Source organism: Cyprinus carpio, chromosome B3 (assembly GCF_018340385.1).
Source record: "Cyprinus carpio isolate SPL01 chromosome B3, ASM1834038v1, whole genome shotgun sequence".
NCBI classification, from domain to species: domain Eukaryota; kingdom Metazoa; phylum Chordata; class Actinopteri; order Cypriniformes; family Cyprinidae; genus Cyprinus; species Cyprinus carpio.
In genome coordinates, this window is record NC_056599.1 from 27936839 (window position 1) to 28008927 (window position 72089).

A 72089-nucleotide genomic window follows, 5' to 3' on the forward strand; every position below is an offset into this window, starting at 1 on the left:
TGCATGCCTCAGTTAAATGAAATTTGCCTGAATGTGTTTCTTTAGTATTGGAGCACCATGCCAGTGGCTCCTGGTTTCCTTATTCCCAAACTCTCTTCTCTTAGTTATGTTAAATGGGAAGTAATGATGGCCCTTAGTTTGGGGCATTGACTAAATCGGTGTCTTGACTTATGCAACGTACAGAGGCTCTGTAAATAAAACAGCAGATCAACGGAGATAAGGGAGTGCGTGCAACGTCGAAATAAAAGGTGAAACGGCGTTCACAGCTCTAAATGGTCACGCTACATTTACTTTACTTTTAGAGTGTTGTTAGTAGCATCTTAAAAGGAGAAGTCAAATCAGAAACCTGAATGGCCATGTCGTCACGGTGTTCTGAAATTAAAAGGTTTTAGCTATTTATTATTATTGATTTATTTAATTTTTTGCTGTCTTATGATCTGTAGTTATAAAAAACAATATTTAAGCTAATTATTTAAAATTAACCATATAAAAAACCTAAATGCTGTGTTTCATACATCAGCCCACGAGTTTCCGGTAAGTGAAACACCAAGATGCTTTTACACTGTCGTGCACTTCCTTTATTCGACTGATAAAACTAGATGTAAATTTATGGGTAATTTACAAACACGCTGCGGTTTAGCAGGTTGAATCTGTTTTCTGAGATCGTGAAGGAGCGTCTTATGCAGCTCGTTCATATCTTGGAAGTTGAATCATCTCTAACGCCCACCTCACTGTGCACTTGGTTTATAATTTAATAAAACAGCAAAATCGAGATCAGCTCGTTCATATCTTGGAAGTTGAATCATCTCTAACGCCCACGGCGCATTATTTTACACAAAACTGCTGACTTAAGAAATTATTATTACGTGGTTATTTGCTTACGTTGATATTTCAGGTGTTTTTTCCCTTGAAATTTTTAGAGGAGACCTAGCTTGGTGGCCACAGTTTTCATTCTAAGATAACCCACCTAACGTTACTTGCAAATAAAACCATAGAGAATAAATAACACATTCTGTCTTGCCATATGCTTCGTACGGTTTCTGGTAAGTGTGACTGCAGTTATGTTGTGTTTAATATTGCGAACTGGTTGGTACAGTGTTTAGTTACAGGCTTTAGTTTTGAGAAACGGAGAAAAGAAATAAAGGTTTACCTGATACGCATTTACCTTATACTTAATTTGTATTGACGTGATTTATTTATAATTAATTTTATCCATTGCACAGCGTTTTCTAATAGTTTGTTTCTCTTTAAATCATTAAAATAACCACTAGGAAGTTCTCCACATCCACATATTCATGACAGTTGGGCATGTTATTATTATTATTATCATCAGCTATTTGAAATCATACGCATGTGTGCGCGCGATCCGATCTCCTCTGAATGCTTGCTGATTATATTACACTTCAGATGTCTGAGAGAGCTTTCAGAGGATGTCTTTTAGTGCCCCCAGTGGCCATCAGCCCCGGTCTCTCCTCAGCCGGACCGGACACACGGCGGCGGCGGAAGGAGGGAGGGGTCTGAGCCGCTCCGGGAAACTAGAGGCTCGTTGCAGCCTCCGCCGAGTGAAGTCAGGCTGTTTCCAGACCGCAATGGCTATGGGTCTTACGTCGAAAAAATCCTCTTCTAGAAACATCGGCGTGGAACGCAAGAATCTCATCACCGTCTGCAGGTAGTTTTATTGCATGACACACAGCGAACCACTGTCCACGACACGAAGCGTGCCAATATACCAATGCCTAGGTAATTAAAACTGTCTTGAGGTGTATTTCTAATTGTATTTTTATTATATATTTTATTAATTAGAATATAGGCCATAGGATATAGCACCTTTTTTTTTTACTTTTTTTTTTTTAAGCATTAAAGATGAGACCCTTTAAGGACGTACGGTCCCTTATTTCATACCAGCATCAATGACGTCATTACATCCATCCGACCATTTTCATGCTGTGCACTTGATAATCAGGCCAAAACCGCAATATGACCTTCTCCCTCACAGAGCCTTTCGCAGGAATGTGATTGATTGATTGTTTTTTTTTTTTATAAATATGGGTTTTTGGAAAAAAAAAATTTCTCAAATAAAGAAAACACTAATAAACAGGATCATGCATTAGCACTAATTTGTATGTGTTAAAGTCAATATAAAAATCTAAAATTTGACCCTATTTACTTTCTAATGCACGTTCCTGTTCTTTTGCGCATGATTCATCATCATTGCATGGAATGTAATCTCTTTATCTTAATAACTTTTTTTTTTCTTGATGTCATTTAGTCCATACATGCTATTGGATGTTAACCAATAAAAGATGATATCATGTTGATTTCCCTTGCATTTACTGTAAATAATAATTAAAATGTCAAAATGCAAGCCGGATTGTGTTTTAAACAAACTGTAATTATTTTCTTCTGTGTTATTTTATTGATCAGCAAATCACACTAGAATGAATTTATTGTCAGCTTGGTTTCATTTGCATCATTCATTCAGTGTGCTAGTGGATAAGTCAGTTTACTAAATAAATCTCATCTGAACCTCAGTAATTAGTAACTTACAGTCTTAGTAGTTTACAGATGCTTCATCAATTCAGAAATTGAAAGCCGTTACACGGCTTAAAAAGTAAGGTTTTTTATTGGCATCAGTGGTTCCATGAAGAACCTTTAATGTCCATAGAACCTTTCAAATACAGAAAAGGTTCTTTATATTTTTTAAAATGTGACCCTGGACCACGAAACCAGTCTGAAGTCGCACTGGGATATTTGTAGCAATAGCCAACAATGCATTTTATGGGTCACAATTATTGATTTTTCTTTTATGCCAGAAATCATTAGGATATTAAGTAAAGATCATGTTCCATTAAAATGTTTTGTATATTTCCTACTGGAAATATATAAATACTTAATTTTTGATTAGTAATATGCATTGCTAAGGACTTCATTTGGACAACTTTTCTCAATATTAATCAATATTAATCAAAACATATTTTTTTGCACCCTCAGAGTCCAGATTTTCAAATAGTTCTATCTCGGCCAAATATTGTCCTATCCTAACAAACCATACATCAATGGATAGCTCATTTGTTCAGCTTTCAGATGAATTAATCTCTTCTAAGTCACCCTTATGACTGGTTTTGTGGTTGTTCTTCAAAATAGTTAATTTAAGAACTGTTCACAGAAAGTTTTTTTGGGGAACCATGGTTCTTCTATGGCATCACTGTAAAAACACACTTTCGGAGCCTTTATTTTTAAGGGTGTATGTTTTCTAGCCATTATCAGGAGATCCACATCATAAGGATCTTGACTCAAATGCCACTTATTGTACGCTTGCAATGCTACGTGCACACTTTGTCCCAGCACACTGTGTGATGTGCGTTGGTGAGTCATGGCTGAAGCGTATGAGGCACACACTGAATTCCATCACTGCATTCAGTTCTGCAGGGCTGTGTGGGACTGCACCGGAGCTGCACTTTACCGGTCAGTTGGTACAGCACATTACGTGGGTGCTGAATAATTCATGTTTGGGGGCGCCCCAGGCATAGGACATGTACAGTTGCTAAATGGACACATAGAACACTGTCACTCCTGTTGGGACAGCAGCACCATTGTGTTGTCATAATGGAAATGCAGTCAAAGAGATGATTGTGATGTGGCGAGCTGTTGTGACATCATCATCCCCATCTTTTTGCCTGTAGTATATAAGAGTATGGGTTCTATAAGGGTTAATATTAATTCTCCCCAAAAAATGTATTTTGGGATTATATATGGAGAACAACATGAAAATAGATCTTCATTAATGTCAGCACATATTTATTAAGTATACAGCACCGTGGTTAGAACCAAACTTTCCAAGGTTCTACCATCTGGATGGCATAATGTAGGAATTGTTAAACACATGAAACGCATGCTATGCTAATGCGGTTTGGAAAAATGAACAAGAAAGAATTACAAAAATGGACTTCAGACCTCACAGATTATTATAAACACAAAGACGCTTTTGTTGAAAAGGGCAGAGGCCTTTCTCTCCTTCCCACATCTCTAGTATGGCCATGCAAGATCTGTTTGAAACATTTAAATGACAAGTTACACAGGACGAACAACTTGACGAAGAAAAAAAAAAAAAGATTTTTGAATCTTAATTAATGGCTGCTAGCAAAGAAATCTTGAACACTGCTTAATTGGATCGTGATTAGCTCAGATTACTCGGTGCTCTGAGAGAAACATAGCTAAAACCTCCTGTGCTTCTCTCATGTGTCTTTTTCTCTGGTACATTGAGATCAGGAGACCATTATGTTTATTTCCTTCACTCTCAATCATCAAACCCTCACTCCCATTGTCATGTCTCTCAGTCCACAGTGAGATGCCCATTAATGAAAAGTTGTTTTTTAGTCTTCAGCGACTTTTTAACCAGGTTGAAATAGTCAGGGACATGTTTGAATTTGGCCCCTAAATCACATTGGGCAGTGTAGTCTTCATGTTAAATCAAATAAATGGCAAATCTAACCAATATAGTTCTATAAAGCATCTTTGTTAACACTGAGAGCTGTTGACATTGTGGAGAAGGGTTCTGACCAACAGAAACATGGTTATTTTCACTCCCCATAACCTACCCACTTATCTCAAAGCTGAGTTTGTTCTGCGCTAAGATCGAAACATTAGTGATGTTGCATTTCTGCTGCTTTTTTCAATGGTTACACACACTGTCTGGATCTCTGACATGCTATAACTATAGACAGTCAAACAGTTTACACAGTTTCAGTTTTTACACTCTACAAAACAAACAAATGTCAGTTTCAGAGGGGATAAATAAAGGTTTCAATGTAAGGGCACTCAAAATACGTTTACATGTTTGTCGGTTGTTTTTACCAATGGGATACCTCGAATGCACTGTAAGTTGTTTTGGATAAAAAGAGTATTCCAAACATTGTTTCCATGTAACAAGGCAAGAGCTCAGTACTTTGAACCATGAGATCTGTAACAGTGAATGGCAGTCACATCATCAGTGATAAAGGGCAAGTTTAAGACATGATGCAGTGTAAAACAGGGCATGATGACTGCCTCCCAGGTCAAAGTCGAGAGGTAAGAGTTCCAGCGGTAAAAGAAAGGCTCTTGTTGATGTCCCCATGTCTTGACTTTCCAATATAATGGAAAGGCCAGTTTTGCTCATCTCCTTGAGAAAGTTTTCCAGACAGCTGACACTAGTAATGTAAAGGTGTGTACTCCGGTGATTCAAGAACTCTGCAAGGATGAGCATTTGAATTCAGTGTCAGTCTTTGTACAGTACAATCAACAGCTTTAGTTTTGTGTATGACTTTTCATCTGAACTGATATACAGAAGTCACTGTAGATGATGTCTTATGGGAATTGTTTTTTTTTTCTAAAGGATATAGTTGTCTTGATAATGTGTTCTATCTTAAATGAGCTTTTCTCTGTTTCTCTTAAAGGTGCTGGGGATCAGTGTTATTCAAACATTTTTAAAGGGTTTGGAATTGGGTATCAATTGCCATATTTTCATCTCCATCCTTAAGATCTAGTTCTCTGACCATCTGATTTCCTAGGAACATGTCAAAATCATATTTATTTTACCAAACATGTCTTGGCACCAGCTCAGCGTCCTCTGACTGGTTCTTCCATGATCAACTTTAACTTCTAACTCAGAACAATGAGGCTGAATGCACAAATACACAAACAATCATTTTCACTTACTTCACTTCCCAGCACATACCTAACCCACCGAACTATCCTCCAGTTATAGTAAAAAAAATTATACTGTTTTCTTTAATATGTGTCACAGTCATTTGAATTCATATGAACTTTTTAAAAGTATTTTCAATCTGCAGTCTCTCTGGGGGGACTTTACTGAGCAATTATTGGATGGAAAGGGTGGTAAAGCTTATCCAGAATTAGCAGACAATGCTGGTACTGCCTACAAGATGGGTGATGGAAGTGGGGGTGAAAGAAGTTAATTAAAAAGTTCAAAACAGAGAGTGGGAGGGAGATGTAGTGAAAGGATCATTGGTCAGGCTTGGGAGAGGAGGGGCAGAACTGGGAAATAGGGATGATTGATGGAAAGGGTATAGGAGAGAGGTACAAAAACAATCTGGAGTTATCTGTAGGCTTTAAAAGCTGAGAACAATCCAGAACTGGGAGGTTATTCATAGTGTCTAGTCAAAAGTGCCTTGAAAAAACTTAACAAAATCTTAAGAACAAGTGCTATGAAGTTATATTTCATAGAAGGGTCTGGCTTTTTGGCCTGTTACCGAGTGGGCGTGACCAAGGACACAAAAGCCATTTGTTAAGTGGCTGCACGTTTGTTTTTCAGTGTCAAATCGTACCAAGACAGTCTTGCTGCCACATTCCTATATTAGCATTTTAGCCCTCACCCTGCTGACCCTGAGGGACATGCACGTCTTAATATTTACATTTACACATTGTACAGTTGTCAAACCATGTCATATACTTGTGTTTTTCACTGCCCTTGTGACCAGGCATTGTGTCCAATCAAGGTATTTGGTTGGCTGGTGTTGGGAGTTATCCATCCTGCAATGATTAGCATTGTTCTCGGGGCATGGGATTGCCCTACCCTTGTGGAAGACACCTCTTGGTTTATTCATAGAGCCAAAGAAAAAATCAAAACTCAAAAATCTTTGTTGTTTAAAGTATGCAAATCTAACTGGGTTGTCATTACAGTTGCACAAATTTTGCCCTGGTCAAATGACGAAGCAGTGAAACAGCCACAATTAAACAACTACAGGTGACTAAACTGAAATCCAAGCTGGTAAGATCAGTGATCATTGTCGAACCTTGGAATATTGATGTAACATAATGAAATATGTTAATTAGCACAGTTTAATGATGTTATACATAAGTAATTTTATTATTGCTACAGATAAAAGTCCATGGTATAACCATCATCCTTTGGAGTTGGATTCATTAATTACTAACCTGTATCCAGGATGTATTCCAGAGAAATCTTAGGTAAACAAAAAAGTGACTTGGTCCAAAAGGTACAGGTTTTTGTTTTGAATGGCAAAAATTTTTCAAGATGCAATAACTTATCTCCACCGAAGGTTCGCTCTGATGATGATGATGATGTATCCTCAGCTGTTGGTGATATATGCCTATGTTTTATTTGTTCCCAGCTTGGTGAATCTGTCCCCCCATCCCACTCCCAGCACTCTACACCCTCCCCAAAGACTTGGCCTAACTGCCCGTTAAAGAGTCTTCCTCTTGGGCATAAAGGCCTTTCGGAAGGATGTAGTCTTGGTGCCTCGGCTGATGAAGGAGGCACCACCCATGGAGATCTTCGTCTTGCCACTGGTGATGGTGGAAGAGCCCAGGGATGTTGTGCTCTTCCCACGGGAGATCGAAGAGTTTCCCATCATGAGCTTGGTCTTGTCTCTCTTGATCGATGTGCTCCCCAGGTTGAGGGCCGTCTTGCCCTCTGTGAAACTGGTGTTACCCATGGCGGAACCGAAGGTGGTGGCGGAGAAGCTCCAGGAGGTCTCCTCCAGCAGCCAGCCTAGATGACCTGACCTGGAGCACGTTCAGAGTTAAATTTTCTCAACTCTCCCTTGGGAAGCTTCTGCTCGCCTGATTCTACAGGATGAGGTGATGATGGCTCATCGCGTGCCCTGGCAGCAACGCATCCCAACGTACACAGACAGTGTCTGGCTGGGTGTGACAGTCCAAACAGCTAGTGTCGGGATGGGACCAGAATGCTAAGCGTGGTGAGAGCAACCCCCATGCAGCATAAAGCTCTTGTTGAGAAGTGTAACGTGGGATCTGCAAGGCCACATACCTCCCCTGTGTGCCGTGAATGGACAGAGGCTGCCGTAGGAGGCCTTAGTTCTATCTGGGGGCAGAGCGGACAGTAGACTGCATTGTCCCATCACTAAAGCAAGGCACTGAAGAACACATTGTTGAGCAACACAATTGGTGGTGACATCACTCAGTTCCATGGCATTGTGCCTCCCTAGAACCGCTATCCTATGTTATACTGTAAATGGCTTCTGAGAAGGGTGTCGTGTTGACTGCCCAACACAGATTGTTGAGACTCAAGGGTGTGGTCTGCTTTCATGAGTTTATGTCAGATCCCCAAAATATATAGTCAAATAAGTTATTGTTGAAAGTGTTTTGTTCAGTTTCTGTTCTGTCCAGCTGTGAAAATGAAAACATTTCCTATATAGCCAGTTCTTGAGATGCTTGCTTATTGTGCAAGCTTCTAGGTAAAGTCAGGTTCACACTGTAAGATTTTGGCTTCTTGTCAATAAATCTAAACCTGACAAAGTCTGACCACTTCTACTAGCTGTCCATGAGAAAACTGGGACCAAAGTCTTGGCTATGATTGCACAGTCTGACATAAAAGAAACATTGTAGTGCGCTGTGGCTTTTACCCAAGATCTGATTTGGGTCACGTTGTATATTTTGACAAGCAGTGTGTGCCCAGCTTAAGGTATATTGAAGCAAACCCACTGAAATATTTTAAAGATAGACACATTAAACAATGTTTTAACCATTTCAAAGGTCTATTTATTGACAATTCTGATTTAATTCATTGTTATACTGGTTGATTTGTGCTACATTTAATGTAAGATTAAGAAGTCAAAGAATGAACAACGCACATTTTAATTGTAAGGCTATGGCTGAAGTTAAAACTTTTTACTATGACTTGGTTAGTCCATTCAAATAATACAATTCCACTTGCAAAACAGAATCTCAGATCTGGATCATTATTAAACTTACACCCTCTTCTGCATGTGAACAACAATAACAGCCATTCTAATTGTGCCAGTGCACACCCTCACACATGCATGCATGTTCTCTTCATGAAAACCAGATTGGTGTCTGATCTCTGAACATGTTCTCAGACAAATCTTTAATATAAAATCATCTGTAATCTCATTCAGTGACAAAACACATCATGCTCAGTTCCAAGCCAATTTTAGATATACACTTAAACTTCATTTTGCATCTAGAATGCATTGTGTGCGATTCTAGAGCAAGCTGGCAAACACTTGCATCTTACAAGACATCCAACCTGCTTAAACGCTCTGCTACAAAGTTAATCTTTGTGGACACACATACACATATGCTGTACATATACTTTTTGCAGTTACATTTGTGTCTTTAAGTCACAGATGAAAATCCCAGTAGAGATTCCATTGCTTCTCTTTGCCTCTTTTAAGGGAAGTCTTAACAACAGTGACAGACTTCTCCCCTTGACTTAAAGTGGCCTTGCTCAAAGAACTGGTAGTCTCTCCGTGAGTGATTGTAGTTGTACCCACCACAAACGCAGTCTCTCCCTTCCTCAGTTTGGTCTTGCTCCTCGAAAGAACTGTCTTCCCCCATGAGATGGCCTTCTTGCTTTTCATGAGTTTTATTTTCCCTTTTGTAAAGCAGGTCTTTCTCAGTAAAAGAAAAGCCTTGGCTTTTGAGTCGTCCTCTTGCTGTATATCGGTTGTCTCGTCCTTCTCAGTGCTCTTTCTTGCTTTTGAAGTCTTGGTCTTGGTTTCAGCGTTTATGGATCCCTTTTCCATCTACTTGGTCCGGCGCTTGGGCATGAGGGCCTTGCGGATGGAGGTTGTAGTTTTGCCTCGGCTGAAGCTGGCTCTGCCCAGGGAGATGGTGGTCTTGCCTCTGGTTATGGTAGAGTCGCCCATAGAGGTAGTGGTGACCCCACGGGTGATTGAGGACTTGCCCATGGTGATGGAAGTCTTGCCCCTGGCTATTGAAGAGCCGCCCACAGACAGGGCAGTCTTCCCTTCCGTAATACTGGTGTTCCCCATGAAGGCATGTAGGTCGTCAGGTCTTCAGACTCTCAGTTCTCGCTCTGTTTTCTCTACCCTTTGAGTGGGCTAGAGTCCTAGCATACCAGCGCCTTGTAGGTTTGACTGTTCTAGGAGAAAACTGTACACGGTATCGGGTCAGCCCTAAATAGATCACACCACCAATTCAGCAAGTGGGTGGGTGGGGAAAGTGAGCGTGGGTGTGTTAGGATATGAGGGAGATTCGCTCACTATACTGTTGCTTTAAAAAAAAAAAACAACAGGCGCAGAGGATGGAATGGAACTCAGGCGAGGACAAAGGTCTCCACGCCGACAAGTAGCATAGAGCTGTTGGCAGGGGCACAAGGACTCCAATTGTGATGGCAGGAGTGGTAACGTGAATATGGCATCAAAAGGGCATTGTCTAACACACAAGACAATTGGGATTGACCTCAGCAGTCCGCTGTGGCACCGCTCTTGAAAATGCCTGTCTTTACATCAGCCAAAATGGCAGTGTTGAGCAGGGCCTGCACCGATGCTAGCATTTGTGTCTGTCTGTAAGATGCAAATAATACAGTTAGCGAAGTGTGGAATTTCACTGCGTGGTTTTGTTTTTCTGATGAATTTGGACTTTCCAAATCGGATTTGTTGTAGCATATCTAGATAACTAAATTTACTATATATTGCCTCTCCGTTACTCTCTCTTTCTCTCAGGTTCTCTGTGAAGACGTTGTTGGAAAAGTACACTGCAGAGCCTATCGATGACTCATCGGAGGAGTTCATCAACTTTGCAGCAATTTTGGAGCACATCCTCAGTCATCGTTTCAAAGGTATATGTTTAAACAACTTTTCCTGTCAATTGACCCTTAGCAGGGATCTTGATTGGCAGGCGATCTGACTAATCATAACGCAGAATCCACCATTTCAGACAGGAGAGTATAGATAAACTTCAGTGGACTTAAACTTGAAAAATGGTGTATTGACGTCTTTCTGCGGTTGGAATAAAATACCTTCTGATGTTCATTCATGTTTATTGTGTGCTTTTACTAGTAAATATGAAAAGATGATCAGTTCACGTGTGCTGCTTGAACTGAGGCACTACAGCAATCTGTCACAACACATTAAAGAGCCACAAACAGTACTTATTGTTTGAATTTCTTAAAAAAAAGCTAAATTTGTTTCTTACCAGAAATAACCTGCTCTGTCTGGTCTGTCAGCTTGTTGTCAGTTTCCTCTTTGGAAACGGTTTCCTCACTCCGTGATGTATTTTTCACTGTGTGAGAACATGATGTGTAGCGAGGAGTTAACTCCCAATGTGTCTTGGTACTCGCTAATAATATGTGGTGATTTTTATTTTATCAGGTCCAGGTGGTTGGTTCAGTTCAGATGGCCAAAGGAGTTTCTGGGACTATATCCGTCCAGCAAACACCAAAACAAACAAAAAATTAACAATTAGAACATAGAGAACATAAAAAAATAACAAACAAAGACCAAACACCTACACACTCAAACACTCAAGCACTATAACTCCTAACTCCTGAGACGATTAGCATAGCATGTGTTTTGTTTTGGATGCTGGTGTGCTGATTTATTTCATCCTGCTTCACTAGCAAAGCTTTATCTGCAGCTGTTTACTCTCTCGTTATCCTACAGGGACGAGCCTGGATTCGTGTAGCTTTGATGGAAAAGCGTTTGTCTGAATATGTAGCCACTGCATTGAGAGACACTCGGACAACCAGGTTATAACTCTGCTAACTTCCATTTTGACAGCTGTCTTTATCATTTCAAAGTAATTTGATAGATTTGTAAATCTATATTTGCACTGCAGGAGATTTTATGATGATGGTGCCATAATGCTCAGGGAGGAGGCTACTGTTCTGACAGGGATGCTAATTGGACTCAGTACCATTGACTTCAGGTAAAAACACTGCATTCATGCTCACAAATGACACTTACTTAAGCGTGAATGTGTTTTTTTTTCAGGAATGTGTCATTTCTTTGCCACTAGTGGCACTAATCAGAATAGTGAGATATGATACTGACTGTTTGTCTTTTTTTGCTGCCATTAGTTTCTGTCTAAAAGGAGAAGTTTTGGATGGAAAGACACCTGCAGTGATTGACTACACACCTTACCTAAAGTTCACCCAGAGGTAGGTTTTCATTTGCTGACCAAACACAAATCCTAAACCTTATAGTAGCCTTATTAATATCCTTTCTGCCCCTGCAGCTATGACTACCTGAGTGATGAAGAAGACCGCCGCAGTGTGGACAGCAGTGCCAGTGATGAGAGTGTAGCTGAGCATCCTTACATTCCTTTGGTCACAGACGAAGAGACCTGGAGCAACAAATGCCGAAAGATGGAGCAAAGATTCAAAATCATCCATGCCCAAAAGGTATTGAGAGCTTTCCAAAATTCTCTAGCAACTAATGACCAATTTGGATCAGAAAGAAACCAGCTACTATGTTCTAAAACACAGCTGATTAAAGCAGAAATAGTGCATTCAAATACTAATCCATAAATCCTGGTAATTTTAGGGATATTTAGAGGAATTGGTCCGCTTGAGGGAATCCCAGCTGAAAAATGTAGAAACCGAGAACAAGCGGCTTGATGCTAAACTAGAGGAACTACAGGTCCAGAGTCAACAGGAGAAGAAGGAACTGGAGGCCATTATACTGGAGCTTCAAGCTCAACTGTATGCACACACACTATCACACCTTCTGCATTTGTGTCAACTAGAATCCTAGTGAAAAATAAATATACTAAAATGTATTTGAAATCCATTTATTGCATGCTAAGTGTATAATAAGAATACCCTGAAATTGTATTTTTGGTATTGGACCAGTATGCTTAACGTCTGCTAAATTGGAACAACTAATTGAGGGATAGTTCACCCAAAAATGAAAATTATGTCATTAATGACTCACCCCTCATGTCGTTCCAAACCCGTGAGACCTCCGTTCATCTTCAGAACACAGTATAAGATATTTTTAGATTTGGTCCGAGAGCTTTCTGTCCCTCCATTGAGAATGTATGTACGGTATACTGTCCACGTCCAGAAAGGTAATAAAAACATCTTCAAAGTAGTCCATGTGACATCAGAGGGTCCGTTAGAATTTTTTGAAGCATCGAAAATACATTTTGGTCCAAAAATATCAAAAAACTACGACTTTATTCAGCATTGACTTCTCTCCCGGGTCTGTTATGAGCGCGTTCACAACACTGCAGTTTAGTGATATCCGGTTCGCGAACGAATCACTCGATGTAACCGGATCTTCTTGAACCAGTTCACCAAATCGAACTGAATCGTTTGAAACGGTTCGCGTCAACAATAAGCATTAATCCACAAATGACTTAAGCTATTAAATTTTTTAACATGGCTGACACTCCCTCTGAGTTCAAATAAACCAATATCCCGGAGTAATTCATTTACTCAAACAGTACACTGACCGAACCGAGCCAGATAACGAACGAAACATTGACTCGTTCTCGAGTCAAGAACCGTTTCTGTAGGACGCGTCCGATTCGAGAACCGAGGAGCTGATGATACTGCGGATGCGTGATTCAGACTGACACACAGCGCGTCTGAACCGAACTGGTTCTTTTGGTGATTGATTCTGAACTGTTTCTGTGCTAATGTTATGAGCGCGGGTAAACCGAAGGCTTGAATCAAGGGCAATCATCGCCAATGAAGTCATTACGTCGAGCGCAAAAAAAACTGGTGAACCGTTTTCGGCAACCGGTTTATTGAATCAAACTGTCCGAAAGAACCGGTTCGCGGAAAAGAACAGAACTTCCCATCACTACCGGTGATCCGAAAACCGATGCAACTGGTTCTTGACTCGAGAACGAGTCAATGTTTCGTTCGTTATCTGGCTGGCTCGTGTCAGCAGTTCAGTTCTCTCTTCACAGCAGTTCAGTCAGTGTACTGTTTGAGTAAATGAATTACTCCGGGATATTGGTTTATTTGAACTCAGAGGGAGTGTCAGCCATGTTAAAAAAATTTAACAGCTTAAGTCTTTTGTGGATTAATGCTTATTGTTGACGCGAACCGTTTCAAACGATTCAGTTCGATTTGGTGAACTGGTTCAAGAAGATCCGGTTACATCGAGTGATTCGTTCGCGAACCGGATATCACTAAACTGCAGTGTTGTGAACGCGCTCATAACAGACCGGGGGTGAAGTCAATGCTGAATAAAGTCGTAGTTTTTGGATATTTTTTGGACCAAAATGTATTTTTGATGCTTCAAAAAAATTCCAACGGACCCTCTGATGTCACATGGACTACTTTGAAGATGTTTTTGTTACCTTTCTGGACGTGGACAGTATACCGTACATACATTCTCAATGGAGGACAGAAAAGCTCTCGGACTAAATCTAAAATATCTTATACTGTGTTCTGAAGATGAACGGAGGTCTCACGGGTTTTGGAACGACATGAGGGTGAGTCATTAATGACATAATTTTCATTTTTGGGTGAACTATCCCTTTAACGTATGCTAAATTGGAACAACTAATTGCATGCTAAGTGTACTAACTAATACATTTACATATTTATGTGATTAATAAGAATACCCTGAAATTGTATTTTTGGTATTGGACCAGTATGCTTAACGTCTGTTAATTGGAACAACTAATTGCATGCTAAGTGTACTAACTAATACATTTACATATTTATGTGATTAATAAAAATACCCTGAAATTGTATTTTTGGTATACTGAACCAGTATACTTAACGTCTGCTAAATTGGAACAAATAATTTTGTATTTAAAGTGCTGAGGTCCAGCTAAAGATAATAGTGCTATTGCAAGTATACTTCAGGTACACTTTATCTTGCATTTATACCGCTATTACTCAAAGATCATACAATCCTCATTAATAGTGACATTAACACACATTTAAGGCTTAATATTATGAAATGTGCATTTTGCACAAGTAGTACTCCAAATAAAGTGTATTTATAATTTTTTTATATCAGGAATTCTCGAGCAATATGGTGAGTTAATATGTTAATAAATTTGAACTATACTTAGGATGAAATTAATGTATTTTAAATGTGTGTTAGTTTTTTTAATTAAGGAAGTCTCTAATGGCTTTATTCTTGTATGTTGTGCAGCACTGGCATCATTCCTTGTGAGTCCTCTCATTTGGTACAAGGACTGTCTATTCCACTCATTAACCAATGGACAACTGCACAAGCCGCCAACAACCAAGGAAATGTAAAGCTGTTCCGTCGGTAAGCACTGACTCTATATTTGAAGTCCCACAGGAAAGCTCTAGTCAATCCAGTCATGAAATTTTGTGTTTGGGTTTAGGAGAAGTTTTCACAGTTTGGACCTCTCAGTTGATGTGAGTTTGAACTCTGACTCTCAGAAGGAAGACAGCAATCAGAATGGAGACTCAGCGTGGTCAGCAGGTAAAGACACACAGATTAACACACAATACAATCATGTTTGAATACCGATTACTAATTTTCTCTCTCCTCCCTCTCCTCTCCTCCTCCTCCCTCTCCTCTCCTCTCCTCTCCTCTCCTCTCCTCTCCTCTCCTCTCCTCTCCTCTCCTCTCCTCTCCTCTCCTCTCCTCTCTTCAGCTAAAGACAACACTCCCTCAATGCTCGGTCTATGTGGTTCTTTGGCTTCTCTACCCAGCTGTAAGTCACTGGCAAGTCTCAAGTCCAGTGAGTATTTGGTCAACATCAGCACAGAGCCAAGTCCTGCCCTGTCTCCCAGCTAGGGGGCGCCAAATTATGAGCTGAAACAATATACAAGGTGTTTTATCTGAATTTGGTTTTTATGACAACTGTGAGATCTTTCAAAAATCCATGAATGAACAAACCCTCCAGCACTTTGGTTTTTATGAGGTTTCCTTAAAAATCCATCTTTCACACTTTCCAGCATTTGTTATTTTGTTACTCTTTTTGTCTTCCACTCTTCAGTACAGTCTTCATCGGCATGTTTGAGATTCATTCCCTGAGCCTGATATTAGAGCCCAAAGGCACAGCAGCTTATCTCCGTTAGCTCTGAACCCATTAGTCCTTGAATTCCCAGCACCAAAGGCACAAGCAGATCAAAGTAATACACAAAACTCAAGACTTGGCAGTTGTTCAGTATACATTATTCATCTAAAATAAACATGAACATACAGAGTAGCACATCTGGTCATGTTACCCACAGTCAAATCTCTGATTTAGATGTATTGCCTTATTCATATGCTAATTAGCAAAAGATACAAGGGAATGAAAGTGAGAGACCAGGGAGGGAAGTGGACAAAAGCTGTTGCCTGTGTCTGCATGTGAAATGCACTATATTCAGGCTGTATTTGCCTCTGCTGACTTGATGTACTTGCTCCTTTGACAGTTATATGATGTGACTGGAAGTAACTGCAAGTGTTGTCAGCTAAACTCAAATCTTTTGTCATATTTCTCTTATTGGTGTTGCTTCATTTCTTGTTTGCTCAGTTACATAATTGTATATTTTGTTATGCGGTGGCAGTGCTCTGCAGTTTTGAATTGTAATAAATGATTATTTTGTAATGTCAACTCAGACTTGTTTGTATGAATATTTCAAAGCATATAAATCTCACATTCTTTTCCCAGATGCTTCAGGGCAAACAGCAGTCATAACAATAGCAGCACTTCCTGGGACAACTCGACATCTAGTGGATATTGCCTGTAATGGCTTTGCTTTGCAGGAAATGATCAAACAGAAAAATCTACTTAGAATTGGCTTATGCTAGATACAGAGTTTTAGCCATGTTTTCTACAGAAAGAAGAAATGTGATGTGTAGTAATAAATGAAGCAATATAGGCATATGATAATACAAATATGGTAGTACAAGCAGTGTAAGAGATTTTCTGTTTTAATCATAATAAACATCAGCAATCAGTTTCTGATGGATAAAATTAACCCCTGCACTACATTTTCTTACTGAATATCCCGTTTCACTCAGAATATTATGGAAATAACACAGGTTGCAAAAAGCCAACTCATATTGACTTCAAAGAAACATGTTATCTGGCACTTTGTGGTCAACACCCGCACTTCTTGTGCATATATATCAAGTATATACTTGCATGGGTACATATTAATATGCATTTAAGGAATGCACTACAGTACTGTGTATCACCTAACGGCTATCTTGTAATTTTGGTGGCACAGAAGTAGGCTTGGTCAGAAATAGCGTCCACCTGTTTGTCTGAATACATGCATAAGTGCCATACATGTTTCAAAGTTTTCCTCAAGCAATATCAAAGATAAGAGGGAACACGTATAAAACTTCAGCTATTAAAAAAAAAAACATACTGATAGGGGGAGGGAAGTTTAGGAGTGTACAAATGTGTTTGAGAGTCAGCATATGGGTAAATCCTATATCTGTCCATCAGCCACTCAAGGAAAAAAATAACTATATTGGTAGACGTCTTATTTTCTATCATATTTACATTCACTTTAACTACGCTTGGCACATTAAATATCCCATCAAAAAGCATATTCGTTAAAACACTTTTTCTTTTTTAAATTAACTAAAGTTAAATTGTAGCCTAATATTAAGCTCCAGTTGTGTCTCAACAACCCCATGTTCTTTCAGTTAGGAGACCTGTTAACCTATCACGCATTGCGCTGCTGATGGAAGAACTCTGTGGAAAGTATGAATTTTAATGAAGTGGGCGGGGACAGTCGCCTTTGAGACCCACCCCTAATAGATCGATGCTGCCATCGACCAATGGGGTGTGAGTAGTATTTTCTCGCAGCCAATCAGAGTGGAAACATGTGTTTAGACGCTGTGCAGCGCTCTGAATCCGACACGAGTGTGTAGGTTGTCTGTTGTCAGATTGTGCACTTGAAGAATTGGCAGCAGCCCATACAATGTAGTTCTGCTCCTCAACTACAAGTTTACTAGGCTAAGTGGAATAAACCGTTTAGGACGGTGCATAAAAGTTTATATGCTTTTTCACACAGAAAAAAAACGTAATTACGGAAAACTAAACTATCATCACAAAAGAAAGTAGCTGACTAGCTAGCGAGTGTGCTAAATCAAAATATTTGCATACAAACTTTTATTTTTGACGGCTGAGTTGGACGAAAACCTTTGCAGGGGTATCAGCTCTAGGTAAACGCTGGAGTTTGCGAGCTTGGTGGACTTTTTAAAGACGTTTGAAAGCACAAAGCGACTGTGGGAATGTCGTGTCGGAGTGGGGTGGCCCGGGTGGGTAATCAAGGACTGCAGCCCGTCCGAGCCACGGTCCCGTTTCAGCTCCAGAACCGAGCAGCGCCGCGCTGCAAAGACGCCAAAGCAGGTAAAACCCGCAAGAAACACGCCAAAGCACTTTACACTGCCACGGGGTTCATTTACTGATATGCCCAAGTCTTCTATCCATTCTAACTCCGCTTAGAATTCTAACCCTCTCCTTTGATGCGTATCATGATGATAATATTAATAATGTGAATAGATAACCTGCAGAAGTCCTCTAGTTCAGCTGCTCCTTTTCATGGCTTCGGTGCAACAGAGATTTTCTCAGGGCACTGAACGACCCCCACCTTATTCCCTACATGTTTTGTGGCCATGATGGTTACAAAGCATGGCATGGGATTGAATAAACATAGCTGGTCTGTCCTATCAAGTCACTTTTTTTCAGATGTTACTGTTTGTCTGCGGTATTTTATCAACTCTCATCACTGTTTTGGCATGTTCAGCACATAAACAGTGTGTGTACAGTGCTGTTGTGCTTCATCATAAATATCTACAGGCAGCATCAGGAAAAACAGATCACAACCTGCTGTTATACACCAAGATGTCAACTTTGGAAACAGTTCTTGCATTGTTTTGTGTTGCTCGAGCATTTTACTATACAGAACTATTTTAATTGCAGGTTTAGTATCGGATGTCGGGGGCTTCAACCTTTTTCAGGCCCCTTTGGTGGGTAGAGAAAACGAAGCAGGGATCCACTGTTAAATTTGGTGTAAAATTGAGAAAAGCTTAGTCGATAATAGCAGGTGTATTGTAAAATATTAGTGCAGTTGCATACATTATTATTATTATGTTTCAGATCCTTTAGTTTGATCGTTATTGATTGACAGTTGAGTTGTGTACTTACTTATTTGAATTATTTAATAAATTTTAATATGATACCAGGAGTAGATATATGGACATTGTAAACTCTTGTTTTATAATGAATGGCATGAAAGCTACACTAAAAAATAAAAAAAATAAATTGGTTTACAAACAGTTTTCACTTCATAAATTTAATAAAGAATTACAGAGAAACAGCAAGTAACACACAGAATAAACATGAAATCGTGAAGTAGAAAAACTGAAGTTGTATTTTCTTTTAACAAACACTTATTAACTTTTTCTAGTGTAGATTGAACAATAGGTCCGTGTTTTAGTAAACGTTGGTCTTAGTGAGACATTTTTCATAGGTGTCAGGCTGTCTCAGGTATTTTACATCAGCATATTGTCAGATTTCCTCAACTAGGTGAGAATACTTTGAAAAGTCCTGTCTTTAGTTTTAGGACAATGTGCGAATCACAAAGGGTCTTTGAGAGCAACAAGATCTTCACAAGGCTGCTGGAGAAGAGCAGCTCTTCCACCAGGCAGTCTACAAACAGAGATAGAATGACTAAAATAACTTTTTTTTTAATGTGAATTACCAAGGCAGTAAACAGCAAATCCCTCTGGTCTCTTTAGCATTTGTGTTCTTGCTCAGTAAGTCAAGTGTGCAACCCACACAAAACGAGGCAGAAATCTCCACAAATTTGCACAGAACTGAAACACCAGTCATTCAAGACATTTTACACATCCCTCCTCACATCTCGCATGTTCAGCTACCAATATGAGTATAGTATTCTCAGCTTTAAATCAGTGCTGAAAAAGTTATCATGTTTATTTTTCCTGGTCTGATCATGAGTAATCTGTTTATTGAAAGAAAAATACATGAGCTTAGGCTTCTCTGGCCATCATTGAATTTGGCACAATGTCATGGCATGTGTTTATATTCTGTGGGAACAGAAGGGAGCACAAGCGGTGGCCAGAGGTTTAGTTCATAGTGTTAACATGTTTGGCTGTGTGTAACTTTAGTCCGTATGCCAGTTTGTGTATTTTTATATCCTGCCCACTATGTAGAAGGAGGATATGATTTTGAACTATGCATTGCTCATTGGCAGTTTTCATTCATGAGCTGTTGGAGAAAAAACACACAGATGATCTCATCAAACCTGTCAAGAACATGTCCAGGTCACGTTTAAACCCAAATTCCTTTTGCATAAAGAAAACAAAACTTGTTTTTTGGGCAAATCTAGACTTTTTTTTTTTTTTTTGAAGTACGTTTCACCCTCCTTCTCATTCTACCATAATGCAAAAAATTGCAATTTAATGCCAAAAAAATGTAAGTATTTGTACATTACATATAGTATTTTTGTATGGTTTACTTTGTTGATTTGAAATTAATAATTAATATATAAAAAAAAATATATATATATATATATATATATTAGTGCTGTCAAACGATTAATCGCAATTAAACGCATCCAAAATAAAAGTTTTTGTTTGCATAATATGTGTGTGTACTGTGTATAATTGTTATGTGTATATATAATAAATACACACACACATGCATGTATAAATTTAAGAAAAATGTTATGTTTCTACATTTAAAATATTTGTATACAATATCAATTATATGAATATAAATATATACATGGAAATATTTTCAAAATATATACTGTATGTGTGTGTATTTATATATACATAATAAATATACACAGTACACACACATATTATGAAAACAAAAACTTTTATTTTGGATGTGAATGATAGCACTAATATATATATATAGTGTATATTAAATGTGACCTGGATTTGTTGTTTGTGGGATTCCTTTACACATACATTCTTGCACCTTATCAGACAAACCATACATACACCTCAACCCTTACAGTGTCACAATCTCATACACATAGTCACCCAACCTGCTCTATACCACACCCTCAAACTCAGTGACAAAATAGTCTCCGTACTACACAAGTGTGCCTTGTTTAACGCCCACCAGTAAACTTCCACCATCAAAAGTGTCCCAAAGTCACAGAAAAGACCCCAGGGGCTGGGAGGAGGTGAGTGGATCCAGGAAGCACCTGACAAGGTCAGAGATCAGGTGTACCATTATTAGTTCCTATGACATGATCAGTGCACAGAAGAAAGAAAACCATCTTGTGTACATGTGAAAATGATCCTCTGGAGTATTTTGGGCAAGAGCCTGATAACTAGCTTGTCTGCAGTGCCTTGATGAAGCACCAGGATGTTCAGCATCCGTTACGACAACAGCGTCTATTTATAACGGGTCTTTCATGCATGGAATGTGTTTCAGGGTGATTTACAAGTGTCTGAAAGTGCCAGCTCACGGAATAAATTGAAAAGATTATTATACATAAACATCATCAGAAACACATTTTAATGGCAGAGCTGTGGCACAGTGATTAGTGCATATGCTCATGGGACGCCGGTCTCGTTCTCCTTCTTTATGGCTGACTTCAGTAATTTAGGCTTTGTTAATTCAGTTTATCTGTTTTCAGTTTAATCAACTGAAGTAACAATGAGAAGTCTATGGTGTTTACTTCCATCTCATTCATCACACTGTTTTCGGGCTGTTTTAAAGCTGTTACTTTCATGCAAATTAAGCACATTTCCCACCTGATTCTCAGTACTGTAATACAGAAAAAGTTATGTAATGCCAAAAAATAATTTAAAATTAGAAGTATATATGCATTTAAAAACAGATCAAATTATAAATAATGTTGTTGGTTGTGATTACAGTGGAATACTACTTTATTCTTTTCTGAATACTATGCTATATTCAATATACACTGCTTCGTTTTCTATAAAAAATAGTAAGTGAAAATCAGCTTTACTGCATACATTTCAGACAGTAGTATGTTAATGCATGTGAGGGGCATCCAGTATTCATATAGGAAATAAAACTGCCTTTTGTAATTCAGTTCCTTATTAAAAGGTTGTACCTTTTTGTCAGTGCAATCAAATTAATCAAAAAGGAGAAGTTTCACTTCTTCTAGCTTATTGCATACATTCTAAACAGGATAGTTTTCCACGCTATGTGTCTTTTTATTGTTGAATTTCATTTATTATTTTAAAAACATCTCACAGTTTCCTTCTCTCTCTCTGTTTTCCCTACCCTCTCTTTCTAGCCGAGTACAAGTCGAAGGGGCGCCCGCCGAAGCCAACCTTGCGACGCACATTGTCTCTGGACACTCTGGTGGGACCGTACCTTCAGGGCAACTGGCCTAGAGAAGCAGAGTGTCACCCGGTTACCTGTGTCAATGACAAGGCCACACAGGTGTGATCCTTCCCACTCAAATTTTCATTTTTGGGTGAACTATTCCTTTAACACAGTCTGTGATATTAATAGCAAACAAAGGAGATCCTGTCTGACCATGTGGAGTGGAGACTTTACTACTCAGTGGGGAATAAAACAAACCATTGGTTTTTACTCGCCTTATATGATACACATATAGAATTATGCACAGCTGTTTTAACACTTGTGTTGTTTGCAAAGTATATTTCTTAAATGGCCAGGGGACATAGTGTTTGTTTTAGAAAGCTGAAGTCAAGCGGTTGCTAATGAAAGATCTTGGCTTTGGGGAGAGAAAGAGTTTGGCTGGTAATGGAAGGAGTTTAGGGAAACTCAGCCTGGAGCGGCAGCCATATTGTTTTTTTCCAAATGGGTTCCATATGGGTTCCTGGAGCACTGCTCCGACATGCCTGCTGGGGTTTGCTGTATTCAGTCAAACACAAAGGGTGAAAGTCTCTCTGCTGGGGCTGTTTGTTTTGATTTAGCATCTTGGTTTGGTAAAGGTTTTGCACTGTTCACATAATTTGATTCAGTAAGAAACATTCATCTAACTGTTTGTGCAATGCTGCTTATTTATGAGTGTTTGTGTGCTATTATTGTTTCTTAGCAATCAGACGTGAGGATATCTCAGTGAGTACGGATTATTAAAAAGGGCAAAAGTTCCATAGACTTTTAGAAAAGGGTATCTGAGCAATTCCAATCCTAGCCATCCATCTTAATTTAATTCAGATTCACAAGCTTTTGATTCCGTTTTGTTTTTCTTTGGTTACAGTTTGATTCTGATTCATTTGGATGTACTGTGCAAAGGTTTGGGGTTCGCAAGATTTTCTGCAAGAAATTAAAACCTTTGTTTAACATTGGTGTATTAAATTGATCAAGAGTGAAAGATAGTGTTACAAAAGATTTTGATTTCAATTAAATCTTTTTTTTATTTTTTATTTTTTTTATTTCACCGTTTCAACAAATATATTAAGCAGCACAACTGCTTGCAACAGAGTGATTTCTGAATGATCAATGTGATGCTGAAGACTGGAGTAATGATGCTGAAACTTCAGCTTTGCCATCACAGGAATAAACTGCAAAATTTAAAATATGTTATATATTCAAATAGAAAAAGAGATATTTTAAATTGTAAGAATATTTTACAATATTACTGTTTTATTGTATTTTTAATAAAACACTGGAAATTCAGCCTTAATGAGCATAAAGACTATTTCATTTGATTACATGTGAAAGAAATTCTCTCTTTGTTGCTGCTGTGAATTGCACCATTGAAACTCATGTAGAAGTTTGTTTTTGAATCTGCTTGGCAATGCCCTGGGAAACCGCCCTACAACTCATTTTATTGAAAGTTGTAGTTTTATTTATTAGACTGGACATGATGCTGATTTGAGAGAGCAGTGGTTTGTGTGTCTGTTCATAGATGCTACATCCAGTTTGGCGGTGTCTCTCAGCAGGTGATCTGCTATGCTTTCACTGATAACCGGTCAGCCAAAAAAAGGTTTTGTTTAACATGACCTTCATAGTGACCGTCCCCCTCAACCCCTGCCACACACACACATACATACAATGCACAAGCAAAACCCCCACTCACACCCCTGCTTTCATATATTCACGTTACAGCATGCATTTCTTTCTTGATGAACAAATGCAACCCACTTTTTAGTGGACATTCAACAGTTAACAATTGTACAGTCTCAAGACAGCCTGCCCAACCCCCATCATCTGAACGCCCGTCCGGTCCACTTGAGTGCAGAAGGGGACTTCTGAAACATTAGCCAGCATCTAGCGTGCTGCGCATACAGACCCTCAAACTCAATGTCTGTTTATAGGCCTAATCCCACGGCAGCCTGATGTGGGCGGGCGGGCAGACGGGTGTCCAGGCAGAAAGGAATAAGGGCCGAATTTATATTTAAATCAACCAGCAACCCTGCCCCCACTGGGCCATGTGAAACCCCCAGCCACTAAGCAGACACGGTTAGTCCTGATCTTGAGGGGCCGGGGGTGATGACATGTTTTAATATTTTGTTGCATTAGCATCCCAACCGCATAAAATATTCGTGACCTCTGGCAGGGACCGGAAGAGAGGGACGGAGACACAGGAGGAGGACACTTTTTGGGTTACGATAAGCTCTGAGATGGAGCTCAGTGATTGGGTCACTTGGAAAATAATCGTTTGGTGTTCGGCGATATAGTGTGCACTAGCTGGGCTCCCACTTCTTCTCAGAGGCCTGGGACCGTAGGACGGGGGTATCATGACGGTATGCTGGTGTCTGTCTGTGTGAGTGCACTTGAGGACAAACACGTTGGTGTTTTTCCCTCTACATCTTTGAAATGTGGTGCAGCGGAGTCTGTGGTTTCTGTCGTGCACGTCATGCACAGCTGTGTGTGTTTGGGCGTGTCTGTGTGTTGCAGGTGTGTCACATTTTCTGTCCCATATTCAAATACGTTTAGTGAGGCGCGGAAGCAGCTTTCAGTTCCATTTGTGACATACAGAAAAACATGTCAACACCGCTCTCAGGAACGGATGCTTTATCTCAAACTGGTGCATGAAAGAGCAGCATTTAAGGGAGGGTGTGTTTTTGGCCGTCTTGTGTTCGGTGGAAAGGGCTGGATTAGTTTATGTAAAGTCTGAGGGTGTTTGAGAGAGTTGGTATTCAGTGAGGGGAGGTTCAGTTTTGATTATCCTGAATGAAATGATGCTTTGATGTCTCGCTGAGAAACCATTGTGGGTGTGAGCTTTTGTAAATTAGTAACTTTAAAATAACGTCAAATGTAAGCTTGTTTTCTTTCTTCTCTTAGACTCCCAGTTCCTGGATAGAGGAGACACGGGGGCGGAGAGGGGGTGGTGGTCATAAGCGCTCGGCATCATGGGGTAGCGCTGAACACCTGAGAGAGGTAAGTAATTGATGTTAACTTGAAAATGTTGTTTGCTTTATTAAACACACTACCCTTCAGAAAAGTTTGGGGTTGGTAAGATTTTTGTAACGTCTTTTGAAAGAAGTCTCTTATGCTCACCAAGGCTGCATATTTTGCTCTTTATATAAAATAACTGTTTTCTATTGTAATATATTTTGAAATGCAATTTATTCCTGTGATGAAAAGCTGAATTTTCAGCATCATTACTCCAGTCTTCAGCGTCACATGATCCTTCAGAAATCAGTCTATTATGATTTTTTTTTTGGTGCTCTAGAAACATTTCTTATCAATGTTGAAAACAGTTGTGCTGATTAATATTTTTGTGGGAACCATGATTTTCAGGATTATCTGATGAAAACAAAATTCAGAAGAACAGCATTTATTTGAAATAGAGATCTTTTGTAACCTTAGAAATGTCTTTACTGTCACTATTGATCAATTTAAACACAGGGTAGGTGAATTGGTTCAAATAGACATTCTTTGTTAGGCTGGATGAAAGTCTCTTCACATCTCAATACCAATCACTAACATAAGTCGCCTAAATGTATTTATGTGTAATTATATATTTTTATGTCTTCTGTGGAAGGCGTAGGACAATAAACTGTTTGACCAATTAGACTATTCGGTTCAAACATTACATTTGCATACCTCTGTGCACAGACATTATACGTCATCAGTGTAATTCATTACGCTATTGCAGACAGACCGAGAATGGAAGGCACTATTATTGTAATATCATGCACTTTGTATTGTATGTTTTCTAACCAGTGAATGAGACATGAGGTTATCTGACAGCGTTTCATTGGGTGGTTAGTCTCTGGTCTGCCTGTGAGTGTTCATGTGTTTTGGAGGAGGCGTGGCTTTGGAGAGTGATTTGGAGTGAGGGTGGGATCTTATGCTTTCAAAGCTAGCTTGCTATTGCTAGCTTTTCCAAAATCGCCTACCCTACCTTTAATGTGTCTTTTCTGGAAAAAAAAAATGTACATTTTTAATTACAGAAAAACTCAAACATTTGAACAGTAGTGTACCATTATGTGATACAAATTATTTAAATTACTTAAGAAATATTGGTCATATCACCCACCATTGCTGCCATAAATAATATAAACTTCCTGAGAGCAATCAATTAATAAACCATTATTATTTAGACCCATTATTCAGATCAGTCCGGGCCACCCTATGTCATAACAAAGCTCAATCATATAAACATATAAAAATATAATACTCAACACAAAGTATAACCTTTATTGCATTTAATCAACAAAAGCACAAAGGGCATTGCAGTTAGGTTTCACCTCTTCTCTGCACCTTGTAAGTTTACATCTGATACTATAACTCTCATATTTCTCTCCTTCAGGTTGCTAAGCTTCGCCAGTCCTTACAGAAACGCTCCAGACATGCACCTCCTGCCATGGACTGTGACCACACACACCAACACGTTCACAACAGCCAAACACGCACGCCTGGAAGTACACAGGTAAACAAGAATGTATACACAAACCACAATTCTAAACAACGTATCAGTGTATTTATGACCAGCTTGTTAGTTTACAGTAGTGACACTCAGGGACATCAACAGAAAGGTGGGGGGCATTTAGAAAGGCTGTGCTTGTTTATGATCAGTCATTATGAGATAAGCCTCTCAGATTGGCCCACATCTCACTAGCAACAGAGATTTAAAAACAGAGCAGCTTTACTTAGATGGTGTCAGTGAGCTACAGCCACGCACACATAAAGCTGGTTATGTGGCAGTGGCTCTCTTTGTACAGTAGTATATTTAGAGGTGACAGTATGCATAAATCTATGTGCATTGTATGCTATGCATGCTTATTATATTACACACATGCAGGACAATCGTATGTGTTCAGGTTACATTCAACTGCCATACGTACACACACTTTTTTTCCCTTTCAGCTTGTACTTGTACACATATTGGTTTATATGTCTCTCTGATAGTCAAGTCACCTTTATTATATAATAGCGCTTTTTATAATACAGATTGTGTCCAAGCAGCTTTACAGTAATAAACAGGAAAACAGTGTGTTGATAATGCAAAAGGTTAGGTTTCAGTTAAAGTCAGTTCATCATTGATTCATTGATGGTCTGTGTGTGTGTGTGTGTGTGTGTGCAGACAATGCCTCTTATTCCACTGAGCCGATTGGCCCCCAGACTGAGACGCAGTGTTGAAGGACTAAATCTGGAGCTGGAGGGAGTCTTTGTATCTGAAACAACAAAAGAACAGCACAAAGTCAGTGTGTATTTGTTTGTATGTATGTTTCTGATCTACTGTTTTAGGTACAGAACCATCTGAAACCCGTGTGATTTTTTTTAAATTTTTTTTTTTTTGTTGTGTGTGTTTAGATTCTTGAGGTGCCAGATGGTCACAGAGCCCCCGTCCCAGCTCAGAGGTACAGCAGCGCTTCACAGAGCGACCCTTCTCCTGCCCAGCTGTCCCCCTCACACTCTCCCTGCACCATCACAGACGCCGGTCAGTATATGTATAAATATAGAAACAGACTTTATAAAGTCTATATTTCATGTTCCATGTCAAATTGAGACAAGACGGCCAAAGATGGATGTGCTCAGGGTCTAACAATTGAAAAAACAGCACAAACTGAACTTGCTCTTAGGGACGTCATTCATATTTTATCAACACATGACAGGAAGTTCTGTGTGAAACTGTTACTTGTGTAATATATATTTGTCTGATGACTGTCTTTATCTGTGTGTGTGTGTGTGTTGTGTATAGATATGGTTGTGTGTGGGCCGCTCTGTCCGCCTTCCTCCCCTCCTCTATGTATTTCTGAGCCACCATCATCTTCTCCTCGTCCCAACAAGACGTACGTCTTTCAGAGAGAACCTCCAGAGGGCTGTGAGAGACTTCTTTCTTATGAGGACACCAAATAATATCACAAAAAAAAAAAACCCAATGTATTAGACAGAAAATAAACAAAAAAAAAAAACTAACTTTTTAGTTTAGAGACCAATTCTCTCTACTAACTAACTGCTTATTAGAATGCATATTACTAGCTTATTGGCCATTTATGAGTACTTATAAACCACATATTAATGCCTTATTCTGCATAACCATATTTTAGATCCCTTGATCCTAACCCATACCTAAACGTAACAACTACCTTACTAACTATTAATAAGCAGCAAATTAGGAGCTGATTAAGGCAAAAGTAGTAGTTAATAGTCAATAGTGAGAATTTGTCCCCAAACTAAGGTGTGACCTATTAAATGTATTAAACAGGGATGTCAATTTAAAACATTAATATAGTGTTATTAATGGTGTTAAGAAAATAATACAAGTATAATCCTAATCATAAAAAAAAAAAAAAAAAAAGAATGCAAATATTCTTAATCTGAATATTAAGTTTTCAGTGCATCTAATTAATCAGCAATTTGTGCAGTTAGTTTAATTAAATTAATTATTTGATCAATAAATCTCTACTTACTAGCATTCTGTGTCCTATAAATGCCCTTCTTGCCTTTATCAAAAAACAAAATAAATAAAATATTTTTCATTTCATTGTCTGTATTCTCTAGGTTGTATATCAGTGTGGTATAAGCTGTTTTCACTGTGTTTAGCAGGGGTTAGTACAAGCCCTGGGTGAAATGGGAGAGTTGTCAGACTTCCAAAAATGGCATGTTTTCAAACTTGGCAGTATCTACCATATACAGTATCTGTACCATTCACTTAAACTGATATTTACCACACTGTGTGGTCAATGTTTTCAAACTTGGTAGACTTCATCAGCAAAGAAGAAAAGTATTCAAAAACTTAATGAATGAATGAATGATAAATACCGTCAAACATTAAGAAGGGCAATTTCATGACAATTAAGCACATTTAGCCCCAGATGTCATAAAAAAAAAATCATTGTTAATAAAAATTGCAGTATTATACTGTGCATTATTTAAAAAAAAAAAAAAAAGATTTACTATTATGACTTGAATACTAATATATATACAAGTATGTATGTATATATAATATGCAATCAATCTCCTATTTTCAGCCTTGCCTGTCATGGAAATGCTTCTCTTCAGCCTTCCTGTCCTGACCCTAACAAGGTGAACTTCACACCTCACGGTGGCTCCGCCTTCTGTCCTGTCAGTCTCCTCAAGCCCCTCCTGCCTTCTATGGACCTGTTATTTCGTGGCCTGTCTGTTTCACCCGTCACTGGCTGTTCGGCTCAGAGTGCTGCCCCCTGCCAGACACCGGGACATGCTGTGGGGGGTTATTTGAGCGGCACCCTCCCAGACCCTACCACCACCTCTCTGTGAATGGAGCACATTCATGACGAGAAAAGAAAAACTAAAGATGGTTGTTCCATCTCATCAGCAACTTTGAAATCAAAGCGTCTCAGCGAGAAGAAACTGCTCATGCCATCCACTCAGTATCTGATTCGTTTTGATCGGCACAGAGAGGGGAAAAATCATGATGGAAGAACAACATGGAGAACTTTTCTTCATCTAAAACTCCGGTGGACTCTCTCCGATGTGATTTGTTGGCAACCTTTTGACCTCAGGACACTCTACTTGGCACTTGTGATCATTTCGTTTCACATTATAGCATTTACCTATTGCTATATTTTCTATGATTTATATAAAACAATACTGATGCCTATATATCATCTGTGTATGAATATATTTTTAGCTCTGTCAGAAGAGTCATTCTGAACAGATTTTGTCCATCAGACGTGTGTTATAAGCCTGACCCACTCTGAGATGATTTTACAGAGTTGTGGTTCAGAAACCTCTGTTTCTTAATTCAGTATTTACAGACACAGGTCTTTACTGTATGCTGGACTTTTTTTTAACCAACATGAAAGTGGCAGTAATAGACCAGAGAGTCTCTCATCAGCCAGTGTTTTTGAAGGCTGGGACTGTTTCGAGTACTCTCAGCATGTCTGTTTAGTAGTTCAAAATATATACATTTAGACATTAAGTACAGCTCTGAACTGAAGTTGTTTAACGAATGCCTCCAAATGTTCAGTGAAGAGCTATTATCCATAATCTTACCAAGCTTGTCAAAAATGTCCCGTCACCACAAATCAAAAGATATTTTTTTTGTGTGTGTCATAATTGTAGGACAAGTAAGGGGCATATTTTCTTACTGTATTAAAGTTAAAAAATAAATAAATGTTTATGTATGTATAAAATAGGTACTGAGATAGACGTTTGGATTTTAAATATGATGGGGATATTTTCTTAATAGATTCTGTGAGATTCACTGATCCAGAGAAATTGTGTTTCAGTTATAATGTAATGAGGGAAAGGCAGAGGCCGTTATTACTTGTTTATTCTGAGGTGTTCGTGCATTGTGGGCCGCTGACGCTTACATTCAGTGTAAGATAAGAATACCGACGGGACCCCATTAAGGGTTTATTTTGCTACGCACTTGATAAGTGTGCTGTATGTTTTACTGAATTTCACTTCAGACTTGACTACTAATCTTACCCACAGTTCATTTGAGCACAGGCTGGTTCTACAAACACTTCACATAAAAAACACAAGCAAGTTTGCTGCATTCAGGTACAATATGTGCATATCATAAAGAACGAGACGTCCAGCAAATTATTGTTTGCTGTCATTTAAAGCACTGTTATTATCCCATATATTTGCATGGATTGTGTCTCAATCTTGGCATCATCCATGCAGTTTTTTTAAGTTCTGACTCGTTACCTTGTTCTGTAAGGGTGCTGTTTTCTTGACATTGTTCTCAGATTGATTGTCTTGAGTACAGTTATTGTACACCAATCCTGTTTTGTCTTCTATATTGTATATTTATGTTACTCAGTTTTGGCTGACATAAATGAGAAGTGCAGAGAAATAAGAGTGTGGTTGTTGTTCTGTATATCAGCTTAATAATTATGCATTCTTGAGCATAAGTCTCACAATTATCTATCTATCTATCTATCTATCTATCTATCTATCTATCTATCTATCTATCTATCTATCTATCTATCTATCTATCTATCTATCTCTCTCTCTCTCTCTGTCTGTCTGTCTGTCTGTCTGTCTTTCTATGAATATTACACTGTGTACATTTAAATGTAACTTGGAATTGGAATTCTGATTTCAAATTTGCATGAATGAGACGTACACGTGATGCATGCGGAGGAACTCTATGCCCCGCCCTCTTAAAGATCCCAGCCATGTGATTGGCTGCATGTCGTCAGCTTTTGCTTATTTGGACCAATCCAAGTAATACACATACCGCAACGTAAAAATCCTAACTGCTTATTTTCAAGAAAGGCCCCACAGATTTGTTTACAGCGACTTGAATCTACTACCCAAATAAAATTCAAGCCGTGTACTGTCAGTAATGCACAGAAACTGAGCCCAAAACCTGCGCTGGGAGGGAAGTCAACGCGATTCCTGTTCCTGGAGTCATTCTGTATTTTATTCCCCTCTTCGATCCTGATAAAGTTACAGGCATATCAGCAGAGTACCTGGAGTAGGTCCTTCTCCTCTCGTGTAATCTGACGCGTCAAATGAAAACCTTTATTAGAGGCAGCCTCAGAAATACTAAATGTCAACAACAGACCGTTAACTCAGCATCTCGAGCAGAAAATTAGTTAATTAGGCTTCCTCGCAACATCTGGAAACAAACGGCGCGTGTTTACCTGCATTCACCCGCACGTCGGTTTCAGGATGCGGCTATTTGGACAAAGCTTGCGCGCGGAACATTTACGTTAACGTTACTGATCTGTAAATTGCATAAAGCAAATAAACACATTGTTACGGAAGTGTAACATCGTTGTGATTGTAAGTCGCTTTCATACTATAACGTTAGATGTAATATCAGAGGAAGGAGAGCCTCATCATCAGAGCAGAGAAGAGGGAAATCTAGAGTCGCGTCATCATTTCCGGGCTCCCGAGCGCCGGTAGAGTGGATCGGGACGCAGGAGCGCGGGGTGCGGGGAGCGGAGCGGTGTCCGTGTCCATACCGAGACTGCTGGACGATAGCATGGCCGCCGGGAAGGCAGCGAGCAAACCGTCTCTCTGGCAGAACGAGCGGCTCCGGTTCATCGTGTGTTTCTGCGGAGTGTTCGTGTGTTACTTCTACTATGGGATTCTGCAGGAGACAATGTGAGTAGTTACCAGACAGCACTGCATTTGAGCGTGCATTGACTACTAGACTACTAGACTCAAGATTCATTTGACGAGATATTGCACTTCTGTATTTTTCCCCCCATTTATTTGTCTACTCATGTTAACCTTTAATTCATTTTAATTACTCCGTAGTTGTTATTGTGTAACTAAATTACTCTCTGCACATGTGGTTGCAATTGTAAGTAACGTTAGAGAGAGTGGAAACGACTCCTTCAGCTATTTCACCTTGAGAGCTGACAATGAAGACCTGCAGCCTGACAGCTCCAGCATATACGCCTGCTTTTCGACTCCAGGAGGGGTCTTTGTACAAAACAACATTTGCAAAATAAGCCCCTTCTATCTAAGCCGTTATGTACCCTTGGTGCTTCTATTGTAATTAAAGATAAATAAACTCAAAAATGTATTATCAGTGTAATTTTTACATCTTTACTTTAACCAACTTTTAAAAAATCAAGACATTTGGGCCCCCTGGGGCCAGTTGCATAAACAAGTCAGGAGGTAGTCAGTCTTACTTTTCTTATTTAAATTGGGGCAATCTACCTTTTTTTGTAACTGGATTTAGAAAGTTATGACCAGTGTTTAAGTAAACGAATTAGATGACTCATTTTTTAAGACTAGTCTAAGTAGTTTATGCTACTGGCCCCTGATTAAGAACCACTGCTTTAAAATAGCTAGTATCTACCAGTATAATGTAATATAATATAAATGTAATTACTAGTAGGTTACCTAGGAGTCTGTATTTCAGTTTGGTTAGTAACTCTTTATTAGATACTAATCAGAAGTTCCCCAAATAATTCAACTAGTGTGTTCTCCAGTTGTTGCTGGAACCTTTACTGATTTTACTAGTAATTATTCATTAGCTACTAGTGCGTATTCATACAAGGATTTATTCCAGATTTAGGAACACTACTATTTAGACTGCCGTGTCGACCCCCGTTGTTAGCTACTAGTAACATTTGTTATCTTACTAGTTAAGTTTTTATTTTATATTTTTGTGATATGTGAGAAATGGCTGCATTATTGTTCAAATGAAAATCTTACTAGTACGGTTATTTAAAATATTACTACAAGGATCTAGAATGATGCAGTATAAATTTAATAAATATGCACCGGTGTCTATTCCGTTAGTATAAGAAAAACTGAACTAGAGACAATTCGTTATACTTAGAAGAACTAAGAGTAAACTACAGAATAAGTAATGATTTTTTTTAAAACTGAAATGTGTGCCAGGAACAAAATGGGAATATATATTAAAACCATTTATATACTGTATATTAGGGGTGCACGATAAATATGGGCCGATAATTAATGTGCATCTCATCAGTAAATCGTTCATTATCAGCGTGGATTTGCACAACTTGTCAGTTAACAACAGCTCTGTGTAGTAACAGCTGCTCTCAACCAAATCACTAACATGACACAATACACCTCTCATTAGAGAACCGGCTTTACTGACGAGATGCACATTAATTATCGGCCGATATTTATCATGCACCCATACTGTATTTGTAAGTTAGAAGTGAATAGTTACCTGAGCCACAGATGTTATAGCCAAGACAATGTCAGCAATCTAAGAAAGTTTTTCTTTGTGTGTCTCTGAGGAACACAACCCAGCACAATGTCTTTTTCTTTTTGAAATCTGATAATTTGTTTCAGATGAACAAGCAGTGTCTTTCTTTTCTAGATCATATTGCCATGTTTTTAACCATTTCGTCTCTACACACTGTTTTGAACCCCCTCAGATGAGTTGACCTTGCAGCATCCTGAAGAATATTTTTTATCAAGCGCTAAAATTAGTCGCTGCTCTAAACAACAATTTCTTTCCCAGCTACTGTTAGTCATATGAAGTCTCCTTGTTCCACACAGCTGTTCCCTTCAATCCCACAATTCAATGCCTCTGTCTTCTGTTTCATCCAGCACGCGAGGAGACTACAGTCAAGCGGGGAAGAAGGAGAAGTTTCGTTATGCCACCACACTAGTCTTCATCCAGTGCATCATCAATGCTGCTTTCGCCAGACTCTGTGAGTCAAACAGATGTTCTGATCGCATGTGTGGAGATCATGCGTTGTTGTATTGAATGGGTGGCATCATGTTATGGCACATAAATGTTGCTGCAGGTGTTTAAAATCTAAATTACAAGTAATTTTAGCATGCTCTCTGTTTTGTGTATGTAGTAATTCAGTTTTTTGAGGGCTCAAAGCAGGACCACACGAGAAGCTGGCTGTATGGCATGTGCTCTCTGTCTTACCTGGGTGCCATGGTGTCCAGTAACTCGGCCCTGCAGTATGTCAACTACCCCACACAGGTCTGCACAGATCTCTACTCGAGAATATCTGATTCTCTTCCTCACAACATCACACTCATGAGTCTTTGTTCTTTCTAGGTTTTGGGAAAATCCTGTAAACCTATTCCAGGTGAGTATCTTGATCTGTTTTTATCACACAAACACAGGGAAGAATGTGGAACATGCTGGGCTTGTTTTACTGTAGTTCACATTAAAATAAAAGGGATTTTAAGGATTTACAGTTTCATTTGAACATACACCACCATTCAGAAGTTTAAGGTCAGCAAGCTTTTTTTTTATGAAATGAATACTTTAAATATTTCAATTAGTGACAAAAAAAAATATAATCATGCAAACAATATATTTTTTAATGAAATGCTGTTCTTTCTTTTCTATTTATCATAGAATCTAGAAAAGCTGCATCATAGTTTTCACAAAAATAAGTAGTTAAGTTTTTTTAGATCCATATTAGGAATATTACAATGATTTTTGAAGGATCATGTGACCCTGAAGACTGGAGTAAATAAATTCAGCTTTTGCCATCACTTTTTTCATAATTTTTAAATACATTAAGATAAAAAACAGTTATTAGAGACCAATATATATATAATATATATATATATATATATATAAGATATATATATATATATATATAGTATATATATATATATATATATATATATATATATATATATATATATATTAGTGCTGTCAAATGATTAATCACATCCAAAATAAAAGTTTTGTTTACATAACATATGTGTGTATACTGTGTATATTTATTATGTGTATATAAAATACACCACACATTGCATGTATATATTTAAGAAGAATATGTTATGTTTATATATTAAATATATTTATATATAATATAAAATATAAGAATATAAATGTATATACATGTAAATATTTTCTAAATATATAATTTATGTGTGTGTATTTATATATACATAATAAATATACCCTGTACACATACATATATTATGTAAACAAAACTTTTATTTTGGATGTGATTAATCGTGATTAATCATTTGACAGCCCTAATATTATATATATATATATATATAAATAACACAAAACAAATCCAACCCCAGCTTGAATGTTAGTGTACAAAAGACTACACAGTGGGCTCAACATTTTTGGACCCTTATTAAGTGTTTTTTGACATTTAAGTATCACTAAATAATAAAAGAGTTATTACAATAAATAAAAAATATCTAGATGGCCTTTATTTAAAAAAAAATTAAAAAAAAGAAAGTTGACACAAACTGCAGGGACAAGTTCTTTACTAATCGTTATAAAAAAATCTTTAGAAAAGTGAATTTCCAAAAAATGTTTTTTGCACCCCCCATACAAAATTCAAATACCTTTTTTGGTCAGTGTAGTTTTTATTCATATCTCATCAGGATGTATTTTTGTTTAGACTACAAAATGTATGCTTGCCTCATATGTTCAATGACTAGCTGTGAGCATATATTCCCATATGGCCATATTTTTTGACTTGTGTTTGTTGGCCATATGGCACACTCTTCTCTTTGTTCTTGCACATCTTTTTAACACCCAGCAGAAACGCCTGCAGATTGATGGTGTTGGTCACGTCTTCTCATTGTGTTTTTGTCCCCTTGTCTCCACAGTGATGATTCTGGGTGTCACAATCCTAAGGAAGAAATATCCCATGGCAAAGTATCTGTGTGTGTTTCTAATCGTCACCGGGGTCGCTCTCTTCCTCTACAAACCCAACAAAGGCTCCAGCACATCAGATAACACATTTGGCTTTGGAGAGATGCTGCGGTTGGTCTCTCTTAATTCCATTCCTTCCCTTATATACCATATCTTGTTCTCTGGTTAAAGCTGATCTGATGCGTGTGTGTTTTGATAGCTGCTGTCTCTGACTCTGGATGGGCTGACAGGTGTAGCTCAGGACCACATGAGGGCACGGTACCAGACGGGAGCCAATCACATGATGCTGAACATCAACATGTGGTCCACACTGGTCCTAGGAATAAGTAAGTTATTAAAAAGAAAGACTTGTTACATTATAGCAACACTGGCACTCTCTTTGTGAAAGTACTGGTTATTAAAGATAAAAGAATAAATGTTTATCACTTGAATATTTATTAACTCTTCTGTATGGGTGATATATTTGAAAATTCAAAGCTTTTTTATGACTTCTGCATATTTGATTAACACATTGCAGTGTGTCTGATTTTAAACTCAGTATTTAAAAAACAACCTTAATTTTATTTCTGTGAATCACTTCCTGCGTGGCGGTTATAATAATAAATACACTACAGTTTAAAAGTTTTGGGGCAGTAAGATAAAAAAAAAATGAAATTAATAGTTTTATTTAGCAATAATACATTAAACTGATCAAAATTGACAATAAATATATTTGATAAATAAATTATAATTGATGTTACAAAATGTTGATATATTTCAAATAAATGCTTTTCTCTTGAACTCTGTATTAATACTAATCCTAAAAAAAAAAAAAAAAAAATCATTTATTATAGTTTCCATAAATATATTAAGCAGCACAACTGTTTTCATGAATTTCCTTATCATTAATAATGATAAGAAGAAAAATTTTTGTGTAGCACCAAATAAGCATTATTTAGATGATTTATTATTAGCATAGCATATTTTAGCATATTAGGATGGAGGATCGTGTATGCTGAAGACTGGAGTAATGATGCTGAAAATTCAGCTTTGCATCACAGGAATACATTACATATTAAAATAGAAACAAGTTATTTTAAATTGTAATATTTCACAATATTGCTGATTTATTTAACTGTATGATCATATAAAAATCAGCCGGGGTGACTAAGACTTGTTTAAAAAAAATCTTACTAAATACCAGATGTTTGAAAAGTATTTTGCTGTTTATTATGATTTTATCATGTTGGTGCATAAAATGAGAAAGCTTAAATATCATTTTGGTGCTCATGTCGTGTATTCTGTTGCCTTATTCATAATTTTAAGCCATTTCAGAGTAAATCTATACATTATTTAGATATCATTTGAATACCCTGCATTAATTTAAATAGTATTTCCATCGTTGTCAGTGTATTTTCCTCCAGCAGGGGGAGCTCTGGCTCTATGGTTAGTGTTGCTGTTGTTATTATTTCAGGCCTGACAGAAGCAACCCTGCTGATCTCCAGCAGCTGTTCAGTCTGTCTGCCTCAGCTCTGAAAGGCATCTGTTCCTCACTTTTAATCTTTAATCTCATCACACATGCAGCAAACTTCCTTCCTTCCAAACCTCTCATTATGAAACCAGAGCTGTCCTGTGGTGCTCTCTGAAGTCATCAGAAATAATGAATAGTTTTTGTAAAGTTTCTCTTTCAACTATGCAAATGCGAAATAATACAGTGTCCAGAATTAACACTTTGCCAAGCCCAAATGTGAGTAAAGTTACTTGCCAACCTCGTTATGGCATAATAAACACTTTTAAATGAGGTTCAAAAAAGCAGAATGTGCTCACTGCAGCTAACATGAGAAATTCAAATCTCTAACAATATACAAAACCGTCTACTAAGAAAAATGATCTCTGGCTCTTTCTTTCTGCATAGTTGTGCTTTGGTCAGGGGAGGTGTGTGGGAGGAGTTTTTGTCATTTGCTGACCGCTATCCCGGCATCATCTATAATATCCTCCTGTTCGGTATCACCAGTGCTGCTTGGACAGGTGGGTTTGTTGTTTGTATAATATATCTTTCATGTAGACTCCAACGTCTCAGTGAGAACGAGGTGATAATCCAGGGTTTTATTCACCTAGACTTTCATCTTCATGACTGTGGTGTATTTTGGGCCGCCGCTCACCTGTTCCATCATCACAACGACACGGAAGTTCTTCACCATCTGGGGTCTGTGCTGCTGTTTTGGGAACATCATCAGCGCTATGCAGTGGTTTGGTACCTTCCTCGTCTTTCTCGGTGAGTGATACCTTGTCCAACTATATTATATATATATATATATATCTGCTCAACAAGCCATATATATTGTAATACACACCCACACACAAACACTATGATTCAAAATTAAGTCTCTTATGCTCAACAAGCCTGCATCAGAAATATTGCTTTCTATTTTAATATATTTTAAAATGTAATTTATTCCTGTGATGCCAAAGCTGAATTCTTCAGCCATAATTACCCAAGCTTCAGTGTCACATGACTCTTCACAAATCATTCTTAATTCTGATGATTGATGATCTAAAGAACAACATTATTCTGATCAATGCTTGAAAAAAACTGTGCCTCTGCTTAATATTGTTTGTGGAAACGTAATACATTTGTCAGGAGTCATTGAATGACTAAAAACTTTTTACAACATTTACATTTTGTAAGATACAAATGTCTTTACTATCACTGCTACTCATCTTAAATTCTGGAATAAAAGTATTAATTTCTAAAAGCAAAAAACATATCTTAATGACCCCCCCAACAATTGACGGTAGTATAATTTTACACAAATATAAATACTGTTTTAGTTAACCTTAAAAAAATAACATACAGTGAAAGACGTTTATTACATAGGTACTAAATTACTTTTGTGTTACAAAACTTCATTTGGCAGCTATTTGAGCATAAGGGCTTTGGATTAAAATGTTGATTAGAAACATACACATTCAGGCATGCAATGTCCAACATTTTTGCTAAGTCGTGTCCCTTCTGAGCTTGTTAAAAGTGAATAGTCTATACCTTGAGCAGACTAATCATCCGTGCAGAGCTGCTATACCCAAAGTGAAAGAGTAGATATCTAATAAGATCAAAACCTGGACTGTGCTCTGTCTTTCAGGCTTGCGACTGGACTGCCAAATTTGCGGAAAGTCTCCTAAGAAGACGAACAGATGAACACCTGGAACCGTGTGTGTGTGTGTGTGTGTGGTGTGTGTGTGTGTGTGTGTGGTGTGTGTGTGCGTGTGTGTGTGTGTGTGATGGGTGTGTGCGGGCGCACATTATGTCTGCGTCCCGAACACCCGAAGACAAGAAACATGATACCTTTATTCTAAATTATACCACAAGAACTCTCCATCATTGGTGTACTCAGAGATGATGTTTTCTTAGCAATTTACAATATTGTATTATGCCTGTGATGTATCTGAACATTTACTTATGGGATATATTTGACAATCATCTTGCAAAAGGGTTATCCATGGCTAACCACGAGGGACAGTGGCACATGTGTGTCTGTGTCCTAAGCATAATCTGTCATGGCTCATGAGGCGAAATCAAAAAGATTAAAGTTTGAATAAAGATTAAAGATCCAATTTAAAATTGGCGGTCTATAAAAAAGGTAGGACACACAACAGCTGATTGTACTTCCTGCGAAGACTACGTCCAGCGAGCCACACCATTGAACTTTTCTTTAAACTACTTTTTACACCTTTTCTTTATATACACCCTTCTAGACATTTGAGAAGTCAGACAGGTGTGTTCTGCCCTTTATGGTAGTCATAATTTAGGAAGTAAAATTTCCTTCTGTTGAAGTTGTCTGCTTGTCATTGCATTCCCCAATAAGTGTATGTGTCCGTGGTGTTTACTTTGCAGATGTAATGCCACCAAACACATGTTAGATTCATTATTTGTCAAAAACATGGCGTTTTCTACCAGATGTTTCATATTTATATTCATGTGGTATCGTTTGATAGTCAGCAAAACAAATATTAATGAAGTTGGCGCATTAGTTTTTACAAAACAATATCATGCCCCAGTTATACTGATTCCTTATGTCAGAATAAAAATGGCGAATTGTCTAGATTAATTCTCCTCAGCCATCTTCTTATGAACCGCTCTGTTTTAGAATCCTAATGGTAGTGTTTAAATAAAATGGTATACTCAATCATGTTTCGTTGACCAGCTGTCATCGCTGGGAACGTCTGCCCAAAAAACGCCTATGTAAGTCAGGCTAGCCATCATGTTTCTCTGTTTGGAGAGTGCGGAAAGGAAAAAACAACCAACTGGACATTAAAAACAAACACTCCTAGACCAGGAGATGCGCGTTTGTGGTCTGTCATGCTAGCAATAGCCACCTTTAAAGACGTGGTGGACGCATTTCAAAAACTGCTTCTGTGAAGCTTCGAAACCCCTTGCTAATCAATGTCCCGTGATGTTCAGCAGCGCACGGTAACCAGGGTGACCCAGTGGGTTTGTAATGGATTTTGATTGGTTTTATAAATTCGTTTTTTAATAACACAGCTCTATGAGGCCTAATTTACAAGCTCTCCATCAACACAAAAAACGTCCCAACAAATTAATTAAACAACACACATAAAACAGACACTTCAGAGTGTGAATCGTTCTATAGATTTGGGAACTTTAATTTTACAGGGATCACTCCATCCCAAAAATGAAAAATTTTGGTCATTAATCACTGACCCCCATGTGCTTACAAATCCGTAAAATGCTTCATTCGTCTTTGCCGAACACAATTTAAGCTATTTTCGGATGCAAAAAGGGATGATCCTTGTGCCTGTAGCATAGACTGCCACAATAAACAACAGTCGTCAAGCGTCCGAGGAAAGTCTGAAAGAGTGATGACGCTCTTCTGTGTCCGACCGCGCCACAAGGATACGTTTTTTACGTGTTTTTACGCTTTGGTGTTTGAAGCCAAACAGCCACATCAGTGCAAGCACCGGAGGACACAGAAAAGAGCGTATGCCATCTGCATACAGCTCAGAATTGGCCCAAAATGGCGCTTAAACTGAGTTGGAGAGACACGGAGAGGAGTGGAATTGGTTGAAAGAAAGTTGTTATTGTTGGGTTCTTCGTGTAACAAAAATTATTTCGTGGCGCTGCATAACGTTACGGTTTTGAATAAATGATGCCAGAGATGGAGTATTCTGACGCTTCTTTTCATTTATTCCTGGGACCTTGAAACTGTTATTATTTGGCCCAGTAATATGGGACAGTCACCACGCCTCCCTGGGTGTCATACAGACTATCTTTAAATTGTGGTTCTTTCGAAGACTGAAACAAAGCCTTAAGGGTTTTGAACTACCAAGGGGTAAGTGATTAATGACTAAAATTTTCCCCCTTTAATAACTCAACTTTCAATTAAACATTCGCCAATTGTTTTTATACCTGATTTGAGCTGAGTGTTGTTTCATTTATGACACAGTAGGCGTGGACCAACCTGTAGGCGTTTGGATACGCCTTAGCAAAAATCTACATAACTTTTGCGAAGCAACTGGAACCTATTGGTTAAGCCCTTCCCAATTGACGCAGATGCAGCCAATGGACAGCCGAGGTACAGTTGCATCAGCGGGCAGAACTCAAGACACTCTCTTATGGTTCTGGATCAGCACATAGCGAAACATTGGAAGATTCGAAGCCCTCCTCACATCGCGTTTCATGGTGTCTTTATGCTCCAAAAATGAAACAAAACTATGCCTGTCCCGTAGGGCACTCAACCACTAATGCCCAGTTTTCCCATGAGAGGATTAGGCAATGCCTAATTTATTTGATTCCAGTTACCACGATCCAACGCCAGGAAACCGAGCAAAATGTCCCCACGCAATTCAACCCCAATCACAAGTGAAGACGAAAACATTAATTTTCTGCGTTGGTCTACTCGTATGTAAGTTATACTTTTCATATGCCCCCTCAAGCAGAATGTTTAATGGCATCTTGTGCTTCAGCAAGATTTCTCTGGCCTAAAACTAGCTAACAGTAGCATTAAGAGTTAAGTGAGGACCACGGCTAGTCATGGCCCAAAAGTTTTTGGCAAGTGACAATAAATGTGTTTTACAAAGTTTGCTGCTTCAGTATTTGTCGATTATTTTTTATACATGATTTCTATGGTATTCTGAAAAACATATGATAAGCATATCATAAGCGTTTAAAGGCTTTTACAGCGGCTGCTAGGAAGCAGCTGAGACAGCTCTGTCGACCCAGTTGCCTGGGTCCTCCAGAACCTTTGCGTTTCCGCTCCTTGACTTGGGGCCAGTCGTGGGCCAACACATGACACCTTGTCTCCTTTCAAAAACGTAAATTGGCCCGGCAGTGAGCAGTGCCGTCCTGAGGTGAAGAGCGAACCACTGTAGCGCTTAGCACGCTGCCCGAAGACGTGTCCCAGATTCTCCTGAACCCATATGGAGGGTGGAGGCATCCACTCTTTCTTTGAGGGGACTTGTGCTCCCTGATATGCACGAGAAAGTAACAGCCGACCCGGTTCAAACATGATCGAGTCAGTACATTGCCGTTGGTCTCAGCGAACACAACGTTTAGATTGAACCCATTGCAAGAGGCCGACCTACCAGTACGAAAGAAGAGGCGCTTACGAGGAGAGACCGCCCTGGCCACGATTTTTAAACACACCTGAACACCATTGTCCAGTGCTGTCTGATGAGTCGCACTAGCATGTGGTGTCCCCTTCGGCGTTTGGCCAGGAAGGTAACACGGCCCACAAACATACTGCAAGCATTTCCCGGCAGTTGATGTGTGAAGCCGAACACTCTCCTCTTTTGACCAGTGAGAAGCCGCAAGAAAAGTGGTATTGCACCACTCGAATACAGCCACGTTGTTGGAGGTGTCTGTCAAGACTACTTTCCATCTTCAGTTAGCCCACACCCAGGAGGCACGCCCCGACTACATACAAAAGAGCGTCTGCCTCCTAAGGGGGCAGGGGCACTGCCTACTGGCCGGACCGACCTACACGTGTATACAAGCAATGTGCCAATGGCGAGAGACAAAAGCTGGTGGGACGGAAAATTATATGGTTTCAGCGCGGAACTGAAGGGGGGTCGCATGCGGAAGCGGCAGGCCCAGCTGAAGTTACTGCGCAGATGCAGAAGAAGCTAGAAGGCCCAAAATCTTTCTGAAACGCCCCTTGACGGAGGGCGAAGGGCACCAATTTGCGAATGAGGGAGATCCGCGCGAGACGTTTGCTAAAAGTGCCGGGAAGCTCGTGACTACGGGGACAGTCCCGGGAAGGACGGATTTGTCAGGATGGATGCCACTTCCTCAATGGCCGAATACTCAAGAATCGGCCTGTTGGTGGGGGCGTGGCTATTCTGAATGTGAAAGTAAGGCATCGGATCATTTAGATCCAGCGAAACGCACCCAGTCCCTGCGGCACATTGTGTGAGAGGCTCTGCCTATCATCCTGAATAGCTGTCTACATGAGGGGCGCCGCCTTAAGCGTGTTGAGATGTGAAGGGCAGTGGGAGCCTGCCCATCCGTCTTGTCTTCTTGAATAGGGTGGTGAGGAGGAAATACGCTAGCGGAATACGGCTGGCTCGAAAGCCTCAACTGCTCTGAGACGGGGCGGAAACCATTGCTGGCATGGGGGCTAGCGCTATCACATCAGCCTGGGCACTGAAATCGGGGCGGACGATGTGCGACTCGCTCCGCTGGCCATAATGCCGCCTGGTGGAACAGGGGATCTTCGCTTGAATGAGGTGGAGACCACGCCGCAGACTCGCGGGGGGGTTCCTTCGAGCCGAATTGCAGTTTTGATAACTTAGTTCTATTAATCCCCAGAAACCCACCTTGACAAAAACGGCGGACTTGCCATATCTTTTTTAAAATGTTTTCGTTGTATGTTTTCTCGATGTAACAGCCGGGAGTAAGTTGGGTGGGCGCAACTAATTGAAGGGTCTCGGGTCTCACCGAAAGAAGTATATATCACAAAAACACCTTGCCATCAGCCACCAGACAGACGGGGTGCTTAAAGCCATGGATGTTATGGAAGGCATCACTGCGTAGTGTGCTAAATTAAAAGGTGTAACGAACGTGATGGAATTGTCGACGGATGAGGATCGTGCAGGTGAAAGTGCTATCATCATGTTGGATATTTTATTATGACGGTATTTACCCCCGAGTCATAAATTATTTATTCATTCAATTTTTTTACTAAGAATTAGATTGGGCAGCGCCTTCAACAAAATGCCGTTTAATTACAAAAAAAACTTCAATAATAATAATAATTCAATTAATAATAGATAACATTGCCTTGACCCCCACAAAAGAGACACACAACGGCACTTTGGGCCATCAAGAGGAAAAGGGGCAGGCGGCTCAAGCACCCACTGACACCCCCCCTACCTGCCAACGTGCCTGCTATTTAAGCCCACTTGAAGCGTCCATATGATGATCCCAAAATTTATCATCGAACACACCTCGGAAAGTTTTCACAAGACAATGAGCAACCTTCGTTGTTTGTGCCGAGTGGCAAGCAGTAAAAATACTCAGGAGCCCGGGGGCAGGGTCATGATTACGAGTAGGTCAGTTTTTGAGTTGACAGTTTTTCAAAAGCGTTTTCTCCCATCGATTCCTATAAAGACTTGATGGACAGTATATTTTTTTTTGGTGCTATGCAACACACGCGGAGCCATATAGCGGAACAAAAATGTTATTCTTGGCAAAAATTTAAGACTTTGTCTTTACACTTTGTAATTTGTCCTCAGGTTTTAGGTAAATTGCAATATGTTGAAGGCATACTAACTCGGTGAATTCAGCCGATTTTTACTTTAAACGAGGGACAGGGCAAACCCTACTGCCCAGTAGTAATGGCCGCGTGTCATGCAGCTGACTTGAATGGACTGCAAAGAACCACCAAACACAGCAGTTTAAATGGATTGAAAAAACGTGGGGCTACCTGACGAGAGTCAGCCCTACACCTCTCATAATCGTGATTCGCAATAGGAGAACAGTTCGGTTTGCCTACAGAGAATTGAGCAAAGGTAATGTGCCCATTCAAAGCAGAAAATGCCATTGGAGGGAAACAAACACGGCCGGATTGTCAGGAAGGCAATCTGATTAAAAGAGCCAGCAGAGGGAGAACTGGCAGCTTGCAGAGCTCCCTAAAATACATTTCCACACAACTCACCGTGTGAACAAGCTGCCCTGAGGCCTGTCCTGGCGCTAAAACGAGTGATGAAGAGCCTTGTCTCCATTTTCCCTGCCTCTCCGTTATTTTAATTCATGTATTTTAAAGCTTAGCACTTTTAGGCTATGTAAATTGCAAATATTAAGGTGCTTTTGTTACACATGCCATGAATATAAAGAAGCTAAATGCAGGATGATGCTTATTAAAATTAATTCAATAAAAATATTTATATTGTGCAAAACTAACATTTCGGAGGTAAACAACTATTGTTCTGTTTAATTGCATTGCAATTAAAATAACTCAGAGTACTGTAAGATTATTATATTGTGCAAAATTACAATACACAAACCTTTTTTTGGTGACATGTTTTAAAACATTTTTTTATGACTACATGTCTATGTTCCATTTGTTAATAGAAGGATTTATTTAAAATATATGTTTTAGAATACATTTATATATTAATATATAGCTTTATTAATTTAGAATTTTGTAAAAATCAATATTTTGTATAAATTACAGTCAGTTTTATTTGTTGTTTAGTCAAGTGTATTATTTATATATAAATATCTCTAATATACATTAGAGATGCATATTAGTCACATTCGTGTGCAAATGTCCTTAATGTATGAAAATAATGGCCCAATGCAAAATAGGTATAATTTAATTAAACTTTAATTTCAAAGAGAAATGAATTTAAACGACTTAATTTTATCAATTGTATCTTATTTTTTATTATTATTAGCTTTAATCTTTGAGGGGAAATATGACCCAGACATGTTCTTGACAGATTTTGTTAGCCTGACATTTACAACAACACAACTCGTTTATCGTCCATGAACAGCTCAGGTGAAACAGACCCTTTACACAGACAACAAATTAAAACCATTTAAGGAACAGAAATATCATACAGCAAATAGAAATATGTGTGCGTGAGTCAAACGTATCCATATACTTCCTGCACATTTAAAATCATATGTCTTATCAACGCAAACACAATTTCGACTTAGAACGGCCTTCTGTTTCTCACTTTTACCACTTAACTACTGAAATCACTCCAGATAACACTGTAGTGTCCGTGCGAACTCGCAAACTGACCCTAGATCAGCTCAGCGATCAATAAGAACAAACACAGCGCTTTCCAAGGGGTATCCACAGCACCGCCTTTACAAAATACCTCCGTATATAATTATGCCATTATTGAGTTATAAATTTTATTGTCGTTATTTTCTTAACATTTGAACTATTAGATTGTAATAAGTATTTATTAACTTAAATGAGAGGACAAGTATGTCAAATGATAAAATAAGAAAACAGGCAAACTGTATAAACCCCCGCGGACTGAATCCTTTTCTCTCAGTGCTGGAGCGGTCCTGCAAGAGCTCGTTAACGGGCCACGCTTAATCCATTTATATTTGTACATTTTTGGGAGATTTGATATCATCTCATTAGTCACAATGCTGAGCACGGTCAGCCGGCAACTCAGAAGCCACCCTGCCGTAAGTGAACGATGATTTCGGAGGATTTATCCGGTAAAGACGGCGGCGAGGAGGAGTTGTAGAACCGCTACCGCTAGCCTGTTAGCGGCCCTGTTGCGGAATGCTAGACATGCCACCAGTCTAGCTATTTATAACTCTGAGTAAAACAGGAACCAATTAATCCCAAAATACGTATTAAAATAGTGGATTCCCAGGCCTGGAAGATTAATGGAAGCTATTTAAAAAATTTTTTATGGAACTGTTTAGTCTAATCGTTAAATGTTTTCGTCGTCTAAAATACGCCCTTTTTATTTAGTTAAGCATGTAGAAACCAAAATGAAATGTTTCATATTGGTTGCCACAAGGTCCACTAAACGTGTCACAAAAAGTGTAAACCATCGCACTGTCATTAACAAGTAAACACTACACTATCATTGTGTTGTGCGTGCCACGTTTATTCATTGCGACGCTTTTTATGTAAGTAATTAGGGAAGTGTAAATGTGACCTTAAACGAATTGACATTAAACGAGTTTTATTGTATGTGCGCACTTAACAAGGGACGCTCAAGGACGAAGCGAGATTGCCCAAATACACTTTTACTTTGAAGTGCTCCAGCTCTTATCTTTGTTTTCTTAATATGTATTTGTTAGTTGGCTTCATATTTTAATTTCATGGTCCACATCTTCTGAACTTCTGTTCTTGTGAACTGAAGTTTTAGGAGGAACTCTGATGTGCTATATTTGAGTTATTTAAGGCTTTTTATGTGTTTCATGAAGCAAAGTTTGTGAACCGTTTTTTATGTAACAGTAATGTCAGTCATTACTGTATAATCTAGATTGTGGTTCTCAACTGGAGGTCTGGTAATATAGTTTTGGAAATGTTATTTGCTTATGTACAATAAATAATATTTTGGGTTGCCGATTTGATGTACAATAAAATGTGCGTTCTGAAGCAAAACAGTTGTGAAACACTAACTAGATGGCCGTGAACCATGTTTCGCAGTTTATTGCATAATTTGCATCACCTTCAAGTCATTTTACTTGCTTTATATTTGTATTTTTATTTTGCTTTTTGGTCCACCTCTCATCTATAGTTGATCCACTATTTTTTTTTCATTGGCGGTGGATGCACCATGTCTCTGACATATCTGGCTCGCCTGGCCTTGGCGTAACCCAGATGTATGGTAAGCATCTATTTCTCCGTTAGATACAGATTCTGTCTCTCACAGTAGATGATACAAGGCCTGGTGCCTAGTTTTTAATTGAGGAACGATTGTTATTTGATTGTTATTGAATCTGATTTGTGATTCTTCATACCTTGACCCAAGCAGCTGGGAGAGAAGAACAGTGCTGAGTGCTCAGATGTTCGTGCTATCGTTGTGTTTAGTTTTTTATCATGCATGCCTCATTCGATTTGTCTGCACTCATTTGCTTCATCCCACAGCTGGGACACAGGAAGAACAACCCAGAGCCCTGGAATAAACTGGGGCCCACTGATCAGTACAAGGTATGGTACATGTGAATGATCATTTAAACCAGGGATCCTCCAATCTGGCCCACGAAATCCGCTTTCCTACAGAGTTTAGCTCTAACCCTAATCAAACGCACCTGAGCATGCTAATCAATGTCTTAAGGATGGTTAAGGCTAGATGGTATACAGCGTAGGTCTATTGGGCATGCACTGCATCAGTATAGTGTAAGTTTTGCCACACTGCACAACAGTAAGGAATTTTTGTAAGAGGTAGGTTTAGACGTTAATAAAACAATCTAATAGGTAGAAAACTTCATTTATTGTCAGCTTCCATTGTTAGCTGTATCCTTTCTTTCCATAAAACCTTAAAGGTGCTGTAATGTAGGATTGACCACGAGTGGTTGAACTATGTATTGCAGTCCAAATTCAAAAGATTGGATAGGGGTTTTTTTCACCCGGTCCCTACTCATCAGACTTGATAGCACACGCAGGTTGCCAGATTGACAAGCTTATAAACAGGGAACGGCGCAACTTGATTAAGGAATGACATTACGGCTGTGTTTTCCACCAACTGGCACCCGGGTTGCGGAAATACAATTTGGTAAACTGGCAGTGGGGCGGGTTTTACAAACCAAAGACAAAGACCGACAGTCCGGCCCGTAACGCACATTTTCACAAGAGAATAACTGACATTGTTTTTTCAGATAAACAAATATGTTAACTTATCACTGTTTCTTAAATATCTGCAAACATATTATGGTTATTTATGTGCTTTGGTAGAGTCAAGATCTTACATACAGCACCTTTAAGGATTAGAAATCACAGGTAGGTGAGGTTGTGATCAGGTGTTGTTGGCGCCAAACGCTGCAAGCGCATTGGCCCTCTAAGACAAGTTTTGAGGAACCTTGATTTTAAACCCTACAATGTTCAGGATGTACATTGCTTCTAAGTGTAGTAGATTAGCTGATTTATTTTGTTCCATGTATTTCTGTGAAGTTTCATGAAGTTCTGTCAACAGCATCTGTGGAATTGAAACATACTAATTGGCCCCCTTCAGTTTGAAACTATTATGCTTACACTAAAGTGCCTTTGATTGGTCTATTGAACAAGCCACTTGAAGGATCCTCTTTTGCTTACAAATTTTTTAAAGCTTAAAATTTATGAGAGCCGCAATAATAACATTTAACAGTAGGCACCAGAAAACAGAGCTTTTCAATAATGAATGCAGAAACATGGTGTGTGCCTCTTTTTTTTTTTTTAATATTATTATTATTATTATTAATGGCTAACAATTTTTTTTTTTATATTACAACAGTAAAATTATGATACTTATAGATGAATGACATTTTGAATTTTTCATTGGTTTATGTGCTGCATAAATGTTTCTAAACTATCTCCATTTACAAGATGGTTGGGTTTGCGACTGCCCTGAACTTAGAACAGCTGCCAGTCACACATTTTACTGTGAAATTAACTGCCCCAGAGCAGATTTTATTCACTGCTGCAGTTTACTTTGAAACACGCTCCTCATTACGACTTTAAATTCACATGATTAAAGTGTGAGTTTTCATTTTGGATCCTGTGTATTAATGCTTTCATAGAGTCTTCGATCAGGTCACTCAAAAAACATTGAACCCAAATTTTTCACATTTCTGCACAGTAATTTGGTTAGAGTATAAAGTGATTGGCATAAACTTAAAAAATAAATGCATGATAAACTTTCTATTGAAAATAAAAAAACTTTTAATTCTTTTTTATATGACTGCTGTAAAGCAGATAAAACCTGCTGAATGTATGTTTTAAACAATTTTACAGCTCAAACCACACCTTTTTGTACTGAATGACTATATTCTCTGCTTTTTAGGTACTGTGATATTCCCCTTACCTTGGACCATTTTAACTGTCTTTAAGCATGATTTTTGACTTGTTTTTTATTAACTGAGGACAAGTCAAAGTTATAGTCTGTGGTAGTGGTAAAACTTTGTTTTTGATTCAGAGCGTTCTTTAAATGGCATTGATAAAGCACTCTTCAAAGCGTTTAGCATCCAGCATGCAACAGTAGTTTTGAGTTTGCCAACCTAACTTGACCAAGCGCATGTGGTGTTAGACCAGCGCTTAAACCATACATTGTTGCCGGATCGCCTACGGGGAGTCTATTAAAGATGTGACTGTAGGACAGGTATCAGGACCTAATCTCAGATCTTAATGAGTTTAATTCATTAAGTGCTGTCATAAGCTCATTTTATGTGTTCTGTTAGTTGGTATAAAATCTAATCATGCGCGTGTCTTAATGTGAATTTGATGTGGAGTCGAGTTCAAGTTCAATACTTAAACAGCAGTGGAGTTAATGGATTTTGCAGAGTGCAAGTTGTTAAACTGCTTATTTTGAATTTTCAGTTTTTTGTTCTTCTTTTTCAAGTTCTATGCAGTGAGCATGGACTACACAGCAAGCTGAAGAAGGACCGTCCTGACTTCTAAACAAATCCAGGGAATCAGGCGTCCAGTGCTGGACGCACAGGTTTAAAACAAACTAAAAAGATCAACAAGGCGTCCTTTTATCCTCAGAGCCTTTGTTCCCAATTTATGCAAATGGTACTTGTCTTTACTTTTCTGGATTCCTTTTTAACATCTATGATGTCTTGTATTTTCTCTCAATTCTTTGTAGTCAAGCGATTAATAAATGGTTTTCTCCACATACGGTGAAACCGTTTGTGTCATGTAGTTATTTTTGGGTTTATATCAATGTTTCTGAGACCGGTCTTTGTTCACACTGCACACAACCCAGATTTAGTTTTCATGTCTGATTTTACTGTTCGTATTGCTGGTTTTTGCAAAGCTAAAACATTGCCTCTGATGCTTTTGCTGTTGCTTATTTTCAACTGTTTTTTTTTTTTTTACATTGTTGATAGTTACATTTGATTCATTTTGTGATTTCTGAAGTTTGAAAAACTAGTTCTTCAATTAAAAACAGTTATGGGTTGGGTGCTATGAGTTAGGAAAAAAGCATCTTGATTGTGTGGTTTTAAGCAATTTAATTTGTGTTAAAATATTATTAGTATATAGGTAACAACATATAAATCAGTTGGCTTTCATTGGAAGAGTGCTAGAAGATGCAGCAATTGGGCTTTACCAGATTTATTGCAACTATATACTCTGTATAGTTGCTCTACAAGTAATTGATGTTGGTGTCAAAAAGAAACTTTGTCTTTTTTTGTACACCTGGGAGGTAGTGAAGGTGTTAACATGGAGAAAGTTGCCTCTGCATATGTCTATCACAACATCTATACATGTTACTAAACTCATAGAGGCACATACATCAGTTCTGTGTTGATGAAACTGATTTGAGTCTGAATTTCAGTTGGCCTTATACTAAAAGTGAATAATGGAACCCCAGTTCTTTCCAAGCTCCCTGAAAGCTTATAAGTAGAAAGTAATTTATTCAAAACAATAGAATTAGCCAAGCTGCTGCTTTGCATGAAAACATTGTAGCTGCTTTCCACAAATAAACAAGAGTGTGAAACAGAGTGAAAGTCTTCAGTAAAACACCTCCAGAATTAGACATGGGAGGTCCTGAGTGATGCTGCAGCAGCAAATTGTGGGGAAAAAAAGGTGAAAAAAAATCCAGACTTCCTCTTCTCCTCACTACGCCTCTGGACTTGGACGATGGTAATCAACACCCCTGTGTTTTTCAAGCTGATGTCAAACACCGCGGCAGAGCCCTCTAGCGGTTGACAGGAAGATGACAACTGTTCACACACCAGTCAGAATGTAAAAAAAGGGTTACATGTGTTTATTAGCTTGGGATCGAAACGGAAAATTTTCAAGAAGAAGAAGTCTCTGATGAGATCTATGCAGTGTTATCCATGTTTTTCTTCCATGTGAGGGGGAAGGTATGTGAAGAACCTCTAGGCAATATAGGTGTATTGTGAGGATGTTACTTTCAGTTGAAAGCCCATTTTAGGTGCACGAAGCACATAAGCTAGCTTCTATTTATATCTGATATAGTGTACAGATATGACCCTCTTAAGTGTTTTACTAAAATGTTGAATTCTGCCATTCTACACTGTTCATTTAAAGGGAATCAAAAGCATCCTAGGTGTATGTGACTTTCTTCTTTCGGAATGGAATCCAATCGGAGTTACATAAGTATCCCTGCCCTCAAAAGGCTTTCAATGGGGCTAAGTTATCAACAGTTTAGAAGATGTGAAATAAAGTGTGCGCTTCTGTAATACAACATCCCTCACACGGCTCCGGGGGTGAATAAAGGCCTCCTGTAGCGAATCTTTGTTTTTTCGTTAGATAAATATCCATATTTTCGAAATATAATAAACACTTTTCCTCACTATTCCGCCGACTGTGGTACGTGGATTATGCCGACTAAGCTGTCGGTACTTGGTGCGTCTTGGCCGCGCCTCTGTGTAAATGCAGGACAAAGAAAACAAAGTTTCCTTACTTTAAGAAAGGCAACCAGTCTTCCCGTCGTTCGCTAATCCTCCTCTTGGCTTAATAATCAAATCCTCGTTACATTTTTCCTTACAAATCCTTGTTTTGGTGCTTCAATTCATGACCGAACAGGCCGTTTTGTTTTGTCGCCGAGCGCTCGTCACTTCCGCAATGCCACGTATTACATCATCCACCAGAAAGCCTTCCACCGGCCCAGTCCCGCGGAAATGAGTAAAAATGTTTATATTACCTTGAAATATGGATATTTAGCTCAGGATTTCATTAAAAAAAATTATCTCTAATTTGTGTTCTGAGGATTAACGATGTCTGCAAGCTGGAACACCTGAGGTGCGGGTGAATGACGATTTATTCAATTTTTGGGGAACTATGCCCCTTTACAAGTGTCCTGTTCGGGGTGTACTTTGTTTATAGTTTTGTTAATGGCTTCAGAGAAATGTGTCTTTTAGTATTTGTTTGAAATGTAAAAAGCTGTCTACGTTGTAAATGTGTGTAGGGTAATGACTCTACCAAACTGAAAAGTATTTGGTTTTGAATATGAAAACCAGCTGTGCTCTTTTTGGGATATATCTTTATTTTTACACTCATGACTGCTACTGGAGGCCGGGATCAGTGTAGTTATGCAGTGAGGCGGTAGAGGAGATAAAAAATAATATATAGGGCCCCTTTTTCCCCCCCGCACCACCCGAGTCAAAAATAGTGTAACTTTAGTTTCAAATGCAAGTTGTGCAGTTGACTTGCTTGTTTTCAGGCATGTTCTTCTAAATCCGTACCCTGAACTTGTAAAAGCTGGGATCTTTTTAGCTTGCTTCGTCTTTGCTAATACCATTTTGTTTTTTCTTCTTCTTTCACTTTTTCTCCTTTTTTCCCCCGCTCTTGAGGACCTTTGGTAATTTCATTAAGGCCGCGACAACATCAACTTCTTCCCTCCGACAGGAGAACGCCGTATCGAGAAGATGAGCGGCAAAATGTCCATACAGACCTTTCGCGATACCAGCGCAGTTTTAAACTTCACCACACCTACCGCTAACGGTTAATTCACCTTTTTGCTGATAATGAAATTGTTACTACATTAGCTGTTGAGATGGGAGACGGTTTCCCTCCCTAGTGATTTCAAGCATGAGCTGAAAATCAGAACGTTAAGGTTCCCTTTTAAGCCATTTCCAACAAGTATCCCAACTTCCACTGGCGTGACGTTCTGAGGATTGACAGGCGTAAGAGCGTCTCCTGATTGGCTAAAATGTGTGCCCCCCCCCTTCTCCTTTGTAGTTGTTGTTTACAAATGTCTAGAGCTGATAAATAATGGTTATGTGCATTCATGTCGTACTGGTCGGATTTTATTGTCATTAGCCTATGCATTAACTACAACCACCACAAACGTCGTTATTATGATTGTTAAAGCTCGCGAATTTTCTGGGGGTAGACCCAGAGAGTCCAATTTCTAGGGTACTATTATTTATACAACAGTCATATGCAATGGGGATGGCATCCCCGAGACTATAGAGATGCCGCATCTTGAGCCGTACATTGGATGGTAACTGTGTTGAAATTAATAAAAATGATTATTTTGTTTTGTCATCTACAACTAAACCTATATGTTATGATATACAAAATATGACATTGTTGTATAAATAACCTATATAGAATGATTCAGTTTAAATAAAATGGTTATAAAACCAGACAAAGCGCAAAAAACACAATGACATTCATTATCCACTCATTTTGTAGGTGTAGAGAGTAAAAATATATATATATGTCGAAAAGGTAATCCGGCCATCTTGTTCTGCCCAAGACTTGAATGCACCTAATGTCGTGAATTATGACTTGTCATCCTCGTGAAATATGAAAGTTCCCAGGATGACTTCTGAATGCACCAAGCGATTATTATGATATTGTCAAGACACCTTTCAGGGTGTGATCCTTGTCAGGTAATGTGTTGTATTCTCACAAATATGTCATTCACAGCCCCTTTATGTATGTGGATTTAAGTACGATTACATTGACGTGTTTGGCAGACTTGGAGAAGCTCAGGTTAGGTGCCTGCTTCGAGCAACGTGGGTCAAAGAAAGTAAAGGATTTTAGTGTACTTAGCACCCCAGAATCAGAATGAACAGATGATTTTCACCTATATAGTGTTGAAAGTGTAGTGACTGAAAATCAACTGAAGGAGGTCTGCAAAGGTCTATTTCATTTCCATGCTATTCCCTGTATCTATTTTCTCTGCGGAGACGCGTTTAATCACAGTTGAGTGGCAGCAGTGCTGTATTCAGTTACTATGGCTTTATAAACAGACTTATGTTTGGAGGATCAGGCTGTCCGTCACCCCAGGGGTCAGTCTCTGCAAATCAGTCATCCATCTTCCTGACTCCTCTGACCTGTGGACACATGGGCCTTGATGGTGACCTCGTAGAAATCGAACTGCAGGTAGAATATAATGAGTGGGTGAGATGGAGAAAGTGTCCGGTGTCTGAAGAAGATCTACTGTGGGTCAGACGAGGGGGTCTGAAACATCAAAGAGTCACACACACTGAGAGAGAATTATTAGCTCTGTCAAAACCTACCTCTTTAAATGTTTTTCTTGGTGCCACACACACAGCCACACTGGACTCTGTCCATTGCTGTGCTGTCTGCAATTTGCAGATATCAAGAAATGGATGACATTTAGAGGAACTAAAATAGCAGGTGTGTACAGTACCAGGGCTCCCTTACTGTACATTTTAATGGGAAATAAGTCATTTTCTAGTTTGCAAATTTCTCCCATTTTGTTGAGATTTCTTTTTTTAATCAGAAAATTTTGTAATTTCAATATTTGTTTTTACTGTGTTTGAGAAGCACATACGAATTTGTGAAGTCTGGATATGATTAGTTTTGTGATTAGTTCATGTAGTTTTGTTGTGCAGGATGGAATGCGCGGACGTAACGACATGTTACATACGAGGAAGATGGCAAAGTTTTGGTCTGGGGTCAGGGAAAAGGAAACAATACAGGAAAAGAGAGAGAACGAGGAGATGGGACTGGAACATAGAACAAGCAAGATCCATAGACCAGAAGAAAGTAAAGAATGTGAGTTGACCACCAACTTTTTGGACCTTTGGGCAACCACCTAGAAACCATCCAGAATACCTTAGCAACCACCACAAATAATATTACATCACAGTGTGCGCAGGTAGCAGCCCAGCCGTCATACAGTTTGTTCCCGTAGAGAGTGCAAAACCTAATTATGATTTAACTTGCTCAAGCAGCAAGATCATAAAATGTCTTGAAGAATGTGTGACACATATTACCCACACAGAGACTGCAAAATACATATATAGAGTGCACAAGTGAAAAAGTTAATGTCTTTCATATTCAGTAGGGGCAAGTTGTACTCTCAGAATAAGCCAACAGGGATTAGCATGAGGGGGGTGTGCTTTTCTTGGGGGGTGGGCAGGGCAGTCTAAGGGTAGAAAGAACACAGCAGACGCATTAAATGGGTGGGGCGCCATCTACGGAAGTTTTATTCCATTTTCTTCGGCCTTAACTTTTTATACAGGGGCCCGTACTGCAATATTTAGGGAGCTTAGGAGCGAAGGATTCTGGGAGGGTCTTCTTGATGAGAGAACAGACGATTTCTTGGTTAAAACACTGTGAAAACGTGCGATACTTTCGTTTAATTAGCACCGCAAATAAATTGTTATTATAGTGCCTGAGAATGTTATCTGAGAATAAAACATCAGCTATGGGGGGGCTAAAGTTACTATTAATTTTAAAAATCTCTTATGTGAATTCAACGACAATGTTGAGTAGTCGTTGGATTCACCAAATGTCTTTCTTGAGCTTGTGAGGGGCAGTTCATTAAGCAAAACCGCAACAGCAACTAGGTGTACCCAGAATTAGTGGTGAAACAATGTTCGTAGCGCTGTAGTTCCGCCTAGGGCGCTCAGAGAGGTGCATTGGATTCATATGCATTGCGTGTTGGATGGGTGCAGTGTCAACTATATTGAGTCCTCGCTACAGCACTGGAAAACATGTAGGTGTCTCTTCCTAGAATGGTCTTTAATGTGAACACTAAACCAACCCCAATGGGGGTAAAAGTATAATATAGTCGACACATGTGCCTGGGAGTGTAGGGATAAAGCAAAACACGTGTTCGTTAAAGAGACATTTAAGGGGGTTTGTGGGCATTTTAACACAAGAGAGTCTGGTGGGCGCAGCGTCCTGCGACACGTCCCAAGGATCGGCACAATATTTATAATTTAAACCCGGAACAAAAACGGATTTATATGTATCCATTCATCCTATCAGAGCTTTCGTGCCTGAAGAAAAAGACGGGCTGAACCATGAGCAGAATATCAGAGCTTCATCCTGGGAGACCTGATACTATCAGGGAATCTGTATATAGAATACAAGCTGTTTTTGTATATAGAAGAAGATAGCATTTTTAGACCGCTTTTTTTTTTTTTTTTAAGTCTGCTCATCTAAATATATTAAATTATGAAATATGAATGTGAAGTGAAAACGCCGTCTATTCTTTTGTGGGTGCTAAGATAGCTATTGGGGGTGGGGTGTGTGGGTACGGTAGATGTAGGTCAGGTTAGAGGGATATCTCCTAATGATTTCTTTCGTTGGAAAGGAGGATTTTGGTACAACTTGTGGGTCTTCTCGCCCTATTGTATGTTGGGATCGCACTGGATTGTGATAGGAATTCGGTGTAGAGCAGACGTTGGCAGGACCGGTAGCACATGGACCGAAGCTTGCTTGTCAATGCGCGAGATGACTCAGGGCCATCAGATAGCCGGGCGCTTCACGATGCTCGTGGTCGCCAGGTGGAGTAGATTGTCGTCCTGGAATTGGGCTCCGTTCGATTGGATTAGGAGCAGTGTGCGTGATGGACCGAGTGGATTAAAGGAGCACGTTAAAGTTGATTGGGTTAGGGCAGTGGTGGATGGCCCTGCAATGGTGCAGCAGCTATCTCTGCTTCAGGCACACAGTAGTCCACCTATGTGTTTGTCTAGATCATGCATTAAGGAATATATTATTCATCAGACATGTCTGCTGTCATCTTTTAAGGGACATCACTTTTTCGCTGAATGTAGACAACAGTATTTTGTGGAAATGAGATTCTCGTTGCACCCTCCCTCTGTCGCTTACACACACTCCTACAAAGGTCAGCCGTGCTCCTGCAGTTTAGAGAAGTATTGGGTGCTGCGTGATCTCAGGATCAAATCCATATTAATAGCTGTGAGATGGTGCAGTACATTAGCCTGCAGACATTAGCCTGAGAATGATATCAGAGTTCAGTGTGTGTGAAGGCACTGGGAGCAAGCTGAACTTAAACAGTGCACAGTAAAATAGAGTCTAAGTTTTTGTAACTAGAGATCGAACAAAGTTGTTTTTTTGTTTAAACAGACTTAATGTTTTCAAGTGTCTGATAACTGATATGCAGGACTGTTTTATATTTTAACTTTTTTGTCTGCTCAATGCAAGAGTAAGAAATGTTATACTATAATGATCATAGGCACTTTAGAATATTGAAAGAATCATAACTCTCATTCGCGCTTTGGTAAGTAATGGCGCAATAGTAAACCATTGGGGCTGTATGTGTAATCGAGTGGGGACTTTATAGTGTGTTACCGAAAAGCTCCAAAAATTTGGGGAAATGGACAATGTTAATTAATCAGGGTGAACACTGTGTACTGTTAGTGCGTCTGGGGAACAACAGGGGGGGTATGTTAATGCACGAACTAGGATTGGCATGTTATTCCTTAAGAAAACAAAGATGCCAAATTAATGTATTTAGAACCACCAGGAGTTCATTGGACCTCATCTTTGAGAAGCCCCATAACTGATTACTTATGGAGCCCCTAAGCGAGCGTGGTGAATGGAAAACACGTATGTGAACTGGGAAAAGGAAGGAATATTGTTTTGCGTTCACCACTGTTCCAAAACTTACGAGAAACTTTGGGGCGGCTGATCAGCGACATTTGGTTGTACCTGCGAGGCCGTGATATTGTTTTTCTTCAGGTTTGCGAACGCAAGTTTCTTGAGGGGCGTGGCAAATTGTTTTTTCAGACAAATGCAGAAACAGCATTACCACAATGTTATTTTGTCCCATCATTATGCCCGTGTAGGACGCCATAGTAGAATCATTGGTGCATAATTCAGGAAGTGAAGGCAATGGCTGGAAATATGGAAGGTTCACAACCCCACAGGTCAAGTTGAATGGGAATTTAAAAACTGGAACTGCAGAAAGGAATTAATTATTTCAAGTTTATTAAATATATCGCAGTCTATGGCAGTCTGGTAATCCCACAAAAAAGCTTTGCTTGCAAAGCTTTTTTGTCTCATTAATGACACCTTATTGGTTATTTGACTAGTCTAAATTGTGAATAATTGCCAAGGTCATTTTGGTTGCCCTGTTTGCAATGGTGGAGTTCAAATATGAACCGGGGTCAAATCAAAACATTGATTTGGAATTTTTCTAAAGCATCCTCAGTCAACTACCTCAATGGCATAAACTCTGCGTATTAAAAATGGATTGTTGTGGTGTTTGTAATATAATGATATATCTCTATGTATATATATACATATATATATATCTATATATATTGTAATATATAGCTAATCCATACATAATCTTTATATATATGTATCTATGACACCAGTGTCTTGACCAACCAGTTTATTCTTTATACACCTGAACTCAAACATTTCTCATTTAACCAATCTCCAAATTAGGATGAGCTAAACCTATATGGACTCATTTTATAGGCAGAGTTGTATCTTGCTTTTTGTCGTTATTTTTTATCTTCTCCTAAGGGATTTTAGGTAATAAAAGTTCTTAGACACAATTGATGCCTAATTTAGAGCTCCAATAAATCTCTGGAGCTATGGAACGAGCAAACATCTTGAGAACTAAAATCTACTCTGAGCTAATAACGTTGGATTACTGATAAATATGGCCTGTTTCAATGATTCAGGAAGGCGCTGGGTGAGCACAAAAGAACAGGTTTAAAATTGAATGTGAATAAACAAAACTCAATAAACTAATTAAAATATTAGGGCATGAGTGAACAACCACATTTATCAAGCAATTTCAGTGGAATAGCTCTGTGCAATAAGATGTGGTGTGTGTTAGTGGTGTGTGTGTGTGGCATCCTCCACAATGACTGGAACAGACTGGAGACAGTAGAAACAGAGGTTTTAATTTTTCTGTGCTTTGTCCATTTTTGGGTCCCAGTTTAAAATCAACTGATTGTGTGTGGAAAAAAGGTTGTATAAATCCACACCAGCATCGTAATTCCCAACTAGCTTGGCAGCTGTGCTGTTGTGTATTGATTGAAAACCCCTCCATCTTTTTTCTTCTTCTTCGCGTCAAGAACAGAGCGAAAGCAGGTCCAAAATTTAAATAGTCTGAAAATAGAACATCTGCTCTGGGGGCGTCTGTCGCTCAGCTGCGTGTAATGAAATATGGAAATGGGGGGGGGGGTGTTACTCTTCAAAGAGCACTTCGACCCCTCCGCGGCACACGGCCCCATGCATGGGCTCGTGGCAGCCCCACGCCTCCCCGTCCGTGCTGCGGTCGTGCCGATCGTCCGCAGGTTGCCTCTGTGACGTGACCACCGCCAGATCGTAGTGCCAAATCCAGGCTGGCAGAGCCGGCAGCTGGCGCATTAAACTTCAAACCGAGCCGCCACATGTCCTGGGATAAATCCGCCCGGTGCCATACCTGGACCACCCGTCTTGGCCAGTGGCTCGGCCACCGCTGCATTAGCGTCATGCTATAGCAGTCCCATCTCCCCACCAGCTCTCACCTGAAACAAACTCACAGCTCACCTGCTATTGGGTCGCCTGGTGATTTGGCCCATAAGACATGTTCCTGGATGCTTCACACATTTGTTGGATGATTCCGGGTATCAACCATAATTGTCCAAAAATATAGAATGACCTACTCCTAACCCCGACCAACCTAACCCCTATCAATAGTTATGTCCATACATCAGTAGGAAATGACACTCAGCTATATTACAAGATTCGAGTGTACAAAGCACCTAAAAACCCGGAGTGTAAGCCTAAAAACAGATTATTTCCGGAAAGGTTAGATCGCTATCTGAAGTGAGATTGTATTGGAATGTTGTGTCCAGGAACAACAAGGGATGTTGAGTCCAGGACCATTTTGTACTTTGTGAATCCTGCTCACCTTGATAATTTAGTATTGAAGAGGATTTGTGTGATGTTCAGAGAATGGCATGATCATATTTCATATATTGACCATCTCTGTTTTTCAACATCACTCTCCGTTCAATACTTGACCAGGGATAGTTTTCAACCAAAAAATGTAAATTCTGTCATTTTTTTATGTTTCCGCCCAAACCTGTAAGGACTTATTTGCATCTGTGGAAAATAAAGATTGTTAGAAAAATGGCTCAGTGTTGTTTCTGTCCATACAATGGAAAACAATGATCAACAAAACTATTTTGGTTACCATGTTCTTTAAAATATCTGAATATGTTGCTTTCACTGCAGAAGGCGAATGACATGGAGGGTGAGTAAATGTTGACAGAATTTCCTCCTCACATTTTGAGTTGAATCATCCTTTATAAAATATATGTTCACCTGACCCAAAATCAAGACTTTTTCTTATTGGTTTTTACCTTAAGTCCAAACCCGTATGACTTCTGAGAAGAACTTTTGAGATCATGTTGAGTGTTCCAATGTTTTCAAGTCTTCTGATACAATAGGCTACGATGAGATCTCCCCATTCCAGAAAGCTGTTCAAATCAAAATCAAGTCAGTTATTTGAACTCAGAACTAAATCAGTTTTGATTCTTGAACTGAATCATTCAGACCGTTTATGAACTGGATTAAGCCTGATTGAGTGAAAAGATTAGACTCAAAAGTTAGGGTCATGAATTGGGACCGTTGTTATATTTCTCCTCACGGATGCCAAGATGTACCTACGCAGTCAGTGGGGACCTGTCCTGCGTCAAAAAATAATTTGGACTTCAGAGACCCATAATATGCAGCATACAAGAAAGGTTTTATATGAGACTTTTAAGAGTTTAAACAGAATCGTGTTTTTTTGCTTTTACTGTTACTGCTTAACCATTGTTTTTTTTCTATGTAATCATAGGTTAGACGGATGTGTTTGGGGGGGCATGTTGAAACTGTTAAAAATATATTCTACTTTAAAAGGGCTTCAGTATGATGGCCTCATGAGGCGTTTCTCTTTGTCACATTCCTCGTTGGCTATTAGGCTATCATATTGAAGAAAGCGACCAAAAACTGAACCTTTGGTGTTCCACAGGTACGAACTACAGTTGAATGATGTGAGGGTTGAGTAAATGAAGACTGAGTTTTTGGTTGAATTTATCACAGATGTGCTGGCTGGCACTCACTGCTGACTTCAGATTCCCGGGGCGTGTAATTAAGTTGTGAATGATAACGTTCCCTTATTTTTGCCCAAACGGTGTCTCTATGGATTCATTCACACACTCACTGAGATTGAGAGTCCCCCTGACTCATTCCACAGAGAGGACAGGCAGAAAAAAGAGAGAAGACGATCTTGACAAGGATATCTTTGCAGGGTTTTGTAATTATAGCAGCTAATTTTGCTTTTTCGAAATCAGATAGGTAGGTTTGTTGTGTGAAACACGGTGTGGTCAATAGGAATGATGACTGAACTATTGACATTAAAAGTTGGCCTAAAGGGGTGATGAGGAGAAACTTAAACGAATATTCAATATTATATTTTCCAAGCATTAACAAAAAGCTTAATACAATTGCAACAATTGTAACATTTCCCCCCACATTCATCCTTTAGAGGAGCATAACAAAAATATTCATTCACCTTTATTCTTTCTTCGTAAGAGCTAAGACGGCGCGCAATTGTAAATTTTATGGGTCTGGTGTAACAGTGTCTGGTTGTTGTGTCCCACAGTCCTTTGTGCCTACGTCTTTTCTGGGGTTCCCCCTGTTCATGATTATCATCACCCTTAGGATCAGTCATCATTACTCATTATCCCATCACTATTTATTACCCTGCTCACTCTGTCTTTGTTGTTGCTGCCGTATTGTCCTGTTATGTTGTTGTTTTCTGTTTACCACGTGTTTTGGGATTACCTTTTGCCACATTTTTGCTTTTTGTATCTGGATTATTGTTTGAATTTAATTAGACTGAACATGTATCTAATTTTGTCTTCTCTCTGGCATTCTGTGAAAGAATACTGCAGGTCCAGTTCTAGATCCAGAAGTTGTTTTTTTTTTTTCATTGGGCACTATGGACCTTCGGATTTCCCCTCCTGCCACAAGGAAGGAGCAAATGGCTCAACAGCGGGCTCTTATGGTCTTTGCGTTTAGCAGCGCATGGAGGTAGGAGGCTTTGCCCCAAACCTTCTGGACCTTCACGGTGGGCTGGAATACAATGATGGGGCACTCAAGGATTTCTTTCTAATGTATCATGCCTGGATGATCCCTTGTCCCATTGGGAGATGGAAGGACTTGGGATCCTGGACTTATGGGGGGGCTTCGTCAGGTATCTTTGTCGGTGCGAAGTCAGTGGGCTAAACCCAGGCCAACTAGAACACTTCCGAAGGGCTTTTTCCCTACAAAGCCCTGGCCTTCTCTGACTCCCACTGAGATGCGAGGGCAACGAAGGAGGAAGGCAGTTACAGTCCGCTCCGTGGTCCCAGGTCCTTTGGTTCTGGAGGCACAGGGTGACTTCCCCTGGTCCCCAATCCGAAGATCCTGCGAGGTGTCGACTTCCAGTGGTCTCTAGTCTGGTGGTCCTGGAGGACCCGAGTCTTTGGTCTCAGAAATCATTACAGAGCAGAGCTGCCCATTTGACTGCTGCTGCCGTAATCACACAGAATGCCGTCTTTTTTGCCTTTAACGTCTTGGCTGGTTCTTCTGCGGGCATGGGCCTCACGCTCAGAGTCCTTTCCAGAGGCCTGCTCCAGTCCAAGAGCATTCAGAGTCCGCTCCAGAATCCGCTCCAGTCCAGGAGTCTTCAGAGTCCACTCCAGAGCCTGCTACAGTCAGGGACAATTTAGAGTCCACTCTAGAATCTGCTCCAGTCCAGGAGCCTTCAGAGTCCACGTTAGAGCCCGCTGTTGGCCCGGAGGCCATCCCAGCGCCACCCAAGCTCCTTGGCCTGCCGGCTTAATTAGCCTTAATCCTTACCATCAGCTCTGCCCTTGAGGGCCTTATGCCCCATCCTGGCGTCCTGCCCTGTCCTGGCCCCTGGTCTACCTCTGTCTCGAGGCCCTCTTCCACGACACGGGCCTGCCCGCCATCCCTCCCCCTCTGCCTCCTTTCCACCCTCCCTCCTGAACTTTTGTGTTCTCTGCTGGAGCGTCTTGCTATTCACATCCTTAGAGGAGGGGGTAATGTCACAGTGTCTGGTTGTTGTGCCCTGGACTGGCCACTTGATGGCGCTCTCCCCTTCTCACTGTTACATTCTGAACTCTATTTCCCATAGTCCCTTTGCCTATCTTTTTCTGTTTCTGTTATCATCACCTGTAATCATTTTACTCATTATCCCCATCAATATCCATTACCATGCTCACACTCTGTCTTTTTGTTGCTGCAGTATTGTCTGTTACTACTTTGTGTTTTCTGATACACTTTGTTTTGGACTACCTTTTCCCATTTTGCTTTGTCCTGGATTATTGTTTGAATTTAAATGGAACATGGATCTAATTTTGTCTTCTCCTGGCATTCCGTGACATCTGGTTTCCGGTCTCTTCCACATCCAGCTATTTTTAGCTGTACAATACTTTTTTTTGGTTTTTTTTTTTGCTACTTGATATGCAAAATTTGGTGTTTTTTTTTTTTTTTTGTTCCATATTAATTTAATGTATTCTTAATTATGAAACACTGATTTGTAGTGCAAATAGTTTTACAGTTTACTGCACATTGTTATCCTTATTGTTTATAGCGGCTAATGAACTGTAAGTCTCACCCCATAAGCTTCCACCTTGAGATAAGGTGGTAAAAATTGTATTAATAAAGATTTTGATAGTTAATAGACAAATGAAATGGTTCAAACAAGCACATATGGATGTTCATGTGTCAATGTATGTTTGGTCTTGTGGTGTAAAGTTTAAAAGGTGTGGCATAATTATTGAAACCAACAAAAAAAACTTGAAAAATGTGCATTTTCAAGTATAGATTTTACAGGATTTATTTTGGTGTGTGGTGGTATGTGTGAAAGAAGCCTGGTCTCCAACTGTTTCCAACTGTTTCTCAGGACCCCTGGGAAGAAGTCTGTTTGACTGACCTCCCATCATGCCTTGCAATGCCTCTAACTGTTGTCATGGTGATATGGCCCTACTGCCAGGGCCAGTGGTCATTCTGAGTCTCGCAGGCTGTCATTTTGCACAGCAGGAGACTTCAAGCTGGCTGAATCAGTCCATGCTCGAGAATTGTCAGTCCATTTTATCCAAAATGGCTGACTATCTGGTTTTAATCGTCGTCATAAAGGGTTTGAGGGTATTCTGCTTTTGGCTGCAAACCCACAGAGCTTATGAAGAAAGTGTCTACTGTTGCAGCCAGGGCTGCAGTATGTCTGTTTTATGGGACGGGTGAGGATTGCTTAATGTGCCATTGTGAATCCGGCGGGAGCCGTGTTGATGGACGCGAGGCGAAACGATGCAGTTTTGTGGCTGTTGCGGAAGATCACCCCCTTAGACATAACTCAGACGTACAGGAAACGAGTGCGCGCTTGTGAACACGTACACAAAAAAAAACTGGAACAGTGCTGAACTGAGATACTTCCTGGCAGGGAATTAGACAGATGTAGGTCTCATGGACCCTTTAGAGTTGTCTATTTATTTATTTATTTATTTTCGTGTTTATTAAGGGCTTTATATTGCATCCTGTGTCGGCGCGTTCTTTTGGCTGCTGTTGAACACCCTCCCTCACCTTGTAGTTCTTTTGGCTTGGATCTGTAGTTCTTTTGGCTGCTGTTGAACAACCCTCCCTCACACGTGTGGTATTAGTCGACATGAACGCGATCGGTTAAAATTAATCCACGGTACAGTTTGCAGTAAGTTCAACAAATTAACATCATTAGGTCCTCTAGCACACATACATACTCATGGCTTAGAGTCATTTACTAGAATTGTGACCAGTCACCCACAGGATGAGCAATACAGGAACCATCTCATATGACCTCGGATGCATTGACTGCTGTCTTTTTTTGAATATACAAACACACAGAAAAGAGCAAAAACACATTCTTAAGGCTTTTTGCTTGTTCAGTTGGAATCTTACTCATAGGTTGCTCTTTCATAGCTCCAAAAAGTTATTGGAGTTTCTATTTAGTTTTATTTAGCTATCAATATTGTTTCAGATGTTTCACATTCCAGGATATTGACAATACAGACAACAACAAAACAGATACAGACTTCGTAAAAACAATGGTAAAGTATATAAAGTAAAGAGTGAAATGTGTTAAACATATACCGTTCAAAAGTTTTTTGACAGAAATATATATATAAATATTATTTTTTGAGAGATAGAGAGAGAGAGAGAGAGAGAGAGAGAGAGAGAAATTAATTCTTTTACCTCAGTAAGGTTGCATTAAATTGATCAAAAGTGACAGTACAGACATTCTATTTCTAACTTCTAACTTTCAAATCATAAAAGAATCCTGAAAGAAAAAAATACAGTATATCACAGATTCCACAAAAAAATTAGGGACCACTTTTTTAAACATTGATAATAATAAACTGGAGTTATGGCAGCTTCACCATTACAAGAAAAAATTACATCTTAGAATATATTAAAATAGAAACGTTATTTTAAATTAAGATTTCACAAAAATACTGTTTTTACTGTAGTTTTAGGCAAAAAAATTAAGCATTAGTGAGCATAAGAGAATTTCAAACACATTTAAAAATGTTACAAAAACTATAATTAAGTGAGACAGTAGTAAAATAGTAGAAGTATACAACAAATGTAGATACAGTAACTCATAAAATTTTGCATTTACATTGAAATCTGAATTTTGACTCTTGTATCCTGTGAAATCTCTCAATTTAAAAATCACAATTTACATTGTTTTAATTGAAACAATTCAGATATTACTGAGATGATTTCAGAGATTGGACATAATATTCATTTGTGGTTGAACTATTTCTTTAAGGATTCCCTTTTTCTGTGATGTCTATTCACCGTTGCGTTTGATTTTCCATTTCACTTCCTTATGCTATTTGTGACTACAGATCAATTTTATGCTTCTTAATTGCTCACGTGAGGGTCTCTGTTGTCATTCATTCGGTCTTGACCCTCTCTGTAAGCAGTTAACCTGTGCTGCTGTGAAGAGTCCAAATGAGCAGGCCAGAATGGACCGAAGGGACAGACCGCAGGGAGGAGCGGTGAGAATACATCAGAACCTCTGGACTCCATCTGTCACCATGGAGACAGCAGAGAGGGTGGGGGGGTTGTGGGATGCATAGACAGGTGGACCCACCCCACCAGCTGCCATGACATCAAACACCTGTGCTCTGGACAAACTTTCTTCTTCTCTTTCTGCAGCCCCATCAGTCCTTGAGGTCTGTAGTGTGTTTAATTAGTTTCTGTATGCAATATATATCACAGTCTGTTCCACTGTGTTTCTGGTGTCAGAGTTCATGGGATTGTTCATTTCCAATTTGATTTCAGTAATATCCATAGAGGGCGCTATTACACTGAGCGGTGAGTCTTCAAATTCTCCAGTGGGACACTGAGACGTGTGGCTACCTTCTAGCATCTTTTGCAGGGTTGTCGGGTGTAATGCATTATTATTCTTGACTGATCCTCGCAGGAATCAAAGCGCAAGGCCTTTTATATTTTTATACACTACCACCCCCTCAGTCCCCATGCTGGAACCAGCCCTGGACTTGCGATTGCCGCTGACCCATAGAGAAAGACAGAAAGAGTGAGGGATAGAGAGAGGCAGAAGGAGAGAAAGTCCACATTATTGATTCCAATGCACAGGCCTTTTCCATTTAGTTGCAAATTGATACAAGGACTGGAAGAGAATTTTAAAAAACAAGCAATCACCCGTGCTTGATTAGTCTTTGTGTTGCCAATTATCCATTACAATCTTGCTTCTGTGTTGCAAAGAGTCATCATAGGCTTGACTGTTTCATTCCCTTGTAGAAATAAGGTCTGTACGGTGACACAACCATGTTTCTGGATGAGGTTATTGGAGATAATAAGTCAAATTATTGGCGCTTCTTGGCTCCACACTGTACATTTTGCACATTTATTAATTTATTCATTCTCATGAATAGGAACTCCTCTCAGGAACTCCTAATTAGTTCCTGAAAACTTTAAGAAAGTCTTAAAAATTCTCAGGTCATGTTAAGTGTTCTTTTTTTTATTATTATTCTGCTGCTCACAAGTCCGGGGTAAGTATACAGCGTGCTGCTAACACTCCCACCACCTCTACTCTGTGTGTTTCTCTGCACAGGCCCGGTGCACCCAGGACGCGATCTTCCCAGATGTCTTTTACTCCGGCGCCGGGACACCATGGACCTTGGGTGCACAAGCAGCAGAAGACGTGAGCCAAACCCCGGGCGAGGACCTCTCCTCCTCCACTGTCTTCGAGATCTCCACTCAGAACCACTTCGATCACCTCCATGAGATGGAATGCAACGCTGTGATCATCACAGACACCATTGTCCGGCACGTCTGTGCTATGTTAGCTGAAGGTGAAGTGCACACTCACTGTTTCCCTGGTGCTCATGTTCTTGATGTTTCTGCGCAGATAACCGCGATCCTGAAGGACAACGAGAGCATCGGTGCTGCACACAGGGGTTAATGACACCAAGCCGTGGCAGACAGCGACTCTGAAGAGGGACTTCAGGAGCCTGATCAAGACAGTAGGCAGCATATTGCCTGTGATGAGCATCAACGTGTCAGGACCGCTTCCCACGTATCAATGAGGACAAAAAAAAAGGTTCAGTAGACTGTTTGCGTTAAACAAATGGTTATTGTCATGGTGTAAAGAACAGAAACTGCTCCTTGTTAATAATTGGAATCTTTTCTTGGAGTGTCCTAGGCTTATTCGCGCTGATGGCCTGCACCCCAGCAGAGTCGGAGCAGAACTCCTGTCGGACAACATCTCCAGGACGCTATGCTCCATATGACTAGTAAGCCAATTCTCAAATAACTGCTATGATGGCTTTTGTTCTACCCACTTAAATGATAGAAATACTTGCATTATCCAATCTATAAAGATTGTGTTTGTTCCCCGAATAGTGAGGTCAAAATATAAATTTAATGCAGGATCTAGAAAAAATCTGATCGTTATTAAACAAGAAAAATGCAAAATAAATGAACAAAAACGTTTTAAAGCTTGGGCTCCTAAACATTAGATCACTCACACCCAAAGTAGTTATTGTAAATGAAATGATCACAGATAATAGCTTTGATGTATTCTGTATACTGTTACTGTTATAAGCATGAGCCCTGTCAGACTGGTCGTGGTGGCGGTGTTGCAACAATATATAGTGAGATTCTCAGTGTTACCCAGAAAACAGGATACAGGTTTAACTCATTTGAAATACTTCTGCTTAATGTTACAATGTCAGAAATGCAAAAGAAATCTCTCCTATCTCTTGCTCTGGCTACTGTGTATTGACCACCAGGGCCATATACAGATTTCCTAAAAGAATTTGCAGATTTCCTCTCAGACCGATTGGTTAATGTTGATAAAGTGCTAATTGTCTGAGATTTTAACATTCATGTGATAATACAAATGATGCACTAGGACTTGCGTTTACTGACCTTATAAACTCTTTTGGGGTCAAGCAAAATGTCACCGGGCCCACTCACTATTTTAATCATATGCTAGATTTAATTATATCGCATGAAATTGATCTTACTGATATAGACATCGTACCTCAAAGTGATAATATTACTGACCATTTCCTCATATCACGCATGCTGTGTATTACTGATATTAACTATATGGCTCTGCGTTTTCATCTGGGCAGAGCTATTGTTTCAGCCACCAAAGACAGATTCACAAATAACCTGCCTGATTTATCTCAACTGCTCTGTGTAACCATAAATACACATGAACTAGATGAAATGACTAGCAACATGGGCACTATCTTCTCTAATACATAAGAAGCTGTTGCCCTCAACAATTTGAAAAAAGGCTAGAGAAAACCGTTCTGCGCCATGGTACAACAGTAATACCCACTCTCTCAAAAAAGTAACTCATAGTCTTGAGCACAAATGGAGAAAAACTAACTTTGAGGTTTTTAGAATTGCGTGGAAAAACATGTCCAAATAGACAGGCTCTTAAAGCTGCCAGGGCCGAGCATATCCGCAAACTCATAGAAAAATAACCAAACAATCCTAGCTTTTTATTTAGCACAGTGGCTAGATTAACAAATAACCAGATGCCACCCGGTGTAAATATTCCCTCACAGTTTAATGGTAATGACTTTATGAATTTCTTCCCTGATAAAATAGATAACTTTAGAAATACAATAACAAATTTAGTGCTGTCAAACGATTAATCGCGATTAATCACATCTAAAATAAAGTTTTTTGTTTACAGAATATATGTATAAACATAACATATATTTTTCTTCAATATATACATGTATGTGTGTGCATTTATATATAATAATAAATATACACAATAAATACACATATGTTCTGTAAACAAAAACTTTTATTTTGGATGCGATTAAAGGGATACTCCACCCCCAAAACAAACATTTTGTCATTAATCACTTACCCCCAAGTCGTTCCAAACCCGAAAATGTTTCGTTCATCTTCGGAACACAATTTCAGATATTTTGTATGAAAACTGGGAGGCTTGTGACTGTCCCATTGACGGCCAAGTAAAATACACTGTCAAGTAGGGCTGTGCATTGCCAAGAATCTGGCGATACGATACTATTCACGATACAGGGGCTGCGATACAATATGTATTTTATGAGTTGCACAATTCGAATGAATTTGTATGTATGACCTACACCTAACCCCGCCCTTAAACCTAACTGACACAGGGGTTTAGACAAAATGACCAATTCATACGTATTTTACGAGGTGGCTAAGAATGCGGGACTCTGGGTGCGGGACTGTAGATGCAGCAGGCTCAGGCTCCGAGTCTGCAGCTTCATAATATTGAGCCTACCACCCACTTCGACCCCACCCCGCACGAGCTTCTCTTCACATGGGACGCGGCGGGACTGAGGCGGCGCCCTTGCCACGGTCCTGCGGTGGACATTACCACCGCACACGGCACACTTCAGCTTTGTACATCGAACCAGGAACAGGGACAATTCTTTCATCCTCCATTACTTCTTCTTCTTGTATGATTTAACGGTGGTTGACAAGCCAACTTATGGTTTATTACCGCTATCAACTGGACTGGAGTATGAAACATTAACGGGAAGGAAGAAAAAAAAAAATATTAATAAATAATAATAATAACAATAATTACATAAATAAACCAACCGGTAGTATTAATATGAAATTTATATTCTGCTTTCTAATCCTGTTATCTTCAGATACCTAAGAATTTCTCTCATAGTACTTGTCTGCCCTGAGGCACAACTTAAAAGATTTGATATAGTAAAATTAATTATTCCTATGTTTCTCAGTTTCTTAAATAACTCTTCTCTTTCTTTGGAATATACTGCACAATGTAGAAGTACATGCTCAATATTCTCTGCTTTACTACATGTTGTACATAAGCCTGACTGATGTTTCCCTGTTGTGAATAATGAATAATTTAAACCAGAATGTCCAATTCGAAGTCGAGAAATTATTATGTCTTCTTTTCTATTGTTAAATCACATTCTCCGTTTGCCATCCTCCATTACTAGCAGCGAATAGCGATATTAATGCTAACATTAGTGGCGTGCCCTCATTCTAGAATTTCCTGTTACTCTCACTGTTGTTCAGGGATGAAGACTGTCATCTAGCTGTCGGGATGTAAACTCAAAACGAAACAATTGCCATGAATCTTGTATGATTTTTTTTTTAAAATATCGATATTCCATTTTTGAGAATCGATACAGTATTGCCAAACAAAATATCACGATACTCAAGTGTATCGATATTTTCTTACACTCCTACTGTCAAGGTCCAGAAAAGTATGAAAAGCATCGTCAGAATAGTCCATCTGCCATCAGTGGTTCAACTGTAAAGTTATGAAGCAATGAGAAGACTTTTTGTACGCGAAGAATACAAAAATAATGACTTTATTTAACAATTTGTCTCCTCTGTGTCTCTCCGCATCACCGTAGTGCCATTTTGGAGAATATGAGCTGAACACAGGCAGCGTATGCTCTTCTGTGTCAGCCTCACTGCACGGATTCGCTGTTTTTCGTTCAAATCAAAGCATAAATACATGCAGAAAAAGTATCCTTGTATTGCGGCTTCATACTTTTCTGGCTCTTGACAGTGTATTT

General features: G+C 39.3%; 3 protein-coding genes and 2 pseudogenes across 3 annotated transcripts; 4 read left to right on the top strand and 1 right to left on the bottom strand.

Moving 5' to 3' along the window:
- The first annotated feature begins 1450 nt into the window (after window positions 1–1450).
- rundc3aa (RUN domain containing 3Aa) lies at window positions 1451–15544 on the top strand. The gene is made up of 11 exons (XM_042720608.1): window positions 1451–1669; window positions 10470–10585; window positions 11118–11189; window positions 11344–11494; window positions 11584–11673; window positions 11825–11905; window positions 11983–12148; window positions 12291–12448; window positions 14871–14990; window positions 15070–15170; window positions 15346–15544. The coding sequence occupies exons 1-11, from the start codon at window positions 1590–1592 to the stop codon at window positions 15486–15488; spliced, it is 1278 nt and encodes a 425-aa protein (XP_042576542.1). The 5' UTR covers window positions 1451–1589; the 3' UTR covers window positions 15489–15544.
- Window positions 8919–9940, bottom strand: zwi (zwilling). Its single transcript, XM_042720607.1, has one exon. It carries the CDS (start codon window positions 9774–9776, stop codon window positions 9528–9530), a length of 249 nt encoding a protein of 82 aa, XP_042576541.1. The 5' UTR covers window positions 9777–9940; the 3' UTR covers window positions 8919–9527.
- A 1885-nt stretch (window positions 15545–17429) lies between the features above and the next one.
- LOC109062342 lies at window positions 17430–30871 on the top strand (annotated as a pseudogene).
- Window positions 30872–31406: 535 nt separating this feature from the next.
- On the top strand, window positions 31407–36290 carry LOC122136806 (solute carrier family 35 member B1-like). The gene is made up of 5 exons (XM_042721399.1): window positions 31407–32133; window positions 34075–34178; window positions 34332–34462; window positions 34541–34571; window positions 36076–36290. The coding sequence occupies exons 1-5, from the start codon at window positions 32012–32014 to the stop codon at window positions 36288–36290; spliced, it is 603 nt and encodes a 200-aa protein (XP_042577333.1). The 5' UTR covers window positions 31407–32011.
- A 10305-nt stretch (window positions 36291–46595) lies between these two features.
- Window positions 46596–50704, top strand: LOC122136885 (annotated as a pseudogene).
- Window positions 50705–72089: the final 21385 nt, after the last annotated feature.

Excerpts from the sequence above, each read along its gene's own strand:
- rundc3aa (XM_042720608.1), top strand. The coding sequence starts at position 1,590 with ATGGCTATGGGTCTTACGTCGAAAAAATCCTCTTCTAGAAACATCGGC. Across the intron at positions 12,149-12,290 it reads AAATCATCCATGCCCAAAAG|GGATATTTAGAGGAATTGGT; the intron begins GTATTGAGAGCT and ends TGGTAATTTTAG. Across the intron at positions 14,991-15,069 it reads AATGTAAAGCTGTTCCGTCG|GAGAAGTTTTCACAGTTTGG; the intron begins GTAAGCACTGAC and ends GTTTGGGTTTAG.
- zwi (XM_042720607.1), bottom strand. The coding sequence starts at position 9,776 with ATGGGGAACACCAGTATTACGGAAGGGAAGACTGCCCTGTCTGTGGGC.
- LOC122136806 (XM_042721399.1), top strand. The coding sequence starts at position 32,012 with ATGGCCGCCGGGAAGGCAGCGAGCAAACCGTCTCTCTGGCAGAACGAG. Across the intron at positions 32,134-34,074 it reads GGGATTCTGCAGGAGACAAT|CACGCGAGGAGACTACAGTC; the intron begins GTGAGTAGTTAC and ends TGTTTCATCCAG. Across the intron at positions 34,572-36,075 it reads ATCCTGTAAACCTATTCCAG|TGATGATTCTGGGTGTCACA; the intron begins GTGAGTATCTTG and ends TTGTCTCCACAG.